Genomic DNA, 72,089 nt, shown 5'->3' on the forward strand with positions numbered 1-72,089 from the left:
TTGTTTACACTTGAAAATTCAAATCCTAATGCGTCTAACGAAACGTTTGAAGTTTCGTTATTATGATAACGGGGCATGCGTTGTTGTTTAATTGTTCGTTTTCTTCGGATAGTCATAACTTTTGCAAACGAACTTCGTTTTCGACATTCTTTATGTTCATGGTTTCATAATTATGTGTACTCTTTGTTTAGTGTATAATCTATGCATAATAATACTTTATATATATATATATATATATATATATATATATATATATATATATATATATATATATATAATATGTATCAAATCATTACTTATGTATAATGAAAAATGTTTGTTCATCAACGATCTACAACAATCAAAGATTTAAATGATATTGTGGATGCATCTCAAAGTATATAATTTTATTTGCATTAAAATGATTTGAATGGTTACATTAGGTCTAGTACATATGTTAAAATGATCTCCCTCGATGATAATTGAAATAATTTTCACAGTTGTTGCACCTTCCATAGCCAAGACTAAAAGGAAATGTGAGAGTGGATCTCCTTTAAGATGACTGGTGAATGGTCAGAGTGCTCCCTCAGAAGCACAATCATGGATAACAGTGGTTGTTCGTTAATGAATTTGGTTCAAAGGATGAAACGATCTAATTTGCTTAATTTTATTACATCATCGCAAAGATGTGTGAATTTCCTCCCGCCTAACATGAATTCCTGAAGTCATGTATCTGTTATGAATCTATTAAAGTCTCATGAAGTGTATCGGCACAAATTAAAATTTTGTCTTTCATCAGCACATCTAACCACATTGAAATCTCAAAAGAATATCCATATCCCAGGTTGTCCCCTCTTAAGGTCCTTAAGTTCGTCCCAGAGTGCTCATTTTTCTATGATCTGTTGCAGCCCATAAACGTTTACCATAGTAGTGATACCCGTGAATACTTTCCATTGCCCAAAGACAGCAAGAGAATATCTACCAGAGACTTTATGTGTTTTGTTGAAAATGGGGAAATCCCAGATGTTGACAATCCCTCCTGATCTTCCGACTGGATTTACATATTCCCAATCGAAGTTTGTAGAGCCCCAACAACCTTCCACATCGATAAAAGTGGAATCGGAAACACATGTTTCTTGTAGCCAATGAAGTCAATTTTTTGCTTAAGTTTGAGTCTTCGAACCTAATCTACTTTGTGGGATTCACCATCCCCTCTGATATTTAGGGTAAGGATATTCATGAGGAACCATCTTTTGTATCAGCACCTGCAAGAATTTCTTCCAATAATTTATTGTTGTTGTCAATTTGGAAGCCGGACTTAATCGTAACTCGGATTGTGCTCTCGATTTCATTTGTGGAGGAACACTCATTGTTCTCAGGAATATGGGAACTAGAATTCGAATTATGGATGGTTTTGTTTAAGTCAATGGAGGGTGTAGATAAGGCAACATTGGGATTCGTTGGAATAGAGATAGTGTCGGTATTGTTTGAGGATAGAATTTCGAAGATATTATGAGGAATGATGGTGGATCTTCTATCAGCACATATGTCAATTTTACGCTTCTTTCCAAGCGAATCCCCTGGTTCAAAGTCATGCACTGTATGGGGTATGGGAAAAGATGCCCCATATTTATGTGTGATAGACCAATTTGGAGTTCCAGGACCTGGTAGGGTGGAATTCGTCCCATTTAAATTGTGGGTTGTATGGGTGCTCAACCAATCTCCAAGATCCGGATTAGATCCGGGTATTGGGTATGGTACCACATTTAACTCTTTCTCGGGACTCAAATTTTTCCCATGGCAAGTTTCACGAGGAATCTATTTCACTTCTATAATTAGTGTGTTGTTCACGTTCCCAGGGTTTCCCGCAGCCGTCACTAGGGCCGGTTATTGTCTTTACCGACCACCGTCATGTTCTCCGTCTTCATTTCTTGAATGAACTCCCTTTCTTCCAATAATGCCTCTCCACAATTTTGATTGTGCCAGGTTTCAGAAATGCCATCTTCATCTGAGTCATATTCCATTTCATCCTCCTTATAGTCAACCTCACTTGCATTATAATATTTATTCGAATTCAATTCTGGTTGGGCCGGAAAAGGATCCCAGATGAGCTTGTATTCAATTATCCCCAATGTGACAACATTGTTTTTAAAAGAGCAGGATACCTCCTTGTTGATTTATGTTTTAGAGGTGGTTAGTATGCACATTTTGCCATAGGATAGGTTGATGTTGTCCCAGTTCCTACCATCCGTTTATAGCATCTTCCCCAAGGTGTTGGTGATAGCGTTGTAATTTTCCTCAGCCCTAAATTGAATTGGAAGCCCCGTTATTCTCACCTAAGAAATTCTATCAAACTTCACTTCATTGGATATACCCTTAATCAACCATTTGAACCACATATTCCAATTGTTTTCTTCTCTGAGAAAGTTTTTCACCTTCGTTAGAACGTCAAATGTTACCACTGCCCTCAGACCACCCACATAATGTACATGCATCGAAAACTTTTCATCTACCTTTAGTCGTTTGGGTAACTCAGATAGATGATGCAGGCTGATTGCTTCTCCAATAAGGGCTGATTTATTACAGGATATCATGGCATCTATGTTGTGAGTTCTATAATTCGAGTGGTCGAAGGGGTGCAGTGTGACTTCCCCCAACTGCCTTAACAAACGTTCTGGAATCTATGTTTCCACCCCCTATGTGAGTGTCTTTTTTAACTTTTTTGAACTGGTTACGAGGGGTATGTGTCAGATATTCCATCCTCATGTGTCTAGAATGATTGTGCCTCTGGTCTTGCTTATCATGTTTTGCTAAGAATGCACTGATTACATTTTCTCCCAGACATGTCTTTTTCCAACTCTTTGGCATCCTTAACATTTCCATACCTAACAAAGGCATATATTAAACTGCTCTTATCGTTTCCACCAGATATGTATACATCGGCTAACTTCCAAAATCCTTGGAACGAGTCTCTCAGATCTCGTGTGGTGGTACCTTCTTGAATATTTGATACAAATTAGGAAGTGATAATTTTGTTCCACACAATGTGATGGGTTTGTTTGCGGTTTTTCGGAAAGCTTCTGTCCATTCACCTTGCTCCTTCTCACGACCCTCCGCCTCCTTTGAGAGCATCTTGCTTAACTCGTTTATATATAACCCATTTCAACCTCCTCACATTAAAGCTGGTTAAATGGATGGATATTTAGTTACAGGGGTCAATTTTGATTTACTTGTTGCTCTTATGTATGTGGTTGCTTGTTTGTTAAGCTTCAATAGCATAGTCATTCAAAGTTATGCCCACTCTTTTTCATAACCTTGATGTTTTAAACTTGTGTTTCTAGAGTTTAAACTAATAATTATGGAACAAAATTTGGTTTGAAGTATGAGATGTAGATGTTCATGTAGTTTTTAGAATCACTACATAGAATTAAGTTTGAGTTTGTACTTATGGTGTCAACTTGATATTAAGTGTAATAAATTTATCGGAGTTTGCATTTCCAATTAAATATGGAGTATCTTATTTGAACCCCCCAATGATGTGACACATATGTGTGGAGCCCACACACACACCTACACACCCACACTCATATATCCCATCATTGGGGGTTTATTTACCAATAGCCTTAAATGTTAATCCTTTTGAATTGTCATATAGTGGATTTTTGTTGCTCTTTTAGCATTTATATAATCTTTCATTGTCATATTAGATGCAAAAGAACAACGAGACAATCTATATGAGGGGACTGATATCGTCAATAATTAATATATATATATATATATATATATATATATATATATATATATATATATATATATATATATATATATATATATATATATATATATATATATCAATATTAAACGATAACCTCTCGAGCTATTAAAACAACGATGAAATTAGCAAAGTAATAAGATTCTTCGAATCATATTTCGATGTTGGATACGTCAACTCTATCGCCTCTCCCAAACGAAATGATTTGATTTTGAAAACACCAATTCGATTTCAATTCATACAAAGCTATGATCAGGCTAAATAGAGGAGACGACGGTGGTATGTTGCTAACGAGAAGACGAAGTGAGGGTGTATGACGTAACACCCCATATTTTTCATACTTTTTAAAAAACTTTTTCAATGCTATGGTTTTAACAAAATCATTACGGGTATTAACCCACATTTAACAAAAACCGGTCTCACAAAAAAACACAAATTTAAACATTGGGTGTTACCATTAAGCATCAATTCAACCATAACAAGCCAATAAGAATTACATCAATACAATTAACAAGGAACTTAACAAGTTCCACTCCATTCTCTATCACTTGACTTCTAACTTCCATGTATCATACTCTCTCCTTATGTGTAACCTGATGTAACATCCCAAAAATCTCAACAATTTTAAACTTTTCAAAACAACTCATTTATTAACAAAAGTGGTTACAAAAACATTGTTTCCAAAACATGATTTAAAATCAGAGTCTCCCAAGATCCAATTTGCTGTAAAAGCAAGGATGTGTACGGTCACACCTTCACCTTGCCATGAGTCAACTAAAGACTTGATACCATAAACAAAACTGTAAGCACAAAGCTTAGTGAGTTCCCCCAAAGTACCAACACACAAGCAGATAACATATACAAATAACAGCATGTACTCAGTCCACAGCTAAGAGATTGGATTACCCCTAAGCCCACAGTATGAGTCTGGCTTGCCTAACGGGCCCGCGGCTCATATCTGGCCTGCTCTTGAGCCCACAACATAAGTCTGGCTTGCCTCGGGGGCCCACAGCTTATGTATGGCTTGCTCCTACCTAATCATTCATCGGACTGGAATCCCAATGTTCAGTCCTCAGTACGAGTCTGGTATACCAACCGGGTCCTCAGCTCGTATCTGGAATGCTACTGAGCCCTCGGTATGACTCTAGCATGCCCTACCCGGCCCTCACCTCATATCTGGATTGCTCCAATACCCTCAAGCCCTCAGTACGAGTCTGGCATACCAATCGGGTCCTTAGCTCGTATCTGGAATGCTATCGACCCTTCAGTATGAATCTGGCTTACCCTACCCGGCCCTCAGCTCATATCTGGATTGCTCCAGGGTTTGTTGGCTACAGCACGAAGTAGCACAACCTCAACCCAACACAATATGCCAACATCTAACAAACATATACATGTAATCATGCAGACAGAATCACAGGTAGTCCTACTGATCTACCTGATGGGTTTTGAGCATTCTAACACTCCTAAGTGTACATGCAACCCTAAATACCTTGGATCTATGTTTTCTCTATTATACATGTAAATATGATTATCCAAGGTATTATGCTAACTAGCATACCAAAACATTGATACTAGGATACTAAAATAGATAGAATACATACCTTGTTGTTGTTGCTTGACTCCATGAAGCTTGAGAGCCTAGTGCCCCAAGTGTGACACCTCAAATGGTTCACACAACATCATGAACTCTTGGAATAACCATGAGAAGAAGACATACATGTTCAAATCGGCTAGCCCTCAAAATATGTATCACTAGTGCCAATTTCTTGAACTAAAGGGGTTCTTATATAGTGTGGCTATTAGGGTTACACCATGTAACTCATGACTTTACCCATTCCTTATGCTCCATGGGTTTTAACCTCCATGGAGTATCCATGGATCACCACATGGGTTAAACCCAACATAAAGGAATCTTGGATCATAAGCCCACATATATAAGAATGAATGATTTACACAATCAATCCCCATATATTTAATTAGTCTCTTTTTGATCACTAAATTAAGTCCAAATTAATTTTTGATCAATACTAATTAAATAACATGATTTCATATTAATATATTAGAACTTATAATATATTAATATGTCACAAAATGTCTTTTCCTCATAAACGGTCTATCCAAATGTTCCGATGCCATGCAACCCAAATGGACCATGCCGAGTCGGGTCAAGTACATATTAATTATAGTGATGGACTTAGACACTAATCCAACAGTCTCCCACTTGGATAAGTCTAAAACTATTATTGCGTATGACTTCAGGAACCAACTGGTAATCGTAGCTCTCAAAAGCCGCTGTCGAACTCTGACCTTGTAGATGAACTCAGACCTTTGTCAATGACTTGTCCATTAGATAAGGGATCATATATTCCTCCATTCTAGATATCATATGGACTGAGACATGGATTATAATCATTCTCTCTGTCCATTTGTTGTTTCCCGATTTCCGATTTATGACGACTGACTAATTGAACAAATCAAGTCAGTCCAGGCCCGGCCGAGCACTTACATTTGTCATCACCAAATCATCGAGGGGCCCACAGATATCGCTTTTATCCCGAAGGTAAAAGGAATGGATAAACTTCGACTCATATGGCTTGTTCTACTACTTGTTGAATCATACACAAAGGCACGTTTTATAACACCGAGTTACCGAATGCGTTTTCGTGCAATCAATGTACAACCAACTCATAGTAACAACTCATATCTCTAGGTTTGAAGAATATAAGATATTATCGTCTCATGATCACTCGTGATAAAATCCATGAAGTGATTCCAATGAGCGCGGGTTGAATCCAATACTCATAACTTATGAGCACTCATGAGTGTTGTAGCCCCTTGTCCAACATCTTAGACCTCTACAAGCCAACCCATGACAGTCTTGATTCATATCTACTTCCAACATATGACCGACTGTGGATAGTTTGAATAACTTAGTCAATCAGGAAGAACGACCTAGTTATTCTGGAAGTCAAAACATGCAAAATGAAACACAATAGTAATAGAATCTAATATGGTATCAAAACCTATGAACATAAATAAAACACCTTTTATTTATCACCATATGATTACACATTATTCATTGTATACTGTTTCAGCTATCAACTTTATTCTTGAATTTAAAACAATAGTTGTCCCATGCTCCAAGCATGTACACTATGTTTTCTAAACACTAGTCATGCCATACACCAAGTATGCATACTATGTTTGTCTATGATCTTCACTTTGTGAATTAGATCAATTGAACATAACTCCAATGATCCTCTTTCACAGTCCCAAATCCTTACTGCAAATGCAAGAATTCCAAATTCATGCCATTTACTAAAATATGTTAGATTCTAAACTTATATGCATTGATCCTCCTGTAATGATTATGCACAGAGTCAGAAAGACTTGACAACAACCATTACAGAGCATTCCAAGGAGATCAACTCCTTGGAAACATCCTTCTTGCATTAAGTTTCCTAATCTTACACAGATTGAATAATTTCCAACTTTGAAACATTTCCATATTCCATTTTGACTATCACTTCTGAACAAGAGTTGCCTCCTTACAGATTATGTCAATATGGTCCTTCCAGAATTAACACTATACTTCCAACTGTACTTGAGCAACCAATCTTTGGTAAACCTTAGATTGTCCTCGACAATTGCTTAATCCTTTTAGTCATATCCAGTTCTAGATCTTTTCCCTTCTTAATGCCCCAGGCATTTTGAAAATTTTAGAAAGGATAAATATAGCACATGTAATCGATCCTATATCCGAAGCATACAGGACACGAGTCATGATGTCTCACATAAAGACTAAACCAGTCTTTTGCTATAACATTTCCATTTCTATTTTCCAAGTTCTCATAATTCAGATTATGAAAAGGGATGCTGTAATCATAATCGAATTTTAGAACGCAAATAATGGACCCATATATAGAATTTCCTTATGTTGAGTCATTCCAACATGAAATTCATATATATATCCTTGACTAAATACGACTTAAAACCTCAATCTAAGCTTTTAGAATTGAAATGAAGTATAATTTCCTCTCCCTTAATTATAGCAAAACAACTTTTTCAACCCCTGCAGCCTCACGAATTGAAACTTTTGTTTTCTATAATTAACATTGCTAACTTGCAATCTTTATCATAATTATCATGCTCCCACTAACATGATGATTATTAGCATAACACTCATGCTCCCACTAGCTTTGACATGTAATCAGAAATCAGCTGGACTTCTAGAAATCAATACTTTATTGACTTTCTTACCAAAGTTCAGATTTCTGATACTAGATTGCTTTGATAAAATTTTATCAATATCATACACCTTATCTTAGATAGCTCACAGGTGTGTCTAAACAATTTTAAGAACTATGAAAAGGGATGCCATAATCATAGTCTCGATTGTTTAGACCTTTACCACTTCTCACAAGTCCATGTTAGTGTGCTGGTTAACCACACACGCTCCACTAACGACTTTGAGAATGCAAATATCACAATTGCTATCTAGCTAAAATCTACTTAGTGAAAGTGTTTCCTCACCATCATTTTCATGAATCGGAGAGAAACCTTATGACACTTAGATTTTATGGTGTATGAGTTCCTATCCATATGAATTTTGTCAAAACCATAATCACAAGACAAGGTTACTGACAAATCCACACTTATATGGATTAAACTTGTGCAATCTTAAATTCTTGCCATTTGGCAGCTCAAGGGTCTGCCATTGCTTCCAAGTAGCTGTGAAACCAATTGAGAACTCTCAGAACTCCTATGCAAAGCCAACTTGAATAGGCACAGACATGTCGACACGATAGGTTATAAACCTCAAGTCGTGTGCTAGTGAAGAACTTCAGGTTTTATTCTTGATTAGTTCTTGAGACTTTCAAGACCTTTAAGACTCTCACTGTCCTCTTGACATATAAGACTTTCTTGTCAGATATTCAAGAGATAGTGTGGATTCTAATCAAGACAAACACTTCACACAATTGGCCTTAGTTGGTCTTTGTTTTATCCAAAACATCACAACTTACCAATTTCAAATGTACAAGAGTAGAAAACTTTTACTCTTACATTTGACAAGTGTTTTAAACCTTCTTTAAGACATGTCACTCAAGTTACAATCTTAGAGTATAACTCTAAGAATTGTTTTTGGAACGAAGTATAAATCATCTTCTTGATTTAACCACTTCAACAATTCATAGCTCCTCTTCTTAGCTACCAGAATGCACTTAGAGGATGAATTGTGATAAGGTCTCTTAATCATTAAGATGATTATATAACATGATACTAAAGTACTCTCCCATCTTTTCAGATTTGAGAAACTTTTATCTTTCTGCCTAAGTTGATTCTTCTTATTCGCTCTGCCATACATTGAAACCTTTTCCAATGTCTCAGAATTACACTTAAGCTTGTAAGTATAACCATATTTACTGAATTTTAGTAAATAATGACGAATAGTCTTAACGATTATTTGTGGTGGGCTTGATCAGTGCACAAGAATGTGTACTCGATCCTTTACTTGACTCACACATCCATGTGAACAAGTAGTTAGTCTTAATTTTTCCAATGTTTGAAAGTTCTTATTCATCATGCTATACAACTTGCATGATTCCAAGTTTCTATCCAACTGAAACTTAGGTGATGAGAATCTTTCCTTATTTGGTAAATTTAGACACTACCACAAATGAAAGAATCAAATTCATATTTCCACTCTTGCTCTTAATGGAATCTTATAAGCAACAAAAGTTTTCACAAATGCCATTGTAAGGATATTTTAAAATAAATAAAATCAAAAAAAAAATCTTTTATTTAAAAACTTTGCGGAAAAACTATCCTTACAATGCAAAAGCACATGAAAACTTTGTTGTTATTTATTCCTAAGCAATATATCATAACTCTTAAGAAGTAGCTCAAGAATCCGATCTTCAAACTATGCGATAGAAATCCATCTATGCCATCAGATTCAGCATATTCTTTCTTTAAGTTTCTTCACTTTTTCTTTGATTCTTAAAACATCAACATGTGACCCAGTCACATCATGTATCAAGAATCTCATAATAGAAACTTGGCAGAGTTAGATAGTGGACTTTACCCGAAGTAGAGTCAAACTTATTGACTTTAATATCCTTAGGTAAATTTGGCAGCTTCGCAACCAATGCCCCTTTCTTTGGCAATAGACCCTTAATAATGGGACTATCTCAGACTTAGCCGTTCTCTTTACCATTTGGTCAACCGAGTTGACTATGGCCGATCCCTTTCCATTGGGAAGAGAGAGCTTTACTGGATATCCAATGTCATCATTGTCAATGTCCATAAAGTTTTAGGAAGTTGATCTTAGCAAATAGATAAGATCATTAAGGGTCTTTTCATAGTCTGTTTCATAGGAGTCCCAAAGGAACTCACTATGTGACTTAGAAAATAGTTGAGTCACCAACTTTCTCAAGACTTTGACACCCAACTCTCCCGGCTTGTCAATATCTGACTACATCTCCAAGATGTGATCACATATAGACCTTTGGTTGAGTGACCTTAAACTTTTCAGGAACTTGTGGGTTAGGGAGAATAATTGGAGGAGGTGAAAGAAGTATGATTTCCATGGGACATCATCTTCATTTAGGAAAGCTTGTTTCAAGATATTTGGGAAGATCATCTTTTGGGAGATATTCAAGAGAGTTGATTTAAAGTCCTTAATATAACACCCAATATGAAATATTAAGGCTAGGACCCAACAACCTATTTATAACTGGAAGAGGGATGTCGTAATCCAAGTTATAAAATAGTTGAAGGTAGGTAAATGACGATTTACCAATTTCCACCATGAAAAACGAAATATAATTAAGTTTTAATTGGATTTGAAACTCCTAGATCTTTTGAGATACATTGAACTTTCAATGGCATGTTTGAATCTCGATTGTGCCCTCTCAAGTTTGTGACTGGGATGCCGAGGATCACAAACAAGGTGTGAATAACCATGCAAATTGACTTGGTACCCTTAACTTTATCACCTAATCGATGTGCCGGTTAACCACACACGCTCCACCGATCTATAATAGAGTCAAGTTACCCTTTGCCACTCTTACTAGTCCTTATTAGTGTGCCGGTTAACCACACACGCTCCACTAATGACTTGGTAAGGTACAAAGTGTAATTTCATGGGTTAGCACATTTTCACATTTTCCTAAGTAACTAAGATTGGGAATGTACAAGTGTTTAGTTACTTAGTATTTATCATTAATACTTTTAATGAAGGGAGAATTATAGTCCTTTCCTACCCGTTCGGCTAACGACCCTCCACCAGTCAAGGAAGCGGTGGGTGAGAGTGGACACCCATTAAACTGCCATTTTATAGGCAGTAACCTTATACCCCCCTTATAGACCAGCTTCGTGAATGAGGCCTACTAACGGTAAGATTGACTTTATCTTATACATATCTATATAATTAAAATTATAATAATAGTATAAGGGTTTGAATTTTAACTTTTAAAATTCTAAGGGCTAACTTGGAATTAAAGTATTCATAAGAGAAAACTTTTCAAATTCCAAAACTTGAGGGCAAGTTTTGAAACTATTCAAAACTAATTAATTCCATAACTTATGTGTTTAAAGTAGTTTTAATTAAAAAAAACTCTTCAAGTTCCATAACTTGAGGACAAGTTATGGAAGACTTTAAACTAATAACAGAATGTAACTTTTCTTTATTTTGTAATTTATGGAATTAATTAAGGTTACACATTTTATTACTTAATGAAGTGACTCTTGAACCTCCATAACTTGAGGACAAGACTCTTCATTTTTGTAACCATTACCAACTTTTATGAGTTTTATGAAACTTAAATGTGACTTTTCATATAACTTGAGGACAAGTTACAAAAACACATTTTAGAATCAACTCTTAGATTAAAATGGATTGAAAACACATAATCAATTAACTTTTCTATTAATCTAAGCAACTCATAAGAACAAGATAATTTAATCAAACTTTTTCATGTAATTAGCCTAATCACTAAACTAATACAAAACATGAATCTATTGACAATTATCTTTGAAATTGGATTTGTATGAACATTACCACATCAAAAACAGGATTATAGGTTCAAAAACAGCTTATGGTAATGTTCCTAGTCCATTTCTAGCCAAAAAACTCGAAGATATGATGTCAGGGGCTCCTACTCGTCGATTGTATCAACCTACTCACCGAGTAGGATGATTTTCTTCATGGACTCGGCGAGTTCATCAGTGGACTCGGCGAGTCCAATGCCCGAAATTCGACTTTTTCAGCAATTCGCATCAAGTATAATTGAAAACAAGCCTAGGCTCTGATACCACTGATGGGTTTTGAGCATTCTAACACTCCTAAGTGTACATGCAACCCTAAATACCTTGGATCTATGTTTTCTCTATTATACATGCAAATATGATTATCCAAGGTATTATCCTAACTAGCATACCAAAACATTGATACTAGGATACTAAAATAGATAGAATACATACCTTGTTGTTGTTGCTTGACTCCATGAAGCTTGAGAGCCTAGTGCCCCAAGTGTGACACCTCAAATGGTTCACACAACATCATGAACTCTTGGAATAACCATGAGAATAAGACATACATGTTCAAATCGGCTAGCCCTCAAAATATGTATCACTAGTGCCAATTTCTTGAACTAAAGGGGTTCTTATATAGTGTGGCTATTAGGGTTACACCATGTAACTCATGACTTTACCCATTCCTTATGCTCCATGGGTTTTAACCTCCATGGAGTATCCATGGATCACCACATGGGTTAAACCCAACATAAAGGAATCTTGGATCATAAGCCCACATATATAAGAATGAATGATTTACACAATCAATCCCCATATATTTAATTAGTCTCTTTTTGATCACTAAATTAAGTCCAAATTAATTTTTGATCAATACTAATTAAATAACATGATTTCATATTAATATATTAGAACTTATAATATATTAATATGTCACAAAATGTCTTTTCCTCATAAACGGTCTATCCAAATGTTCCGATGCCATGCAACCCAAATGGACCATGCCGAGTCGGGTCAAGTACATACCAATTATAGTTATGGACTTAGACACTAATCCAACACTACCATACTAGCATACATATATATTCCATTATCAGCATATCAACAATATTAGGTTATCCAACCAATGGGCCGGTCTTGGTGCCTTCGGCCTGAAAGTATAGTGAGGAGAACTCACCTCGTACTGCCGAATCATACAGACGATCCCTGGTTGCTGGCTGACAGATCCCCGAACCGCTAATATTAAGACAACACCCCACCAACAGCTGATCTCACAAACAATCTCTGACTACAGATCCGCTAAAATCCATGCGCTATCAAATCCACAATGACAACCCATCAACATCCATCCCTTGACTCACATTATGAGTTCAAATTAGGGTAAAAGACCTTTTTACCCTTCCACAAGCTTGGCCCAAATCCAAGGCCCAAACTAGATGACTATAGGCCCAAAATCCAAAAATAAACATCTAAGGCCCAAATATGGCCCAATTTTTCAAATTGGGACCAATTCCTTTTGTGGGACTTCATCCAAGAAAGTCCAACAAGACAAAAAGCCCAAACCATAAAATCCAAAAAGCCCAACATGGCCCAAGACAATCCGTGCCCAAAACCGAAGCCCAAAACGAAGAGGCCCAATACTGCCGCGTACGTGGGGCGTACTCCGGAGGTACGCTCAGAGTACACGAGGCTGCGCACAATCCACCATCGGGGTGGCCGATTAGGTACGCGGGGCGTACCCTCTCAAATTGTAACGACCCAAAAATCAAGGGTAAAAATTTCATTTTTCATTACAGTCAAAACACAAATATCTTTTAAATCCAAGCTTTCCAAAAACATTGCTAATTAAATACATTTATCAGAGTTCATCCCAAAATTGAATATTGTGGAAAACATGGGTGTGTGCGTTGCGATCAAGCTGGGGCCTTCCTTTTCAACCGATGATACCTGAAACCATAAACAAAATTGTAAGCACGAAGCTTAGTGAGTTCCCCAGAGCATACCCCACATAATCACATAAACCATATCAATTGCATAAACCATGCATATACACATATAAGGATGCCATGGAAACCCTCCAAGGTCTTATACACATAATCACATAAATCATATCAACTACACAAGTCATGCATACAAACATATAGGGATGCCCTGGAAACCCTCCAGGGTCTTAGTCTGATTGCCATAGGAACCCCCTCATGGTCTTAGCCCACTACCATGGGAACCCCCACATGGTCTTAGCATGGAATGCCATGGAAACCCCCACATAGTCTGACATCCAACTGCCTCGGGAACCCCCCGGGGTCTTCCATGCAAGTATCACAGAGACTGCTAGCAAATCACATATCACATAAACAACTAGTATAACACATATCACATAATCAACTAGTATAACACATATCACATAATGGGCCATGGGAACCCCCACATGGTCTTAACTAACTGTCATGGGAACCCCCACATGGTCTTCGCATAAATACATAACATACTTACAGCACATTCACAAGTAATCACTACATGCAAGAGTCACGAAGACAACTGGCATACTACATATAACTAATTGCCATGGGAACCCCCACATGGTCTTATCTAACTGTCATGGGAACCCCCACATGGTCTTCACATAAATACACAATATATCGACAACACATTCGCAATAATCATTACAAATAGGTAAATGGGCAGGCCTTGGTGCCTTCGACCCATTGGTATGGTGAGGAGACTCACCTCACACTGCCGAAGTCCCACGGATAAAACTCTAGCTGTTGGTTGACAGATTCCCGAATTGTCAACATCAAAACAACACCCAATTAATAATTGGGTTCCAATACACAACCATAAGTCCATTATTGGGGTAAAAAGACTACTTTACCCCCAAGCTAGCTTGATCCAAGCCCAATGCCCAAACACGCACTCTGAAGGCCGAAAAACCAATCAATGAATAAAGGCCCAACATATGGCCCAATTTTCCAAATTGGGCCCAAACCTCTACATGGACTTATCTTATGGCCTAACCATTTATCCTAGTCCAAACATTTGGCATTCCGATGGTCCAATATCTCATAATCATCAAGGCCCAATTATGGCCACCTATGGCCCAAATTTCCAAATTGGGCCCAAGCCTTTCCAATGGGCCTTATCCTAAAGCCCAATACAAATACTCTAGTCCATATACTTATTCTTGGATGGCCCATCAATAGCCCAATAGAAAGGCCCAACTCAAGGCCCAAGCAAAATTAGGGTTTTCACATAAAATGACGATTAGGGTTAAGTGTTCTTACTTAACCCATTAAGGACTTAATCCATTGAGTCCATCACCCTATTAGGTCAAACATACAATGAGATCGGGTATAAGCCATAACATCAATCCAATGGTCCAAACCGCAGGTCCTGACAAATCCAAGCTAACAAATCCAATATTAGGGTTTTCTAAACCCTAATTAGGGTTTTCTAAACCCTAATTAGGGTTTTCCAACCCAATTGCGTGCCAATTAGTCAAATGGTTAGGTTTTTAGTTCAATTAGGCTTCATTAGGTTAATTAGGGTTTCACAAGTCGTGCACCACCTACTACCACCTTGGGTAGTGGTGGTCAACGGCGGCTCACGACGGCGGCCACCACCTTGCGGTGGTGGTTATGGTTCTAAACCAAAACATGTTTAAGCATCTAACTAGCACTCCAATCACATAATGAACACCGCCACCCAACATGGCAGCTAGTGGCGGCAGAAGGTGGCAGCCACCACCTCACGGTGATGGTGGTAGGTTTTTCCTTGAATAATTCGGCCAAAGAAATACATTATACAACATAAATCCAAAAGAGAAACACATAATATACCACACACGCACACACTCAGCCACCCTTGTGGTGGCCGGCGGTGGTACAAGATGACAGCCACCACCTCACGGTGGTGGTGGTGGTGGCCTCTCTTGTGATTCACAAACGCGCAACACACCAGCACATACACGCCTTGACTGAAAGATGGTCACAGCCACCCACCTAGTGGCGTACGGAGACGGCAACAGCAACAACAGCACTAGCGGCAACAGTGGCGGCATAACTTCACCACGATAATGGCGGCACCAACAGACAGCACCAACGACTGCAGGGTCATCGACCGGCGATGCTGGTGGCGTGCCAGACCGCGAGTCGGAAAGGAAAAGGTGTTGTGTGACCGAGAACAATAGCAGCGGCAGTCGGGACGTTTCCTCGGCGTCTATCTTCGTCGGCAATCTTCAATGGCTCCTTCCCGGTGGTTCTCGTTGTCGCCGGCAGCAGGAGCTCAGCGGTGGTTTGCGACTTCGACAACAGGGGGTAGCGGTGGTTCACGTCGGCGGTAATGGAGGGACGACGGCTGGAGAGACAGGGTGGTGAAGGTGGCGGCTGCAAAATGATATGGTAGGGCTAGGGTTACGAACAAAGTGACGGGTTTATACCCGATCACATGCAATCTTTGTCCATAAACCACCTTCAGCCCCTCCCTCCATATTCTTTTTCAACTTCAATCCATTATTTACCAAATAAACCCCATCTTTAATAATTCATTACAATTATATTCCCAGAAGTTACCACTTAACCCTCAACATTCCAAAATCCTTTCAATCTAAGTCCAATAATTACCAAACACCCCCTGACTTCTAAAAATCTTTACAAAATAAATCCTGGAATTACACTTTAACCCCCAAAAATCCAAATTATATCATTTAACTCCCCGAAACCAACACCCTGCTAAATATTATTGATTTTGGCTACAATAATATAAAATAATAATAATAACTACATCTCGGGGTTTTCGAGTTTATTATTTATTTAATTTCAAACGGAGTGTTACACAAATCCTATTTTCTTCATAAGTGCTTAATGGATTTAGCACTTAAGCTCACACTTCATATCCAAGGTCCAGAGGCATACTAGGGTCATAAATTCTCCAACTTTATGACCTTACACATCCATAAAGCTCTTAATATGAGGTCTTAATCCATTAAGACCCTTCTACCAAAAGCGTGAGACACTTCTATCCATTGGGATCTCATTTTTAAGACCAAGGACCCCTCCAAGGGTCTGAAAGGACCGCTCAAAACATCCAGAACATGCCATGCTCAAGATGGGGCATTTGGGACTAAAAAGAAGCATAAAAAGACCTAACCATGAGATCTATCAAATAAACCATAAAGGTATGAACTTTATACCTTTAGATGATGGAGAAAAGAGCCAAACTTCCAGATCCAATCCTTGCTTCAAGCTTCCAAGCTTCTTGATGCACCTTTCCTTCCTCTAAAACACCAAGAACACACTTTAGGGGTCAAAATCACACTCAAGGGGGGTTAGGGTTTTGCAAGAACGGCTCTAAGGATTTGGAGGCAGAAAAGGTGGGGATAAATGACCATAAGGATGCTTAAATACCCCTCAAACCTTAAAACTTAGTGTTTCTTTCGGACATGAGTACGCCCAGCGTACATATGTGTACGCCCAACGAACTAGGTCACACCCTATTACGCTTAGCGTACTCACATGCACACTTATCATACCACTCCTCCCAAAATTACGATCTTGCCACTAGGGCTTCTTGCGACTACTTCCTTCCAAAACAAGGACCAAAATGACATACTTCAAAACCAAGAGATGAATTTGAAAATACCTGAAAACCGGGGTGTTACACCTGAGATACATGGCACTAAAAAGAGATACGTTAGAAAATAATATCTCGTAAGCTACGTGGGTTTGTGACCCAAAACATTTATCACATTTTCATAAAAAAATATTTCATATTTGCAAACATATATTTTCAAGCATTTTCAAAGAATACTCTTTTCATACATATCATAAATATCTTTTCATATATTATCATTTCATTTTAAAAGATATATTTCCACATTCCATTCTATATCAAAATATTTCATTAGTCATAACATAATTGAAGATATTTATTTTCACATTCCATTCCTTATTTCGTTAAAGGCTAATTTCGGTGATGAACTGTTGCCATTTTTTAAACTTTGGGTCTACATCCAATAAAGGAACCACTCCCAAGTCTAGACCAAAGTGGAAAGAACAAATCAATCCACCAAGGAATCATTTCCATTATGATATCTATCTTGCTAAGGAAAGGCGCCACCCCGAAAGATTCCTCTAGATCCTGTTACGGGGACATCATGGCTCGAGCAATACATTATTGTCATTACTTTCCAATTCTTCTCATAACTTTCCATTTCTTATCATTACTTTCCATGCTTTACACATTTCGTCTTGTCAATACTTCCCATTTTATTATCATTTATTTCCATGCTTTACTTATTCCATACATCATCATATTTTCCTTCCATTCTTTGCATATTTCATGCATTAATATCAAAGTACTCACTTCAAAAGTAAATCATATATATTTCAAAACATGTCCAAACACATTATTAAAACAGTCGTTCTTTCAAAACATTCATTACTTTCAAAAACATTCTTGCATTCAACACATTCTTTCAAAACATTCTTTTGAAACGCATTTAACACTTTCATTTCAATACATTTTATATATTAAAGCATTGGTATTTCTTTATCATAAAAATCATTTTTCCATGTACCCCAAAGTGGGAAAATTCCAACACATACCTACCTCAATCACAAGAAGCTTAGCTAGTCCTCATCTACTTCCTTTCCTTAAAGCAACACTCTTCAAACACCACATATACAATATATGGACATAAGTCATTAAAAATGACCAAAATACCCCTCAAGGATTTTTAACATTTATATATTCCCCATAAGCTTGTTTACTTCCTGTTAGCTTATATATAAATTTTGAGGGCAAACAGAGGTCGTTTACTAGGTTTTCCACAAAAAATAATACACTTAGCAAGACGTTTGACACGCCCTGTGTCAAAAAGGACACACCCCTGTGTCATGACTGACACGCCCCGTGTCTTTTTGACATGTCCCATGTCACGACTGTAGGTTGCTATTTTGTGTAGAATTTTGCTAAAAGCTTTCCAACTTGTTCCTTAGACTTCCAATGGCCACCAAACTTTACCAAGTAATTATTAAGAACTAAACAAAGGTTATCAACTTCTCAAATACTCAATTAAGCCTTATCCTCATGATGAATTAATCATTAACACCTTTATATGTCATCAAGCTATTGGAAAGCATAAAATGACATCTAAGCATACTAGTTAGCAATTAAGCTCTTAATGACCAATGTTTTCATCCAACATCATTCTAAATCCCTTGTATGTGTTCTCACACATGGTTAAAAGGTGTTTTATCATATTAAAACACTCCACTCAAATACATTAAGTGCTCATTGAATACATCAAGAACATAATGATCCTCAAGTGTTTATAAGAAAGGTAAATTAGTCCATTTTGCACTTGGACATTCCAAAGTTTACAAAACTTGTTCCCAACTTGTTGAACACTAAAATGAATGTTGTTGAGTACATAAGACCACAACCAAACTCATTGTAAATACCTAATCTAACTATGGAATCCTCAATTCCATTCCATGCTCCCAGATTGCCCTTTAGTCCAAAACAATCATTAGAGCTAGAACTTCACTAGAATACATTCATGTTTATGCTCCAATGTCATATCTATTGTGTCAATTCATATCCATGAATGTCATTCACTTCTAACAACTCAATCATCATGTTGTTATCCACAGATTTCCCAAAATGCTCTTATGGCCAATTATTCAATAAATTCAACTATAGATCATTCAAGCCTTCATGTTTTTACATTCAAATCATTCCAAGTGTATCCATTCATGATTATGAACTTCCTTTACTCATCATGTAACGCATGTATTTCTTGCTAGGCTTAGTTATCAAATCTGTAACCTTGTCGGTTAACAATTGTATATTTTTTAGAATAAATAAAAGTAAAATTTTCAAATATATATGTGTTTATGTGAATTTTATAGATACTAGGTGCATATGATATTTGTGTAAAACCTTACGTCGAAACATAATAAATAGGGGCTAACATATAAATTAAAAATAAAAGATTATTTTGGATAACTAATCTAAACAAAAGTCGTATTAATCAAAAAAGTAAACTCGTGCATATAAAGAACGCCCAAATCAGACTTCGTGAGAGGAAGTTATGATTTTCGAAGATTCGGCGTAGCAATATACGACTCAGAAACTAAAATTTAAATTGGTCGATTTTAGGGAAAAACAATCTAAATGAGAGTTCAATATCTCGTCAATACTATCCATCCATATAAAGACAGTCGAGAACGGATATCATATGAAAAGTTATGATTTTTACACGGACTTTAGCAGTCTAAGCATGTTAAAAATATAGCTTAAAAAACAAAATGAGAATTAGCGGACCGACTCTAAATGAAAGTTGTAGATCTCGTCGATAGCTACGCATGGATAAAAAATGTCAAAACGGAGCCCGTATGAAGAAGATAAGATTTTTCTACAAAATTAAATTTTCCGCACGCGCATAGACAACGCAATGCGTACCACTAGTTTTTTGCTAAGTATCACACCATGAAGAAGCCACGTCATCGGAGCCAACCACCTACACGGAACTCCCCGACCAGACATGCATTATTCTATGTATATGTTTTCATAATATAATCCCTACAAGGTCTCACTATAATCGCTTGATGTATACAAGTCATGTATAATTAAGATTGGAAAGACATTCGACTGAGTAACTCTGCCCTAAATCCACAACCAAACAAGGAACATGAAATAAGGCGGAATCACTCACTCTATGTCTACAAATCTTAATTATAAATGACCCTAATGTATACACTAAGCCATCATAGTTTACCTGCAAGGGTTCGTAGTTCTTATATGAACGATATGTTAACTTCTGATTTTAATATTTCAATTATTTTTCGTAAAAATTCGATGTTTAATTATTGTTGTTTGGGAAAGTACCAAAACAAATTTCCGATGAGTTCCTCATTGCTCCTTTATGTTTTGTCATTAGACTCCTCCCTCTCCTTCGTCGTTTTTCTTTGTTGGGCGATCTATTTTGAAATGTCTGATTTCACCACATAAATAGCATACTCGACTTGTACTAGCATCGGTGGTTGAAGTTATGTGTTGGATCGGAGTTACACATAAACGAGCTTCTTCGTCATCCCTCGTTTTTGTACAATTTCTTTTGAAATGTCCAGATTCTCCGTACCCGTAACAAGCCTGTCTTACCCCAACACCGGAAATTTGGGTGTTTGGTTGAGCTGGTGATCTACAGAAACGAATGGTGTGTCCTTTTCTGTTGCAATTTTTACAATGCAATTCACAGCACTTTCCTGCGTGATGATATTTGCATTTGCTGTATTTAGGAAGTGTTCCAGCATATGAACTGACTGGCGTTGGAGTGATAGATGTTGTGGTGGCAGGAGCTGCCACATGTTGCTGCCTTTTGGTAAGTTTTTGAGATAATTTACGCTCCTTTTTGAACTTTCGTTTCTTGTGATTTGGTTTATAGGTCGAAGTATCTCGGATGACTAACACTCGTTGGTTTCCTTGGTTATCAGTACGAGTTGAGTTGTCGACACTGTTTCTATTTTCGATTGTAATGTTAGCATTGAATTGTGCCATGACAGCGGTCACAGCAGCTGTTACGGCAGCTTGGAATGTAACGGAGTCTATATGTAGGATCGGGGTTTCGTCGGTTGGCTGGTTATGTCTATGTGACGACATGATTATGTTACATAATGTGAAACGAGTTCGTTAATAACTATGATCGTTGCTAGTTGTACTTTATCTATTAATATATATATATATATATATATATATATAAATTTCTCGTTTTTCTATACGGTTTTCAGTGTTTCGACCAACATCCCTATGATGTTTCTATGGTATTGAGTAGAAATAGGTATTTGTAAAAGTGCTTAAGTTCGTGGCGGTATCTTTTTACTATTAAGTTTATAAAAGATGAAATGGTGGTATGACATCAATTGAAATTATAAACCAGACATCTTTGAACTAATTATACTAGTTCAACATGAATTTTGTAAGGAATTGATAATAGAAGTTTATTACAAGTAACAGCTTGTAAATAGGATGACATAAGATTTAATGGTTATTTTCAAAAGAAACGAAATGCATGTCGATTTTTAGTGGTATATTTAATACTTAAAGTTCGGAAAACTTAACCTTAGAGCAGGTCTACCATATACCAAAGCACTGGGAAAACATCGACATCATACCGACCTACCGAAAATGAAACTTTCATGGTCGAATTGTAAAACATGAAAAATAACACTAGCGTATATCCGTAGACTTAAACTATAATCAAAAGAGTGAGTAGGGCACGATCTACTTGCGAGAAGTGTTGCTCTACTTCTTACTAGATTCGGCCCTGAATTTAGCAAACTATCATTCTATTTCAAACATACGCCTTTCTTGTGTTGCTTGTCGTTCTCGCAGTTCTCTAACTTCGGCTTGGGATGCCGCAAGTTCCCTCTGCAAGAAATTAGTACGATTCCTTGTCGCCTCATGGTTGTCTTCTAGATTACGAAGGCGAAGTGTATTAACTCCAGTAGCAGCATCAACCTGCATGACTCGGTCAACGACAGCTCTTCCCTGTTCATCGTTACGCGCAATACGACGAACTAACACTGGAAGGGCTCTATCCGTTGAGCCTCCTGCCTCAATATTATAAAAGCTTCGGTCTCCCTGGTAAGGATGATTTTGACCCTGCTCATCACTCCACCTATTTAAGTTCACTGCCCACAGAGGCGTCAGGCCTTGGAAATTCTGACGAGGATTGGGATTCTAGGCAACTTGCGAGGGTTATAAGCTTTTGATCCTGAATCAGCATCTTCTGGGAAATCTTCTTCAAAATCCTCTTCTATGGGAACTACAGGATCATCTTCGGGCTCTGTGTCGATCCATCCTACATTCCCTTGAATGGGAAAATACGGGTCTCCGGGTAGATGGAATCCAGCCATTGTTATCTAAGCGAGAATTAGGGATATAAGAGATATCTAATAAATAAAAGCAAGTAAACAGTTTCAAGTTTCCATAAAAGAAACTTACAGTTAACAGGTAATGTAATTTGTATGGTATAACTCCTACTGGGTCCATCTATAACTACAAAGTATATACCAATTATATATAACTTGGGTCAAATAGACCTTCGAATAAATGATCCTACTCTACCCCCACATCCAAACAAGGAAAAGGGAAGTTAAGCTAAATCACACATTTTAAGTCTATATATAACATTAACTATATATAAATGTAATATAAACACTTAGTATTTATAGATCTACCTGCAGGAGTCCTTTGTTTTTCACATGGTTTGTTCTTAGCATATAGTGCCTAAAATACTCTTATAGTATTTTAACTTTATGTTATGTTCTAGAATTTCTTCTGGATATGTAGTTGGTAAGTTTTAGACCTGTCGCAACCCTACAATCACTCCCAAACACATGTTGGTCGTATCTCAAATAAATATAGTTGATCAGACTATATTGATCCCAAATATGACTACATAACTGTCCAGGTTTGACTGTAATGTCCAACCTCCAAATACTTTTGTTTTGTTCTTCTTGTGATACTCGTTCTAGTATATATATATTCTTCATGTACTTATACTTTTATAAAATAATGTTATATTTTAAAGTATAATTCTTGGTCAGAGTGTTTTTATCCCAATGTTTTTATAGTTGTATATCTTTTATGATTGATATACTGAGTTCGCTATAAACAATGTTCTGATACCAATCTATCACACCCCCAAACCAGAATGGCGGAAACGTCCGGGGGTGGGTGACTTCATGTCAAGTATCACAACAATGCATAATAGTAATCAAAGTACAACAACAACCATTGTATTTACAAAGTTACAAGTTTTACATCTGTGTTCAAATTATATTATTCATGGCACCAAAAGTATAAGTTCAAAAGACATGAGTATAAAGAGCTCCATCTTCTCAAAAGCGGTGATGGACCTGTATTACTGTTTCCCTGATAATACAAGTAGTTTTGGAAAAAGTGTCAACAATTAAGTTGGTGAGTTCATAAGTATGTTTATAACTGAAATCTGTTTTCTTGTCCTTTGATAAAGTAATCATGTTTTTCCAGAAAATCCTATATTTTCTGTTGTAGTATAAAGTAAGTAAAACGTGTGAAAGTTATTGTACTCTAATGTGGCAAATTGTGATTTAGTTCACTAGTAATCATGAAAAGTATGTTTTCTCTGTACTGAAGTAGTATTCTGTAATTATACTTGTAAAAGGTTGTATTATAGTTTCATTTTAATAAAACTATGTGAAGTTGTTTCCTTATTCATACACTAATCATTTTATTCAATACCAAATTGTGAGTTATTATAACCATACTAAATGACCTAAGATGGCTTGAACACGACGTTCTTCAGGCGTCGCAAAAGCTACAACTGTCACCACAGGTCTACCGACCTAGCTGTTGCAAGCAGCTTTGGTGCGGAATTGTCAGTCCCGTATAGATCTATACACAAGTGTCACGCTCTCCCTCGAGGAGATTCTGGTTATAATTTTAGGACTTGGTTGGTACTTGGAAAAGTACGTGAAGATTTTCTCACAAATGCTATATTGATGATTGCGTGTGAAATAATGAAAATTTACTTAGAAATAAATACACTGTAAGTAAGTTTCATAAACTATGTTCTCAGTAAAGTATTATGTTTGCTTTCTGAAAAATATTCTCTACTTGTTTTCCGTTATGTACTCTGTTTCTTTTCTGTTATGTATTTTGAACCTTGAAATTAATGGATAAGTTCTTTAAACTATACCTATTATAGTTTACTGTTTGTTTTACGGTGATGAAAACCTTTGTTAACTGTTGTAAGAACCTGTAATACTATTGTTCTATGAAATCCAATGTGTGTACTCAAATAGTATTTAACAGTTTGAAAACCATTTTATATTTATATAAATGTAATATTTATATAATTGTGATTAATTAGACCTTCGATTAAATAATTTTACCCGATGCCCACAACCAAACAAGGAACAGGAAATGGGGTCAAATTACATATTCTAAATCTTCTGAATCCAAATTACATAATTTACACAGATATAAATATGTAATTATAACAATTTAGAAACACTAAAAATATTAAAAACATTTTAAATATTAACACAATTTTTATTGTGTTTCACTTGTATCCCCCCCCCCCCCTAAAGCAGTTAAAAATCATAAAAATGTAGGGGTATGAACTCACCTTATGTGGGTGATTCAACTGAAGATTCGATATAGGATGATAAGTTTAACGAGTGAAGTCTCGAAGCACAAACGAGTCCTATTTAGCATATTAAGACATATATATGTATACATTTAGTGAATCTAACCTCAAAAGTGTAAAGGAAACAATCTATGGTGTAACGAACACTTACACAAGAAGTGTTAGAATCGAAAATGGAAGGCTGAAAAGCGGTTCACGGCCCAAAGATCTTGAAGATCTAGAGTACACGGCTTATCTGGGTGTTCACGGCCCAAGAACAGCTTGTGTTCCTGAGTTTACGGCCCAACTAGCTTGAAGAATGATGAACACTTGAAGATCCTAACAATATCCTAAGAATATTCAAAGGAAAGTAGATGCTAGTTGAGAGAGAATGGTGTTTTGTGGTTGAATATCTAGAGAGAGAATGAAAGTGTTTGCAGTTGGAGTGTGTGAAATGAGGGAAAAATCAATCACATTTATATATATATATATATATATATATATATATATATATATATATATATACACTTAAGAGTCTTCGGCAGTAAACACATCCCGAGGAGATAAGATCCTCGGGTTCACGGCCGAGAAGGGTTCACGGTCATGCGAGGGTTCACGGCTGCGAAGGGAGTTCACGGTCATGAACCGTTTGCGGCCCTAAGTGTGTGTGCGGTCTGAGGCATGTTTGTGGTCCGAAGGAAAGAAAGAAGAAAAAGATGCGAGGATTCTCGGTTCTAAAAGTTTTCCTTTTTAAACACACAACTCCTTTGAATTAAAGGCTTAAACACTTAAAACCCATTAATCTAGCCATATAAGATAATAAAAGAATTGAGTTTGACCTTTACACGCTATGTTTGACTTCTACAAGAATAAAAATTTTCGGGTTGTCACAGATAGTTATAAACTTATAAAGGGTAATTAGTTCCAAATGAGTTGAATATTGGATAGGTATCATTCTGAGGGTAGAGTGTGAGATCAGAGTGGGGTCTAGTAGTCCTCCTCTCCTTGGATGACCAGAAATGGTAGGTCCAAATCAGACAACTGGCACGTATGTCTGGGTCATCGACCAGAGTAGATGACAACACTTGACTATTCTAGGTGGTCTAGTGAATTACGTTGCTAGTGTGAACTTATAACCCACAGACATAGATAAAATGAGATACCATATTTATCAATAACTCTGAACATTGGTTGTCTTTGTATGATCTACACTGGCCTAGGACTCCCCTATCTGTGTAAGTAAGCAGTTGCTCAAACGATTCATCAGGTTGGGTGATTCCTCCAGATAATCCTTGTTTTAGGATTCGTGATAATCAATTGGGGTGGGTAGATTGTCTTAAGGATAATTATGTCATAATTTATATGTCATACTATCTGCCAATGAATCTTTTTGCAGGAATGATATTATGATCTATTATCATTAAAATATTATGGGCTTAAAACCCTATGCATCTCACCAGGTTTCTCAAACCTAACCCACTCAATTTTATACATCACATGTAGTGGAACTAAGGCTACTGGAATCTAGTTAGGATGTCGAGTGAAATAAGAGATGTGCCTGTAATATTATGGTGTTTTAATAAAATAAATAACTTATGTTATCTCAAATTGTTTCAATTAAACTGGGATTTTCCGCAACACAATAACTTAAAGCGTAAAGAAAAAGTTTTAATCGGTTCTGAAAATTGGGGGATGTCACACATCAAATTCTTCAACTACAATGGAATTCGTTGTTCTCAACACAATTTCCCCCAAAACCAAATTAAATCCAAGTTTATACTTGATTCTACTATCATGGATGAATTTGAGCATTCCAATTGGATTTGTTGCTCTCAAACATCATCTAGGTCACATAATTCATTCCAATTTAACATATAACAAGAAGTTCCCAATTTAGATTTCTAGGGTTCATAGAGTTTTTTACCCAAATCATCAAATCCACCAATGAGATGATTAGATTGAGATTAGAACCATGGAAATCACTCAAGGGAGGTTAGAAACCAATACCCCATTCATTGTATCACATCAAATTCGACACTAGGGTTTTACCCACTTCATAAAATTGATTTCTAGGCTAAAAGGGGAAGAGAATTTACCTTACAAACATTGATTCCTTCTTTCCTTTGCTTGATTGCTTAATTCTTCACTTGAATCGAACCCTAGATGGAGGAAGGAGAAGAATCGCCATTATGAGCTTTCTAGAATGCTCAATAATAAGAGAAATGAGGGGAGTGTTCATCTTATTTCCCCCTTTTCACATTTCGTCCCTCTAATTCATGTATTTTGTCAATTTTCACCATTACTTCATTTATTTTCACATATGTTTAAAAGTTTGACATAACAAGTCCTCCTCCATCTATTATATAACTTTATTAGTCCTTTCCATTAATTGAGTCGGCCCTTTGGTCAACTCACTTTGCCAACTTGACACTTTTGACCCTTTACTTTTAAAATATTATTATTTCCCACTTTTAACTTTCTAAATTTCATATTAATTAGTGATGTGATTAAATCATTTTTCTTTTATTTATCTTATTAATTTAAGAACCTAATCTTAAATTTTTAGGATGTTACATATGAAGGCTTCCTTAACAACAAAAGTAAATTGATCTTTTCAAAAGAAAGCAAAGTATATCGACCAACCATGTTACAAAATCAATACTCAGACCAATAGTATAAACCAAGCCAAACCACATGAACCGAATATGTAATTTACTTTTTAAATAATATTTTACCAACTATTTACTATATATCACTTTCCACATGTTTATATCGTTTATATGGATACTTTTGCACCTTCTACTTTGTAAAGTAATACTTTCTATCCTTCTACTTTGTAAAATAACACTTTCGTCTTCTCAACTTTGAACTTTATAAAATGTTACTTTTTCCCCTTTATTTTCTAAACTTTTGTGTTTACCCATGTAGTATATATAATATGATTTTCCTACAATTCTCACCACTCAACTTTGTAAAATGACCCCCTCGGCTTTAAACTTAATAAAATATCATTTTCACCCCCATCGACTTACTAAACTTTAGTGGTTACTCTATTCACCGACAATTATCATCCCTGGACTTTATAAAATATCACTTTGACCCCTCTCGGCTTTGAACTTTGTAAAAACATCATGTTCACCCTCTCGTCTTTCTAAACTTTAGTGTCCCCCCCCCCCCCGGTAATATATATAATTTGATTTTTCTTAATAACTTTCGTTTGTTAACGTAAAAATAATAATTTATTACGTGCTTATATTATTTATGTGTCGGTAAAAATTTTAGGTGATCAACGTTTCAACGTAAATTTAGAAGTTTCGTTTGTTAATTAAAAAAAAACCTAAATTGTTTTTCTTTATGTATGTGTCGATATAAATTCGAGTTTGTCTACGTTTCAATGTAATTTTATTTACGTTTTGTGTTTATTTTTATATACGTTTCTTACTTATGAGTCGGGTCACAATATAACATATTTTTGATTATTTGAACTTCCACTCCTTAACTTAAAAAAATAATTTATTTATTTTTATCTATGTGTCGGTATAAATTGGAGTTTCTTTACGTTTCGACAAAAATTTTGTGTATGTTTTCGTGCTTATTTTTATGTACGCTTCTTACGTATGAGTTGGATCACATATAATACGTTTTAATTCGACTATATAAATTGGAATTAGTCGATTGTACCAACATTGTATACTTATGTAATAACAAATACAACGGTATCTTACAATCGTTAAAATTCAACTTATAAAATAGATTAGACCGTCTGCAACAACACAGACAACAACTATTTATTATTTAAATAATATATTATCCGGCGTTGTGACCAAAATATTTACCAATATATGCAATTTATGTAAGTATAGATTCATAAAATTCAATTTAAATAAGCAAAGTCGACGATGATTATAAAATCACTATCAACGCATAAATCGAAAAAAATGTGCATCTCTTTGCGTAAACAAGTTTTTTCAAGTTCTATCCCTGTTTAGAAAATCAATGGTGGTATGCGGTGCATCCAAGTTCCGCTCAGTTTCATGTGAACTCCACATGCTTCCTGCTTGCTCTCTGCCTAAACCCACTCTCCCATGTAATCAACCCACCCAATCTTCCGCAGATAACACCAATTTCCACTCAAAACTTGCATCTCCAGAGCAACAATGGCGGTTCATTCTCTCTCATCATTGCCTCTCCTACTATCCCATTCGAAACTGAGCAACTCCGTTACCAACAATTCCTTCTCCTCGATTCCATTCCTGCAGAAAACAATCACGACTAGGCACATTCGTAATCTCTCCGTCACATCCGCTATGTCGGTTGACGCATACGCCGTCGGTGAGGACTTGCCGGTGGACTACGCGGATTGGCTTCCGAAAGCTGAACCTGGCGATAGGAGAAGAGCGGGAGTGCTTCTTCACCCGACTTCCTTTCCTGGACCCTACGGCATTGGAGACCTCGGTGATCAGGCTTTTCAGTTCATAGATTGGCTTCATGAAGCTGGTTGCTCACTTTGGCAGGTCCAAATTTTCTGCATAAATTATATTTCTGTATTGCCTATAGTTATTTTGTAGCAATTGATTGTACAACTAAGCTCAACAACTTTGAATTTGGATATAAAACTTGTCACATCTCCCTTAAATTGACATTTAGAAGTATTAGGTTTGGCATCCAAAACCTTAATGCATGCTCCATTTCCAATTCTACTTTCATTCTATGTTATGTCGCTTGAATATGCTTCATTCTGATCGAATCCATTCAGGTGTATGTGATTCTAAAATGTTCCTTTTTATTAATGCAGGTTCTCCCACTTGTTCCACCAGGCAGGAAGGCTAACGAGGAGGGATCCCCATACTCAGGCCAGGTGATAAAGCAAACTTTAATCCATGGACTGTTTTCCATGATGCATCTAGATTATATGTACTTTCCTGAAATAGAAAAATGATAAATGTTGCAAATGCTCACTTCCAGGATGCAAATTGTGGTAACACACTCTTGATATCCCTCGATGAGCTTGTTAAAGATGGTTTGTTAATGAAAGAAGAGCTTCCTGAACCATTGTAAGATCCATTGATTCAATGAAGTGAATGCAATTCTTATATTTACTCTCTTGATGTCTATTCCTTCATCACTATAGCATTTGTGCAGGGACTCAGATCGTGTAAATTATGATACTGTTGCTTACATAAAGGATCCTTTGATAGCCAAGGTAAACTTTCAAGAAAAAAATTGTTCACTTTTACATGTAATTTGGGCTTGACTAAATTTGATGTTCAACCTCTTTTTTTCTATTTAGGCTGCAAAGAGACTCATTTCAAGTGAGGGGTATCTCAAAAGACAGCTTGAAGATTTCCAAAAAGATTCTGATGTTGCAAGTAAGATATCCTTATATAATCTATTAGTGCAATTCTTGTATATATAAATCCAGCATGTGAAATGTGACATGTAACTTGTATATGTAAATCCTCATTGCATTTATAGGTTGGCTAGAAGATGCAGCATATTTTGCAGCCATTGATGACACTTATAACACATATAATTGGTATGATTGGCCTGAACCTTTAAAGAATCGCCATCTTTCTGCATTAGAAGACATTTACCAAAGTAAAAAAGATTTTGTAAGACATCTGCTCTTCAACATTTCCTTTTCAATGCATTTCCTTTTTGTAACTTCACCTGATTTTTTACTTTCTATACCCAGATCGACATTTTTATCGCACAACAGTTCTTATTTCAAAGACAATGGAAAAACATTTGCCATTATGCAAAGATGAAGGGGATAAGCATAATGGGAGACATGCCTATATATGTTGGTTATCACAGTGCTGATGTTTGGGCTAACAAAAAATACTTTTTACTCGTGAGTCCTAATTACAAATTCGCCCTCACTTTTCCATTTTTAACAATTTGTTTGTGTTTCAGAACAGGAAAGGGTTCCCAGTTTTGGTTAGTGGTGTTCCCCCTGATGCATTTAGTGAAACTGGTCAACTTTGGGACAGGTTTGTTGGAATAAATTTCTACAAAAAAATATAATGGTAATAAACATTTTTAACTTATTAATTTATGTTAAATAACTTTTTTTTACATGGAAGCCCGTTATATGACTGGAAAGCAATGGAAGAAGATAAATTTTCATGGTGGGTAAACCGTTTACAACGTGCACAGGATTTATTTGATGAGTTCAGAATAGATCACTTCAGGGGATTTTCTGGCTTTTGGGCTGTTCCTTCTGGTGACTCTTTTTATAAATAATAACAAGAAAGTTAATTTTTTTTTTTTTTATCCCAATGTCATTTTGTAAATGAAATAATATAATTATTTTCCACTTGATCCATGTTGTAATAAAACACTAATATTTTTGTTTTGCAGAAGCAAAAATTGCCACTTTGGGTAGATGGAAGGTAATGATGTCTGTGTGGATAAAGTGTTGTATAAAATGACTATTTTACCCTTGTACTACAACAAACTCTCTAAGTGATTATTTTTGTTGATAGTAGGTGGGACCTGGGAGTTCTTTATTCGATGCAATTTTTAGAGCTGTTGGGAAGATCAACATCATAGCAGAAGACTTGGTATGAAGTTATTTTCATTTTTTTAAAACAACAGATAAAAAGAAACATTAATTATATATATATATAAAAAAAAAAATAAAAAAAAAAAATCTGTCTGGGAATGACAGGGAGTTATAACAGAGGATGTAGTCCAGCTCAGAAAATCAATTGGTGCACCTGGGATGGCTGTTCTTCAGTTTGGTACTAAATTATTTTATTCTTATTTATTAGTCTCTTATTTCCATAATTTATATTTGTAAAATTTTATAATTACAAATAGGTTTTGGAAGTGATTCAGCAAACCCTCATTTGCCTCACAATCATGAGCAAAATCAAGTTGTATATACCGGAACTCACGATAATGACACGGTGATTTTGATTTTCTACTCATCAAAGACCAAAAATAGCATTGTACTTTCATCTAATCATATATTAAAATGATTTTTCACTTTTTTTTTGTGATAGATACGAGGTTGGTGGGATGCCTTGCAGCAAGAAGAAAAATGCAATGTGAGTGAGTTTTTAAATTTCAACACTGCAATCTTATATAATTAATTCCAGACGATAATCTTGAGTTTTATTTATTTATTTATTTCAGGTGCTTAATTATTTATCAATTTCTGTGGATGATGATATTTCGTGGGCTTTAATCCGGGCTGCCTTGTCTTCAGTAGCCCAAACTTCAATCATTCCAATGCAGGATATTCTCGGGTTGGGGAGTTCTGCTAGAATGAATATTCCTGCAACACAGGTAATAAAATAAGTTTTTTTTTTTGTTCATTTATTTATATGATATTTTTTTTATCTGAAAACAGTCTGGAAATTGGGGTTGGAGGATACCAAATTCTATGAGTTTTTCAAGTATGGAAACAGAAGCAAAGAAGCTAAGGGATATGCTTTTGATGTACCGACGATTATGATTACTTTTTAGGTTTGATATCTACAAAGGGTTTAGTTTTTATTTTTTGTTTTATAATTTTTTGGTTTTTCAGTTACATAACAATAAAAAATAACTACCAAATAAATTCACAAGACAAGAGTGAGACACAATGAGAAGTTAAAACAAAGAAAGAAATTCTCATAATCTTGTATTCATTCCATTTCATGATTTGTTAATGATTTTAAACCAGGAACATGTGAGCTGAAAAATGTCTAAAAATTATTTCGTTTGAATATAACTAGAATTTTTACTCAAAACCATAAAATAGAATTATGGTGGTTCCTATAACCAAATATAGGGGATCCAAAAAAGTAACATAACCAATCAATAAGGATGATAGAACAAAATAACATGACAGAAACAAATTAAAACAAAATCAATATTCAATTTAATGTTGAATTTCGTTTCAAGATTTGATACAATATTAACACATGCTTGCCATGTTTATCATGTTTTATGTGTTATGAGATTAAACATGATAATAAAAAATCATTATCATGTTTTAGATGGGTTGGTAAATGAAAACGCTACACATCTTGCCGATCTACCACCGGTCCACCCCAAACCTGACTTCAATGTTAACAAATTATTAAGTAAATATATTAATTCATATGCTTATGAATATCATCTTTTTGGCACTTCAAAATTTGGCCACAATATTTTTTTGAACTTATCATCATTGGTCCCTGCCTCATGTCTCATACAATTGTGATTGTGACCTAGAGTTATGTATCATGTCCCATACAATTGTAATTGTTAGCTAGTATTATCATTTCATTCTAAAAGATTTGCAGTTTATTACATAAATAGTCCCCGTAATTCTCATTTATTCATATATTATCCACTAATGATTTGTTAAAACTTTTGTTGTTTTAAGTTTACTCGATTAAATAAAGTTTTGGAACTTTTGTTGTTTTAAGTTACATAAATGCTCCTTAATATTCTCTTTTCTAAATATATGTTAGATCTACTACACTGCTCTATTGAAATATATAAATGAATTTTCTAACATGTGCCCTAATAACATATTTATATATAAATGAATTTTCTAAATATATGTTGATCTACTACACTGCTCTACTGTCCTCAAAACATTATTTATACACACAAAATAGAAACACCAAAAAACCAAAATAATATTGAAATATATAAATGAATTTTCTAACATGTGCCCTAAGAACATATATATAAAATATTAATTAAAAAAAATATTATCATAGTTAAATATGATAAACATTAACTATAAATAATATTCTTTATAATTAATCTATATTACGTTTACTTATGGTAATATTACATATAATTAATATTTATCACATTTATATATAGTAATATTTCTTAAATTTAATACTTCAATTAATGTTTCTTATATATGCCCTTATGACACATATTTTATAAGAAATTCCATATATAAACTATGTAAATAGTTTGTTATCAATTTCTTATACATAATATAAAAAAGGTAAATTTTCATTCATATCATTTCAATATCCTTATAAATTTTGAAATTACGTATATAACTTTACCAAAATACGCTTTACAAATTAAATCTAGAACCTCTTTAATTATTAAATGTATGCCTCTCATTCGATTCATACACCATCCTTTTTACTGTCTACCTAATCTTCTAGACATCTAAGCTATCAATTGCACGCTAAAGAAGTGGTATAGCGGCGCTATAGTGTTTTGCGGAGGTCAAGAACCGCTATTTTCAGTTTAGCGTTTTTTTTAGCGGGACCGCTATTAGCGGCGCTATTCACCGCTATTTACCGTTATTCAATTACCGCTATAGCGGCGCTACTCCATTTCGTTCACATTTTGGGTCATTTGGTTACTTTGTCAATGAAAAACTATTTTTAAGGATCTCACTACACTTTCATTTTAAAAAGCCCGAACAACTAAGATAATTAAAAACATTCAAAGCAACTATGTCTACCAACAACTCTCTTTCTCATCTCTTTCTGTACCCACGACGACTTGAGCTGCTATAGTCGGACTCCAGTAATGCTTTTTGTAAATCAACCCACGCCTATGACACTACAACTTGGGACTTAACTTCTTTAACCAACCACAACCTACTAATACGAGATTGAACTCGTGCAATGCAATTAAACTCTATGACACTTTGACACTACCTAGTTTCCATATTACTATAATAGAATATTATGTTACGTTTTTATATGACTTTTTAGGTTTGATGATATTAATTCTATATAAACTTCTAGTATTAATACTTAAATATATAAATTCTATATAAATATGATATAAAATTATAAATTATACATAATATTAAAAAACCACTATATCACAGCTATACCACTGCAATAACCACGATTTCAAATAGCCGCCATTGAATTTTTGACTGCGATAACTACATAACTAGACATTACCACCGCAATAACCACGATTTCAAATAGCCGCCATTGAATTTTTGACTGCGATAACTACATAACTAGACATTACTTTAGTTTCTGAGAGAAAATGATATCAAATATTTATTTAACGTAAATTAGAAATACTATGAAGTCTAATCGGAATGTCAAGAGGCCTAATTCTTCGAGTACAATTAATAAGGATTGAAATCTAACTAATTTATCTACCTATATTAGGCTAAAGGAGTGGTAACCTCATTTTTTTTTCATTTAACACCTAAGGTTAGCATTTGGTAAGGATTGATAACCCTTGTACCACTACATTTTTTTTTATTTTCTAGTCTTATCAAGACTTGCTATGAGAAACGCATTTTGTTTGATTACTCTTGACAGAATTTTTACTAATAATCATCAATTTCACTAACAGAACATATTGGCAAATCAAGAAACGTCTGCATAGAATCCAAACCTCGAAATATTTATATTATCTGTTGTTAATAATCTAAAACAACATAAATGAAAAAGAAAAATGAGAACACAGAAATCTAAAAGAGATGTTGTGATTTGTTCGAGGCCGTATTCAAAATTGAAATAATTTGATAGGCACGGAGAATCACTAAACTTTTTTTAATTTTGCCAACCTTCAATGCAAGTTTCGTCATATTTAATAGGCGTCCCTGCTCTGCAAATTGGCGTTCTTCCACTAATGAATTATAGTTACGTAATTTTTCCTAAGAAGAATTATCAATACCGCATCCTCGTAATTAAGAGCGCAAAAGATTATGCTTTATACAACTTCATTACACTCGACACTTCATACTGTCGAGTCAATCAAATCTTGAAACCTCTACCAAAGACTCCTACTCCTACAGTTTGTTTATTCAAGAAAAACAACGAAAACCAAAATTGATTTCATCGAAGTTCTAGCGTTAGGAAAACGCGATGAAAACAAATTTCAAATCATGAGAATTCTAAACTTCGTTCAGGCAGATAGTATAAACGTAATAAAGTTTTTAAAATGCATACAAAACAGAATAAAATAAAATAAAATCCATTACAAAAGATTTTTGAGTATGATCGAAGGGTTTCTCTCAGACAAATGCCTCGTATGGTCTTCATGATGAATGGAATGGAATGGATATATCAGACTCGTCATCTATGAAATCATCACTGAGAAACCCACAATAAATATAATTTATAATAAATTAAAACTTCAGACATCCAAGGAAGGAAAAAAGCAGCATTAACTCTCAAGCCTGGCGAAGGCGAAAGTTCTTAGGCGGCCACTGCGAATGTCTCTGAGAAACAAGCCTTTGGATTATCATCATCAGTTCCATAATCAGTTCTAACTATAAATAAATCAAAACTGCAAATAACACTAATTTGGATTAAAAAAACTAATTTGGATTTAAAAAAGCCAGATCACCCACCCGTAAATGATAAGCAACTTGTAAAATCAGTAAGACAAATGATTTGAAAATCAGGGGATATCATTCCAATCTAAAACCAATCGGATATTTGGGAAAGGGGTAGAAAACAACCAATTGAGAAGGCGAAAAAAAGTGAAGAAAGTGAGATAAAATACGATTTGAGAAGTGTGAATATGAAGATGGGCGGGGGATCTCAGACATCCAAGGAAGGAAAGTAGCAACACGAGCTCTCAAGCCTGGCGAAGGCGAAAGCTCAATCAGGCGGCCACTGCGAATGTTCATGAGAAACAAGCCTTGAATTTTTCATCATCGGTAAACCCAGCATTATACAATCGACAGAAAAGAAAACAGATTAATGCGATGAAATCAGAACAATTGTTGGAGTTGGGATTTAGGATTAACTGGATCAGGATGTGAGTGACGGTAACAATGGTGGTGTTATGTTATTATATAGAGGAGGTTTTGCGAATTAGGGTTTATGTTTAGTCGCCTCTTGTCCCGTTTCTTCCTTTTGAGCAGATGGACTAGGGTTTAGGAATATACATTAAACCGACTTTTTTTTTTTTTTTTTTTACAAAATTTCATAGATACATGTAGTTTGCAAAATATTTCGAAGACTTTTATGAAAAACTGTTAAATTTTAATGAAAAGTATCATTTTATTTCTGTATCAAATTTGCAATATACTATAAACTTCAATATAAACTTCAATGATCATTTGTATAATTTTATCAATTTAAAATTATGTATATATATATAACTTCAAATTTTTTATAACTTTTTTTTTTAATTTTTTTGAAATTTTGTTTTCTATTTTTATTTTATAATTTTAGTTGTTTATAGTTTTTTTAATTTTTTTATTTATTTTGATTCAAGTAAATAAACTTAAATTTTATAAACCATGTTGAAACCGTTTTAACTTTAATGTTTTATTAATTTTATGTTGTTACGGTTCAAGTTTTTTTACTTGGATGCTACATAGTTAATATAGTTAGCAATTTTATGTTTGCATTTATCGTTATAATTATTTCAAATTTTGTTTTCTATTTTTTTTATATAATTTTAGTTATTACTATTCTTCTATTGTTTTTATTTATTTTGATTCAAATAATGAAAAATAGAAAAACAAAAACTCAAACACCAAAATCGTAATATACTCTAATATATTAATACATTTTACACTTTTTTTTGGTTTTTTTATATTTGAAAAATTTTCCTATTAATTTTTAAATTTTCTCGTATTAATTTTGAAAATTTTCCTATATTTAATTTTTTTCGTTGTTTCGTTTTATTTTCCATCAATTTTATAACTTTTTTTGACATTTTCCAAAAAATGTAAAATGTATGAATATATTAGACTATATTACAATTTTGGTGTTTGAGTTTTTTTGATTTTCTATTTTTTTTTATATAATTTTGATTATTTATGGTTTTTGTAACTTTTTTTTTATTTTGATTCAAGTAACTAAAAAAGTTATACTTATATCTGTAATTTTGGTCCACTTTTTTTTCTGGATATTTTTTTCTTCTTTAGTGGTTCTTTTATATATGTTAAGACAAATTAAAATTTAAAAAAATCAAACGGTTTGTCTATTGAGAATTAATGTTTCAATGTGTGATATTTGCGATTTATAATTATTAAAATATGAAAACTAGCTAATATTTTTAAGATGTAACTTGCAAATTAAATCATATTTCTATATGAGATATCAATAGTTTAAATTCAAGATAATATTTTTCAATTTGATAATAGACTGAAATAAAGAATAAAAAAAAATAATAAGAGTCGGACTCTACAAAGTTGTTATAAAATTTTAAAATGAAGTTTTTTTTCATTTACTGGAATCAAAATAAATAAAAATATTATATATATATATATATATATATATATATATATATATATATATATATATATATATAATTTCAAATTTATAAAATTCCACAAATGGTCCTTGAGGTTTGTAGTATATTGCAAATTTGGTACAAGGGTAAACTAGTCTTTTTCATTAAAACCTAACAGTTAAAAAGTTAGATTTAACGGTTGTAACATTCCGGTGAAGAGATATATTTCATCTCTCATCAGCCTCCAACACCTCCAAACGATTTTAGCAAACCCTAATCCACTTTTGAGCACTCTTGAAGTCGGGGTGTCCGTTGCAAGTTTCTATCGCCAACGAACATGGGATTTATGCATCGAGTGTTTTTCGGGATTGTGTTTTTGTAACGTCCATAAAAATCAAGCCAAATTTAAATTTTTAAAAACATTTAGAAACCAACAGTTATTACAAATTTGTTTTCAAAACAGTTTTATATCAGAGTATCCCAGAACCATAGTCATAAAATGTGAGGAGCTGTACAATCATGTCTTTTCCTTCCCGCGATCATCTGAGGAACCTTAAACCAAAACTGAAACTGTAAGCCCGGAGATTAGTGAGTTCCCCCAATATACCGATACATAAAAAACAATACACATAATAACAGCATGTAATGGGTCCACAACTCTACAGACTGGATTACCCCTGGGCCCATAATGTGAGTCTGGCTTGCCTTTCGGGCCCACAGCTCACATCTGGCTTGCCTCCGAGACCACAACATAAGTCTCGTTTGCTTTCGAGCCCACAGCTTATGACTGGCTTGCCCCCTTCAGTCCTAAGACTGAAACATAACTGATCAGCCCTCAGTACGAGTCTGGCATACCACTCGGTCCTCAGCTCGTATCTGGTATGCGAATGAGTCCTCAATATGAGTCTGGTATGCCTTCCCGGCCCTCAGCTCATATATGGCATACTCCAGGGTTTGTTGGTCACCGCACGAAATAATACAATCTCAACCCTACCCACACAGCATGTCTACATATACAGCTAATTGCACCTACAGATAAATGTAGTCCTACAGATCTACCAAACTGGCATAACAAACTAACATGTATAACTATCTCATACTCAACACGTCATCAACCACTGCGATATCAAATCCAATGGGTCGGCCTTGGTGCCTTAGACCCCTTAGTATAATGAGGATAACTCACCTCACACTGCTGAAGTCCCGTGGATAAAATTCCAACTGTTGGATGACAAATTCCCGAACTGTCAGTATCAAACTACACCCAATTAACAATTAGGTCCCATACTATAATCCTTAATCCATACATGGTGTAAAATGACCATTCTACCCCTGGAACAGTATGATCCAAAACTAAGGCCCAAACCCAAAACAAAAGCCCAACACTATAATGTCCATAAATCCATCAATGACCCAATTTTCCAAATTGGGCCCAAACCTCTACATGGGTCTTGCCATGAGGCCCAAATCCTTCTTGGGCCTTTTTCCAACATCACTAAAAGCCCACAACCTAATGACCCAACGGGCCCAAAATAAACAAGCCCAACAGTTGGCCCATACCAAAGTCCAATATGCGAAAACCCATTCTTACTGAGTACGCAGGGCGTACTCAGTTGTACGCAACGCGTACTAGGTTCGTGACTTTTACGCTGCGCGTACCAGCTTGTACGCCCAGCGTACTCCTCTGTTAAGTCATTTTTGCTATTAAGCACTTAATGCTTCCAACTAAGGGACCAAATTACAGATCTGAGCTATACTTAACGTCTTAGTCCATAAAGTCACTGACTTGGTGACTTTATATGACCCACATGAACCCAAACTCAAAGTATAGCAATCTACTTCCATGAAAATGACCATAACTCTTGCATGAACCCATTAATACCTCCAAGATGGCAACTTTCTGCCTTAGGGACTCAATTAGCACCAAGGGTGGCAACCCTAAGCCTAAGAATCAGATTTGAACCATAAAGCTTCATCCTTGGGACCAAAATGAACTAAAACTCACAAATGAGATATCTAAGATATCCATGGTCAAGTTCAGAGCTTTATACCTTCATCAAGCTGACAATGAGTCACAAAAGTCAGATCCATAAGCTTCTTCTTGATCCCCGTCTTTGCATCAAACTCCACCTTCTTGAAAATGGGCTAAACACTCCAAAAATGGACTCCATAAGCTCAAAATGCCACCATGAATGATTAAGGACAATTTCTAGGGTTTTAGAGGGTGGAGGCTGAAGATATTAGGGTTAGGTTATGACATAAGGAGCTTAAATTGGATCCAAGACCCTAAAATAGGGTTCTGATCTAACTGGCGTACGCCAGCGTAAATTTGGTACGCCTAGCGTACTCCGAAGAACATTCGTGACCATCCTGGTCAGTACGCCCCGCGTACTGCCTTCTCCACTAGTACGCCCCGCGTACTATTTGTGTACGTCCCGTGTACTCGGCTAAGCCTGAAAACCACGAAACTTCCGAAGGCCATAACTTCTTCGTTATAAGCCCGATTCCGACGATCCTTATATCCACGGAAAGGTGACAAGAAGCCCTACACTTCTATAAACTCATACATTCCTTAAGACCTTCCAAACAAAAGTCCATTTTCCACAAAAGCCCAAACTGACGCTTTACCGAAATACCCCTAGGCTCCAAAACACGAACCGAACATCCGGATCACTTCTAATGCATCACTCGCACCCCATATGGGCCTATATCTTACCTTTTTAAAAGCCCTAATCCATATGATGACTGATCTTCGGGCCACAGCCTCATACTAGGAATCGATTCGGAACAGGGCGTTACAACTCTCCCCCACTTAAATTAGATTTCGTCCTCGCAATCATTCATTATCTTCCCCAGTACGTCCAACAATATGGTCAATACCTCCACCATCCGGAATAAATACAGCCTCCCCAAGGCAACTTATACCAACCCTAAAAGGATTTACCAACCTGAAAAGGAATGAACATGAAATTCTCTAGAATAAAACCACATTATCCTTCCGAAACTCGAAACTTCAAATTTATCTAACTCCCCGAAAACTGCCCACACGAACCATCATTGAATTTATTCCATAAGAAAACCAGCCTAACATAATACTTTCCACCCGTAATACCTTGAGGCTTCCAAAAGGACAAAATCACCGGTCAACTGCGGCTACCGAATAACAAGAACTCCACACACGAATCCCAGTCGCTAAACCCACTTCGACTCTTCCTGCTACCACCTACTTCTTCTCAGATGTAGCCGAGACCTCCCTGGTCCCAACTCGTCTGCCCACTACCCGAAACACCGGACAGCTCGCCGATTGCTGAGCTACAAACACACACACACACAGTAGTCCCACACGCCTCCCAAAAAGAAAACCGACTGGTCGGGCTTGCTTACACACCTTGCCATCAAACTTCTGCTAACAGAATAAATGCTACATGACTCACTGCAGTCTCATCTCATACCCGGTCTTCAACAACCCTTCTTTTCCTCACTTCAAACATGATATGGATCCCTTACGGATAAAACCAACCCAATACACATCACAGTAACTCTAACTGCCATCAACTAAACCCATCTATTACCCTTGAACCCTGCGATTGATGCCCTCAACGTATAAATATCTCAATCCTTATTCCACTGGGACGAAAGTCTCACACTGAACACGCGCAAACTCTGATTTGGGATCTTACCCAAAACCAAATCGATACTCCACTCCCACCCCGAGATCCACATATATGCATTTGCAAAATGCACCAAAACTTCCTGACATCCCTTACTTGACCGATAAATAACTACCCTTAAGCCAATCACCGAGACTACCAGTCTCCACCTGTTCCAACCACCAGGTTCCCCAAGAGATCGACTGTCAAGGCTACCGAGCCTAAACCCTACTGCATCACATACTGATTACTCGCATGTTCTGCAACTCGAGATCCAACCCTTGACTCAATAGTATTTATCAGTTCCAACCTGAATTTCCATAATCATCTGGCTCATAAGCACGAACACTCATACCTGGCCCAATCAGCCTCGGGCTGGAATACCAGGCATGCCTACGACGGGTCCAGTCATCCTCAGGATGGAATACCCTCGTATCCTGCACATGTTTGGCCCAATCAACCCTCAGGTTGGAATACCAAACATGTCAGGTCCAATCAATCATAGGGTCCAGGCATCCTCGGAATGGAATACCCTAGATCAGAATACCACTATATACGAAACCTGGGTCTAAACATATAATTTGAGGTTCAAGGACCTGTCCTTGTATTTCACACAAAATCTTCTGATTCCTCGCATCCGATTACGGCTCGCCTGAACCTCAACAATGGGTCCATTCCGAAAGCGCTCCAACAGAAGAAATGAACTACTAAGATCACTAGGCCCACAGCCTATGACTTGAATACCCCTACAGGGTCCTCATCATAGGTCCGGATTGCCTCTGAGCCCACAACATGAGTCTGGCATGCCCTACCTGGCCATCAGCTCATGACTGGAATGCTCCCGATAAACTATCAACATTATCCAATAGAAGAGGCCTAACCAACGTCCTTCACAACACCAGCCAGCGTCACGATGCTGAAACCCCACCATGCATGTTTCACTTATAGAATAAGTTGCTACCCAAGCAAAATCCTACAAATCCACGGTCGCACGTGACCCTAAAATAAGATGATAGTCGAAATCTAGATCCAATTTGCAGACTATAAGCCAGACCTGATCAAGCACGTAAGCCGAACCTGTTGGGTTTTGAGCATTCTAACACTCCTAAGTGTACATGCAACCCTAAATACCTTGGATCTATGTTTTCTCTATTATACATGCAAATATGAATATTCCAAGGTATTACCCTATCTAGCATACAATCTTTGATACTTGGGTAATAAAAACAAGTTTGAAGACATACCTTTTTATGTAGCTTGATTCCTTGATGCTTAAGAGCCGAGTGCCCCAAGTGTGACACCTCAAATGGTTCACACAACATCAAATACACTTTGAATAACTTAGAGAGAAACGAACCACTTCATGATCAATTTCCAAATTAATTCTTGATCAATACTAATTAAATAATCTTATTAATATATTAGAACTTATAATATATTAGTAAACCTTAAGTGTTATTTCTCTCATTTTAGTCTATCCAAATGCATGATGCCATGCAACCCAAATGGACCATGCCAATCGGGTCAAGTACATACCAAATATAGTTATGGACTTAGACACTAATCCAACAGTCTCCCACTTGGATAAGTCTAAACTATTATTGAGTATAACCTCAAGAACCGACTGACAATTGTAGCTCTTTAAGCCGCTGTCGAACTCGGACGTTGTAACTGAACTCTGATCTCGTCAATGACTTGTCCATTAGATAAGGGATCATATATTCATCCATTCTATATATCATATAGACTGAGACATGGATTATAAATCATTCTCTTTGTCCATTTGTTGTTTCCCGATTTCCGATTCATGATGACTGACTGATTGAACAGATAAAATCAGTCCTGGCTTGGCCAAGCACTCACATGTGTCATCATTAAATCATCGAGGGGCCCACAGATATCGCTTTTATCCCGAAGGTAAAAGTAATGGATAAACTTCGACTCATATGGCTTGTTCTACTAATTGTTGAATCATACACAAAGGCACATTTTATAACATCGAGTTACCAATGTGTTTTCGTGCAATCAATGTATAACCAACTCATAGTAACAACTCATATCTCTAGGTTTGAAGAATATAAGATATCGTCTCATGATCACTCGTGATAAAATCCATGAAGTGATTCAAATGAGCGTGGGTTGAATCCAATACTCAAAACTTATGAGCACTCATGAGTGTTGTAGCACCACTTTGTCCAACATCTTAGACCTCTACAAGCCAACCCATGACAGTCTTGATTCATATCTACTTCCAACATATGACCGACTGTGGATGGTTTGAATAACTTAGTCATTCAGGAAGAACGAACTAGTTATTCTGGAAGTCAAAACATGCAAAGTAAAACACAAGAATAATCGAATCCAATATGGTCTCAGAACTTATGAATATAAATAAAACACCTTTTATTTATCACCATATTGATTACCCATTATTCATTGTATACTATTTCAACTGTCAACGTTATACTTGAATTAAAACAATAGTTGTCCCAAGCATGTACGCTATGTTTTCTCCAAGCATGTACGCTATGTTTTCTCCAAGCATGTACGCTATGTTTTCTAAACACTAGTCATGCCATACACCAAGTATGCACACTATGTTTGTCTAAACATTAGTTATGCCATACATCAAGTATGCACACTAAGATTGTCTATGATCTTTACTCTGTGAAATAGATCGATTGAACATAATTCCAATGATTCTCATTTCACAATCCCAATTCCTTACCGCAAATGCAAGAATTCCAAATCCTGCCATTTACCTAAATTTGTTAGATTCTAAACTTATATGCATTGATCCTCTTGTATTGATTATGCACAAAGTCACAAAGACTTGTCAACGGAAATTACAGAGTACTCCAATGGAGATCAACTCCATGGAAATATCCTTCTTGCATTAAGTTTTTTTTTTCTAATCTTACACAGATTGAATCCACCTATGGAGACAACTCCATATTCCCCTCTTGACTATTATTTCTGAACAAGTGTTGCCTCTTTTCAGAACATGTCAATATGGTCCTTCCAGAAACACTATACTTCCAACTGTCCCTGAGCAACCAATCTTTGGTAAACCTTAGATTGTTCTCGACAATTGCTTAATCATTTTAGTCATATCCAATTCTAGATTTTCCCCCTTAATGCCCAGAGCATTTGGAAAATTTAGAAAGGATGAATATTATAGCATATGCAATCGATCCTATATCTGAAGCATATGGAACACGATTCATGATGTCTCACATAAAGACATGATACTAGACCAGTATTTTTGTTATAATATTTCTATGTCTATTTGCCAAGTTCTCATAATTCAGATTATGAAAAGGGATGTCGTAATCATAATCGAATTTTAGAACGCAAATAATGGACCCATATATAAAATTTCCTTATGTTGAGTCATTCCAACACAAAATTCATATATATCCTTGACTAAAGATGATTAAAACCTCAATCTTAGCTTTTAGAATTGAAATGAAGTATAATTTCCTCTCCCTTAATTATAGCAAAACAATTTTTTCCCAATTGAAACTTTTGTTTTCTATAATTACCATTGCTAACTTGCAACACTTACCATAATTATCATGCTCCCACTAACATGAAAATTATTAGCATAACACTTATGCTCCTACTAGCTTTGACATGTACTTATAAATAAGCTGGACTTCTAGAAATCAATACTGTATTGACTTTCTTACCAAAGTTCAAATTTCTGATACGAGATGCTTTGATAAAACTTTATCAAAATCATACACCTTTCCTTAGATAGCTCACAGGTGTGTCTAAACAATTTTAGAACTATGAAAAGGGATGTCGTAATCATAGTCTCGATTGTTTAGACTTTTGCCATTTCTCATAAGTCCATGTTAGTGTGCCGGTTAACCACGCACGCTCCACTAACGACTTTGAGAATGCAAAGATCACAATTGCTATCTTACTTAAAATCTACTTGGTGGAAGTGTTTCCTCACCGTCATTTTCATGAATCGGAGAGAAACCTTATGAACCTTAGATTTTATGGTGTATGTGTTCTTATCCACGTGAATTTGTCAAAACCATAATCACAAGACTAGGTTAGTGACAAATCCAAACTCATATGGATTGAATTTGTGCAATCTTAACTTCTAGCCACCTGGCAGTACAGGGCCTGCCATTGCTTCCAAGTAGTTATGCAAACAATTGAGAACATGTAGAACTCTAATGTATAGCCAACTTTACTGGAATGGGCACAGAAATGTCAATATGTCAACATGATAGGTTATAAACCTCACGTCGTGTGCTAGTGTCAAACTACAAGTTTTTATTCTTGATTAGATCTTGAAATTCTTTCAGGATCTTTAAGACTCCCACTATCCTCTTGACATATAAGACTCACTAGTCAAATATTCAAGAGATAGTGCGGATTCTTTATCAAGACAAACACTTCACACAATTGGCCTAAGTTGGTCTTTGTTTTATCCAAAACATCACAACTTACCAATTTCAAATGTACAAAAGTAGGACACTGTTACTCTTACATTTGATAAGTGTTGTAAACCTTTCTTTAAGACATTTCACTCAACTTACAGTCTTTGAGTATGACTCTAAGACTTGTTTTTGGAACGAAGTATGACTCATCTTCTTGATTTAACCATTTCAGCAATTCTTGATTCCTCTTCTTAGCCATAGGAATGCACTAAGATTTCCTTAGAGGACTAATTGTGATATGGTATCTTAATCATTAAGATGATCACAAAACATGATACTAAAGTACTCTCCCATCTTTTCAGATTTGAGAAACTTTTATCATTCTGCCTAATTTGATTGTTCTCATTCGTTCTGCCATACATCAAAACTTTTCCAATGTTTCAGAATTATACTTAAACTTGTAAGTATAATCATATTTACTAAACTTTAGTAAATTATGACGAATAGTCTTATCGATCTTTTGTGGTGGACTTGATCAGTGCACCAGAATGTGTACTCGATCCCTTAGTCCTTCACTTGACTCACATATACATGTGAACAAGGAATTAATCTTAATTTTCCAAAGATGAAAATTATCATTCATCATACTATACAATTTGCATGATTTCCAAGTTTCTATCCAACTGAAACCTTGGGTGATGAGAATCTTTCTTTATTTGGTAAATTAGACATTACCACAAATGAAAGAAACAAATCCATTTTCCATTATTGCTATCAATGGAATCATATAAGCAACAATTTTTCACAAATGCCATTGTAAGGATACTTAGAATAAAGAAAATCAAAAATTTCCTTTAATTTTAAAACTTTGCGGAAAAACTTATTCTTACAGTGCAAAAGCATATGAAAAACTTGTTTGTAACACCCGTTTATTTATTAGTTAAATAAATAAATCAATGAACGAATGGTAGCCTAAAATAAATAATTATATATGTAGGGTGTTGGGTTCGAGGAGTTAATTGCCATATTTTTAGAAGTCGGGGGTTAAAAGCGTGAGTTTGGGACTCATTTTATAAATATTTATGAAGACAGGGGCTCCGTGGTAATTACCGAGAATTGTTTTAAAAAGAAATGAGGTGGAGGGGCTGAATATGTTATAATTAAGACATTGGGGGACTGTTTGGTAAATTGCGTACCTAAATTGTAAAGGATTTACATAGATGAGGTTAAAAAGGTAAAATATGGATCTATTTCGAAATTAATTAGAGCTGGAGGGACCATTTTGGTCATTATGGAAAACTCTTATAATGGGATCGGGTATATATGGATTTGTAACCCTAACCCTAGCAAACCCTTCCAGCCGTCATCTCCTTATGCCTCCCCACCGGCGCCGCCGCTGTGTTGTTTCCGGCCTACATCCGACGACGACACCACTGGACAACCACCCTACTTCTTCTTCTTCTTCTTCTCCTTCTTCAATCGCCGCCACCACGTTCCCGATCAGCCAACGACCACCGGACGTCGTTATTATCCGAGAGAGAGAACCGCTGCAGTCGGAGCTTCGAACGCGAACACATGGGTGGAGAGCAACGGGAGTGCGATGTCCACTGCCTCCGTCGCTCACGGTTCCACCACCATTTCCCTTCGCCGGCGATTCACTCTAGCCAAAACCACCGAGACCAGTCAAGCCACCACCGTGAATCGTTGCTACAGCTTTTCGTGAGTTCATATGGGTGTGATTCTGCTTCAAGATTTGGGTGTGGGGAGGCTGTTCGACTGGGAACCCAAAGGAACCACCGCCACCACCACGAGGTGGTGGCTGCCGACGTGAAATCCCCACTGCCGCCGCCATACGCCACCAAATGGGTGGTTGGCTTCCCTCTCCAAGCTGAAGGCGTGATGATGCGTATGGGTGTTGGCTGGACTGCTCGAAAAGGCATCACCACCACCATAGGGTGGTGGCTGCCGCCACTAGCTACCACCGGCCACCACAGGCGGTTGTGTGTGTGTGTTTAGCATAGTTGTGTGTGTTATTTTAGAGATTAGCATTGTAAAATGTAACCGGAAAGAAAAATAATGAAAAGAAACTCAAACCACCACCGTAGGGTGGTGGCTGCCGCCTCCTACCACCACCGGCCGCCGTGTCGGGTGGCGGTGTGCTTTGATGGTGTTTTGACTCGTTTGGATGTTTGGACAAGGAACTAAGAAACCCTAATGGGCCCAATGAAGCTTAATGGACCTAAAAGCCCAAACAGATGACTAATGGGCCTAGTGAAACCTTAATGAGTCTAATGAACCTTAATTGATCAAAAGACATGTCAATTGGGCCTATTGGGCTAAGATGGGGTTGGAAACCCTAATTAGGGTTTAGAAAACCCTAATATTGGATTTATGGGCTTGGACTTATTGGGACCTACTTTTGGGCCATTGGAATGGAATTGTGTGATCAAGCCCAATCACACCATATGACTTATTTAGAAGAATGATGGACTTAATGGATTAAGTCTTTAATGGGTTAAGTGTGAAACACTTAACCCTAATCGTCATTTTATGTGAAACCCTAATTTCACTTGGGTTTATTGTTGGGCCTCTTTATTGGGCCTTGATGATTGGGTTACTAATGGACCATCTAAAGTCAAGCAATTAGACTAGAATAATTTAATGGGCCTAGGGTAAGGCCCATGTAAGGGGTTTGGGCCCAATTTGGAAAATTGGGCCATAGATGGGCCATAGTTTGGGCCTTAATGATTATATGATGTTGGGCCTTAGAATAAGACCATGTATAGGCCTGGGCCCAATTTGGAAAATTGGGCCATGTGTTGGGCTTTGATTCCTAATTGACTTTGGGCCTATGGATTGGGCCTTGGGCTTGAATGAGCCAAGCTTGGGGTAATGTAGTAATTATCCAAAGAATGTACTATTGGTTATGTGTTGGGACCCAGTTATTAATTGGGTGATGTTTTGATGTTGACAGATCGGGATTTTGTCATCCAGCAGCTGGGGTTGTGTCTTCGGGACTTCAGCAGTGTGAGGTGAGTTACCTTCCAGTAGCGGTGGGTCTACGGCCACAATGCCGGCCCACCAGTAGGAGTTGTTGTAGATGATTGTCTTTGTGATAATTGTCTATGTTTGCTACTACCTGATATGTTTATGTGCTAGCATGATATGTTATATGTGATAGTGGTAGTAGGAGGGGAATAGTCCCCAAGTTCGGTTGTTAGGACCGAAGGGTAGGTCGGGCACCCCAGATATGCCTGACAGGATGATTATGTTATGTTTCTGTGTGGTAGTAGTAGGGGGTGAAATAGTCCCCGTAACCGGTTGAGATAAACCGGAAGGGGTAGGTCGAACACCCCGGTATGTCTGACAGGGGTAGGTTAGGCACCCCGGTATGCCTAGCAGGGGTAGGTTGAGCACCCCGGTATGCTCAGCAGGGTAGGTCGGGCACCCAGATATGTCTGGCATGGGGTAGGTCGGGCACCCCGGTATGCCTGACAGTATATGATTGTATGGTATGTGGTATGATGGGGGAACTCACTAAGCTTTGTGCTTACGGTTTACAGTTTTGGTTTCAGGTACTCGTTTTCAAAGGAAAGGAGTCGGCTTGATCGCAGCGCATCACACTATGGTTTTCCGCACATGATATCTTTGGGATTACACTCTGATATTGTTTTATGATAACATGTTTTGACTATTTCTACTTTGGTTTTGACATGACATGGTAGTATGGATGTTTCTTATACTGTTGGTTTTATAATAACTTATTTAAAAATGAAATTTTTGGCCTAGAATTTTGGGATGTTACATTGTTGTTATCTATTCCTAAGCAATATATCATAACTCCTAAGCAACAGCTCAAAATTCTGATCACTGAACCATGCGATCGAGATCCATCTTCGCGATCAGAATCAGCATATACTTCCTTTAAGTTTCTTCACTTTTCTTGTGATTCTTAAAACGTCAACATGTGACCCAGTCACATCATGTAATAAGAATCTCAGAATAGAAACTTAACAAAGTTAGATAGTGGACTTTACCTGAAATAGAGTCAAACTTCTTGACTTGATCAACCTTATGATCTTTCAAGTAAATAGGTAGCTTCGCAATCAATGCCCCTTCCTTTGGCAATAGACACATATGGACCCTTTGGTAGGACTATTGTAACATCCCAAAATTGAAGGCCAAAAAATTTCATTTTTAAATAAGTTATTACATAAAACCATTAGTATAAAAACATTCATAATAATGTCTCATGTCAAACCAAAGTGTTAATAATCAAATATAATATCATGAAACCATATCAGAGTGTAATCCCAAGGATCTCGTGTGCGGAAAACATAGTGTGATGCGCTGCGATCGAGCCGGCTCCTTTCCTTTGAAAACAAAGCACCTGAAACCAAAACTGTAAATTGTAAGCAAGAAGCTTAGTGAGTTCCCCCATCATACCACATACCACATAATACCATCGATATCTTTCAACCGGTAACTGCCATCGGTATCTTTCAACCGGTATCCGACATCGGTATCTTTCAACCGGTATCCGACATCGGTATCTTTCAACCGGTATCCGCCATCGGTATCTTTCAACCGGTAACCGGGGACTATTTCACCCCTACCACTATCACATAATAATGTATCATAACCATACAGATGATATACTAACATCATAAACATACTAATCACATACTAACATCATAATATACTAATCACATACTAACATCATAACATACTGATCACATACTAACGTATCATAAACATACAGATAAGCATTGCATGGGTTCTGTATACCCCTTCGGTATCTTCCAACCGGTAACTGTCATCGGTATCTTTCAACCGGTATCTGCCATCGGTATCTTTCAACCGGTAACCGGGGACTATTTCACCCCTACCACTATCATACAATAACAGGATATAACCATACAGTCAGGCATATCTGGGGTACTGACCTACCCTTCGGTCCTAACGACCGAGTCAGGGAAAAACTATTCCCTGCTACTACCATTAACACACATAGCATATCTCACAAACATATCATACCAAGATAATTGTCACAAAGACAATTATCTACCAACTACCCCTGTTGGTGGGCCGGCATTGTGGCCTTAGACCCATCCCTACTGGAAGGTCACTCACCTCGCACTGCTGAAGTCCCGAAGACTCAACCCCACACTGCTGACGTCCCGCAGACTCAACCCCAGCTGTTGGATGACAGATTCCCGGTCTGTCAATATCAAAACATTACCCAATTAATAATTGGGTTCCACTACATAACCATAAGTACATGCTTTGGGTAATTACTACATTACCCCTAGCTTGGCTTATTCAAGCCCAAGGCCCAATTCATAGGCCCAAAGTCGACTAGGACTCAAAGCCCAACATATGGCCCAATTTTCCAAATTGGGCCCAAACCCTTACAAGGTTTTACCATAAGGCCCAACCATTTAGTCCGGTCCAACATTCAACATTCTAATGGCCTAATATCACATAATCATAAAGGCCCAAACTATGGCCCATCTATGGCCCAATTTTTCAAATTAGGCCCAAACCCCTTACATGGGCCTTACCCTAGGCCCATTAAATTATTATAGTTCAATTGCTTGACTTTGGATGGCCCATTAATAACCCAATCATCAAGGCCCAATAGAAAGGCCCAACAATAAACCCAAGTGAAATTAGGGTTTCACGTAAAATGACGATTAGGGTTAAGTGTTTCTCACTTAACCCATTAAGGACTTAATCCATTAAGTCCATCACTCTTCTAAATAAATCATATGATGTGATTGGGCTTAACACACAATTCCATTCCAGTGGCCCAAATGTGGGTCCCGATAGGTCTAAGCCCATAAATCAAATATTAGGGTTTTCTAAACCCTAATTAGGGTTTCCAATCCCCATCTTAGCCCAATAGGCCCAATAGCTAGGTCCTTAAGCCCATTAGGGTTTCCTATGGTCAATTAGGGTCCATTAGACCCATTAGACACATGTTTGGGCTTTAATGTCAATTAGGGCTTCATTAGGCCCAATAGGGTTTCACTAAGCCCATTAAGTCTTCTTTGGGCCCATTAGGGTTTACAAGGCCCATTAGGGTTTTAGTCCCTTGTCCAAACATCCAAACCAAATCACAACATCAACGAGGCACACCGCCACCCGACACGGCGGCCGGTGGCGGCAGCCACCACCTCACGGTGGTGGTTATGGATTTTCTATTATTATTCTGATTTGTAATTACACTTTACAATGCTAAATCGCAAATAAACACACACACCTACTAACACACACACGTACACACGGTGGTGCATGGTGGCAGCCACCACCTCACAGTGGTGGTGGTGGCGGTTCTTAGTTTTTCCAGCCAAACAAACTACACACACAAACACACCACAACAAAAACAAACACCCACACGCTTTCTTGCTTGCAAACGGATCCAGCCACCCTCCTGGTGGCAGTTAGCGACGGTAGCAGCCACCATGGGGCTGCCATGGTGGTTCTTCACAACTTTACTCGACAGAAACACACACACGAGCATTCAACTCTCGACCGGGAACGAACTGACTCCAACGGGAACAGCAGCAGCAACGTCATCAGGCGGTGATGGCGGCGGCAGGTCGTGGTTTCGCCATCTTGGAGTGGCGCGTCGGCATCAAGGAATAGAGAAGAGGGTAGCGGTCCAACTCCAAACCACCACAGCTTCCTGAAACCGCCGGTGATGGGACAGGAGCAGCAGTGGCGTCATTGGCGTATCGGTAATGGTGGCAGTGCTCCGGTTGCGAGATGGCGATGGTGGGCGAGACCCCTCATGGCAGCGAACGAAAGGGAAATAAGGAGAAGAACAGATGTCCGGTGGTTTTTCCGACCCAACGGTCGTGGCTCTGCCGGGGGTGAAGAACGGCGCCGGTGAGGGAGGTATAATGTGGGGATGACGGTTGCACATGATCTCTAGGGTTTCTGCGTATAATCGGGTTTATATACCCCTGCACCTTTCAAACTTCTTCCCATGTTCACACAAATAGTCCCTCATTCTCCCTTTTCTTTCAAAACAAGGCCAATATTTACCATTTAAACCCTGCCCCTTGAATTCCTTTACAAAATAGGTCCGGGTTTTTACTAACTAGCCCCTGCCTTCATAATTATTTATAAAATGAGTCCCAAACTCACTCTTTTAACTCCCGACTTCCAAAAATGTGGCAATTAACTCCTCGAACCCAACACCCTGCATATATAATTATTTATTTTAGGCTACCATTCGCTCATTAACTTATTTATTTAACTAATAAATAAACGGGTGTTACAACTATCTTAGACTTACCATTCTCTTTACCATTTGGTCAACCGAGTTGACTATGGCCGATCCCTTTCCATTGGGAAGAGAAAGCTTTTACTGGGTATCCAATGTTACCATTGTCAATGTCCATTGAAGGTTTGGGAAGTTGATCTTCTAATCATATTTGCTTTACTAGTCCTCAAATCATTTATGATTCAGCAGCACCAAGCAAATAGATAAGATCATTAAGGGTCATGTCATAGTCTGTTTCATAGTAGTCCCAAAGGAACTCGCTATGTGACTTAGAAAGTGATTGAACAACCAACTTTCTCAAGACTTTGACACCCAACTCTCTCGGCTTGTCAATATGTGACTTCATTTCTAAGATGCGAGCACACATAGACCTTGCTTGCCAATAGGGCTTGAGTGACCTTGTGGGTTAGGGAGAATAAGTGGAGGAGGTGGAGGTAGAGAAGTATGATTTCCATGAACCAACCATGGGACATCATCTTCATTAGGAAAGCTTGTTCCTAGAGATTTGGGATGATCATAGATGTCTAAACCAGACATCTAATATGGGAGATATTCAAGTAAGTTGATTTAAGTCCTTAATATAACATCCAATATGAAATATTAAGGCTAGGACCCAACATAATATTTTATTACTTGGAAGAGGGATGTCGTAATCCATGTTATAAAATATTTGAAGGTAGGCGAATGACGATTCACCAATTTCCACCATGAAAACGAAATAATTTAATTAGGTTTTACTTGGATTTGAAACTCCTAGATCTTTTGAGATTCATTGAACTGTTCAATGGCATGTTTCAATCTCGATTGTGCCCTTCAGGTTTTGTGACTGGGCTGCCGAGGATCACAAAACAATGTGTGAATAACCATGCAAATATACTTGGTACCCTTAATATTTATCACTTAATCGATGTGTCGGTTAACCACACACGCTCCACCGATCCTATGATATACATTAAGTTACCCTTTGCCTACCTTGTTAAATCCAGGTTAGTGTGTCAGTTAACCACACACGCTCCACTAACCGACTTAAGCAAAGTGCAAAGTGTAATTTCATGGGTTAGCATCAAATTCACATTTTCCTAAGTAACTAAGATTGGGAATTTATAAAAGTTTAGTTACTTAGTATTTATCATTAATACTTTTAATGAAGGGAGAATTATAGTCCTTGTCCTACCCGTTCGGCTAACGACCATCCACCAGTCAAGGAAGCGGTGGGTGAGAGTGGACACCCATTAAGCTGCCATTTTATAGGCAACAACCTTATACCCCCCTTATAGACCGGCTTCGTGAATGAGGCCTAGTAACGGTAAGACTGACTTGCTCTTATACATATATATATATATATATATATATATATATATATATATATATATATATATATATATATTATTAACTTATAATACTATAAAGTATAAGGGTTGAATTTTAACTTTTAAAATTCTAAGGGCTTAATTTGGAATTAAAGTATTCATGAAAGAAAACTTTTCAAATTCCAAAACTTGAGGGCAAGTTTTGAACTATTCAAAATCTTTTCAGTTCCATAACTTATGTGTTTAAAGTAGTTTTAATTCAAAAAACTCTTCAAGTTCCATAACTTGAGGACAAGTTATGGAATACTTTAAACTATTAAAAGAATATGAATTTTCTTTATTCATAACCTATGGAAATATTTATGAGTTTATGAATCTTAAATGTGACTTTTCATATAACTTGAGGACAAGTTACAAAAACACATTTTAGAACCAACTCTTAGATTAATTTGGATTGAAAACTACTATTTCACATAATTTTTCTATTAATCTAAGCAACTCATAAGAACAAGATAATTTAATCAAACTTTTTCATGTAATTAGCCTAACCATAAAACTAATACAAAACATGAATCTATTGACAATTATCTTTGAAATTGGATTAGCATGAATATTACCACATCAAAAACAAGTTTATAAGTTGAAAAACAACTTAGGGTAATGTTCATAGTCCAATTCCAGCCAAAACAGTCGAAGATATGTTGTCTGGGGGTCCAACTCGTCGAGTGCATGAACCAACTCGGCGAGTTGGATGAATTTAGCCTTGGACTCGTCGAGTCCCTTCATGGACTTGGCGAGTCTTCTGTTCAGTCAGCAACAAACTTCGATTATTCAGCCAATCTTCCAAGTATAACAAGAAAACAAACCTAGGCTCTGATACAACTGTTGGGTTTTGAGCATTCTAACACTCCTAAGTGTACATGCAACCCTAAATACCTTGGATCTATGTTTTCTCTATTATACATGCAAATATGAATATTCCAAGGTATTACCTTATCTAGCATACAATCTTTGATACTTGGGTAATAAAAACAAGTTTGAAGACATACCTTTTTATGTAGCTTGATTCCTTGATGCTTAAGAGCCGAGTGCCCCAAGTGTGACACCTCAAATGGTTCACACAACATCAAATACACTTTGAATAACTTAGAGAGAAATGAACCACTTCATGAAATCGGCTAGCCCTCACCATTCCATCATAGTCTTCTCTTGGTATCCGATTTTGGGAAGAATAAGATGCTTATATAGTGTGTCACAATTAGGGTTACACCATGTAAACCCTAATTGTCATGGCCTTTCATTTCCATGATCCATGGGTACAAAAACACCATGGAGCATCCATGGAGCATCCTATGGGTTTTAGTCAAACTTGATAATCCATGGAGCATTAGCTCACTATACAAGTATGGATGATTTACACAATCAACCCATATATTTAATTAGTCTCCTTTTGATCACTTAATTAATTTCCAAATTAATTCTTGATCAATACTAATTAAATAATCTTATTAATATATTAGAACTTATAATATATTAGTAAACCTTAAGTGTTATTTCTCTCATTTTAGTATATCCAAATGCATGATGCCATGCAACCCAAATGGACCATACCAAATATAGTTATGGACTTAGACACTAATCCAACAGAACCAACCCTATTGCCACCTTGAATACCCACAGATACACACGAAAAATCACTACCATATACATATTTGGGATTCCCTAACTCCATATTTACTCGCCACAAAGCCCATACTTGATCGAGACTGATCCGATTCTACTAATACAAAGCTAGTCCGAGAAGACTTCCATGATTATTCCGAAGGTTACCGAAACTCGAGTCTGATACGGGTCAAAATTCTATTCCATCATCGAGGGGAAACATACCCCAAAGACTTAGGAAACATAAACAGTAAACACGATCCATAAGGGAATTGGTGACGCGTTCCTAACTTCTCAACTGTCGCCTCTTGAATTCCTTCGGAGAACTCTCGCTTCCTGAGAGGTTCACCGATTAACGCCTGTCCAACCATTCTGGAAATCATAATTTGAACAACAACAAACAAAACCTTCAATGGTTGACGCTCAACCTGAGAATTTCCAATTCTCCCCCACTGAGAACACTAATCACCACCCACTGTTGTGAAACCAAAACATAACTTAACCGTTCCAACCAGGTATCACTATACTCAACCATGGAATGAATAACCTACGCAAAATAATCCTCCAGATACGGATCAAACGAACCCCAAGAGAATCTAAATTCTAGCCAAAGACCTCAGAATTTCCCAGTTATATATGTTTACAAAGCATATGCAACCACTAATTTACGATCCATACATACCTTTATTGATTATAATCCGAATATAGCCCGACACCTGGTCTTCTTACCTCCCGAGAATGTGGATTTTATACACGTCGCTAAGAACTCGTGCCACATCAGACCACTTGAGCACACCAACGCTAACATGTTGTCGCCGACCACTGCGACCAACAGTCCCCGAGCCGAAAATACAACCTAATCTGTTCACTCCTTCGAACACGGAAAAACTAAAAGGGCACATTCCTTGCCCTAGAAAAACAACATCCCAATCCATCAATCAACCCTTCTACTCCCAGCTACAAAACTCGAGCTGATCATAATCATCACACCCTTCCTGAGTCCCCGCGACTCGCATTCCCGACCTCGAACAAAACACCCAAAGCCTCAAATCCAGAAACTCCAGTGCTAGCCTCTCCCGCTCAACCTGCTAAATGTAACGAGTACCGAATATCTCCCTGATCCCAAGTAACTGCGACTCTCTGCTCATCAGAATACGTCCAATAACAAGTCCCCACCAGTCCTTCGCCCCGAACCTCAGTAGGTTCAGAGCGCACCTGACCTTCTGGTCAGCAGAACATAAACATGTGAAGCAACATCCCTCCACATCAGACAACCGCCTCATGGCTACAATCGGGTCCTGAACCCCATCGAAATTCGGGGCTTCGTGTTATTGAAGTATCGATACTGGAAAGCCCGACTCGCTCCTCCCCCTGTCGCCGTTACAGCTGCTGCGACAACCGTCTCAACAATGGCTGCATATCGCTTATCGAAATACTCAACCATGGCGGTCTTGATAGACCCAATCATCTCCGGAATCTGTCCCTGGACAATATCGATCACCTCCTCCCGTATGATCTCCCTCACACGATCCTCCGACAATACTGGCCTATCCTGGCTGCCAATTCCCGATCCTGATCCGGATCCGGTCTCAAAACGTCTCGTATCCATCATTCGGATAATACACCAGAGAGATCTCGGATAATCCATATAATAACAGGGAACCAACTCCCAACTAAACCCCAGGGGTTGTAACTTCCTTGCTACGCGTATGGGTCATGTGCTTTCAGTAGTACGGGCCCATACTACCTTCCACACCTACCCATATTTGTCTCAAGTATCATCACAACGCCCTAACTGTATACATAACATGGCGAGCTCTCATTCCTCACTCCTAGAGGAATGATAAACATCTCATAACTGGCCTACCGGCCTCACACAACCCACCCATCCATGACACTTCCACCAACCCTGCAGCACTAGTGTATGCTAGTCATACATAACGTTGGACCCTATAAACTTTCGAATACCTGATCCTACCCTAAGCTCTTCATCAAACAAGAACAGGAAATAAGTCCAAACCAAACATTCTCAGGCTATAAGATCTTAATTTTGTACGGTCGTGATGCATACACTAAGCAACTACAGTAATGATGTCAATTGTATATAAAGAAAACCCTAGGCTATCAGGCATCATACAATCAGGCAATTCTATCATGCAATTCCTGAAGATCCCTAGCCTAGTACTAGCATGTTGTTCTAACATATCACATATTCAAATAACTCCATGGTATTTTGGGGTCTACTTACTGGCTCCGGCTGATCGTACACTCTGCATCCTCTGTTTCTTATTTTGAAAACCATTAAAAAATCATTTTGAAAACATTTTCCTTAGTTTGAGACTGGATTCACACGAGTGTTCCTCCAATTCACTCAAACCAAGGCTCTGATACCAACTTGTAACATCCATAAAAATCAAACCAAATTAAAACTTTTAAAAACATTTAGAAACCAACAGTTATTACAAATTTGTTTTCAAAACAATTCTATATCAGAGTATCTCATAACCATAGTCATAAAATGTGAGGAGCTGGACGATCACGCCTTTGCCTTCCCGCGATCATGTGAGGTACCTGAAACCAAAACTGAAACTGTATGTCCGAAGCTTAGTGAGTTCCCCCAATATACCGATACATAACAAATAATACACATAATAACAGCATGTAATGGGTCCACAACTCTACATACTGGATTACCCCCTGGGCCCACCGTGTGAGCCCGGCCTGCCTTCCAGGCCTACAGCTCATATCTGGCTTGCCTCCGAGCCTACAACATAAGTCTGGTTTGCTTTTGAGCCCACAGCTTATGACTGGCTTGCCCCCTTCATTCCTAAGACTGAAACATAACTGATCAGCCCTCAGTACGAGTCTGGCATACCACTCGGTCCTCAGCTCGTATCTGGTATGCTAATGAGTCCTCAGTATGAGTCTGGTATGCCTTCGCGAACCTCAACTTATATCTGGCATACTCCAGGGTTTGTTGGTATCCGCACGAAACAGTGCAACCTCAACCCTACCCACACAACATGTCTACATATACAGCTAATTGCACCTCCAGATAATCAAATAGTAACACATGTAGTCTTACAGATCTACCAAACTGGCATAACAAACTAACATGTATAACTATCTCATACTCAACACATCATCAACCACTGCGATATCAAATCCAATGGGTCGGCCTTGGTGCCTTAGACCTCTTAGTATAATGAGGATAACTCACCTTACACTGCTGAAGTCCCGTGGATAAAATTCCAACTGTTGGATGACAAATTCCCGAACTGTCAGTATCAAACTACACGCAATTAACAATTAGGTCTCATACTATAATCCTTAATCCATACATGGGGTAAAATGACCATTCTACCCCTGGCCCAGTATGATCCAAAACTAAGGCCCAAACCCAAAACAAAAGCCCAACACTATAATGTCCATAAATCCATCAATGCCTAATTTTCCAAATTGGGCCCAAACCTCTACATGGGTCTTGCCATGAGGCCCAAATCCTTTTAGGGCCTTTTTCCAACATCACTAACAGCCCACAGCCTGATGACCCAACGGGCCCAAAATAAACAAGCCCAACAGCTGGCCCATAACAAAGTCCAATATGCGAAAACTCATTCTGACTGAGTACGCAGGGCGTACTCAGCTGTACGCAACGCGTACTAGGTTCGTGACTTGTACGCTGCGCGTACCAGCTTGTATGCCCAACGTACTCCTCTGTTAAGTCATTTTTGCTATTAAGCACTTAATGCTTCAAACCAAGGGACTAAATTACAGATGTGAGCTCTACTTAATGTCTAAGTCCATAAAGTCACTGACTTGGTGACTTTATATGACCCACATGGACCCAAACTCAAAGTATAGCAATCTACTTCCATGAAAATGACCATAAATCTTGCATGAACCCATTAAGACCTACAAGATGGCAACTTTCTGCCTTAAGGACTCAGTTAGCACCAAGGGTGGCAACCCTAAGCCTAAGAATCGGATTTGAACCATAAAGCTTCATCCTTGGGACCAAAATGAACTAAAACTCACAAATGAGATATCTAAGATATACATGGTCAAGTTCAGAGCTTTATACCTTCATCAAGCTGACAATGAGTCACAAAATCCAAATCCATAAGCTTCTTCTTGATCCCCATCTTTGCATCAAACTCCACCTTCTTGAAAATGGGTTAAACACTCCAAAAATGGACTCCATAAGCTCAAAATGCCACCATGAATGATTAAGGACGATTTCTATGGTTTTAGAGGGTGGAGGCTGAAGATATTAGGGTTAGGTTATGAGATAAGGAGCTTAAAATAGGGTCCAAGACCCTAAAATAGGGTTCTGATCTGACTGGCGTACGCCCACGTAAATTTGGTACGCCTAGCGTACTCCGAAGAACATTCGCGACCATCCTGGTCAGTACGCCCAGTGTACTCCAAGGTACGCCCCGTGTATTGCCTTCTCCACTAGTACGCCCCGCGTACTCCTTGTTTACGCCCCGTGTACTCGGCTAAGCCTGAAAACCATGAAACTTCTGAAGGCCATAACTTCTTCGTTATAAGACCGATTCCGACGATCCTTATATCCACGGAAAGGTGACAAGAAGCCCTACACTTCTATCAACTCATACCTTCCTTAAGACCTTCCAAACAAAAGTCCATTTTCCACAAAAGCCCAAACTGACGCTTTACCGAAATACCCCTAGGCTACAAAACACGAACCGAACATCCGGATCACTTCTAATGCATCACTCGCACCCCAAATGGGCCTAGATCTTACCTTTTCAAAAGCCATAATCCTTATGATGACCAATATTCAGGCCACAACCTCATACTAGGAATCGATTCGGAACAGGGCGTTACAGTTTTGGAGGTTTTTGGGGTGCCTTACTCGATTAATCTGATCCCTATTCCCATGGGGGACGTGTGTATGATTTGTAGGGATGGACTGACTGAGTAGATTTGGGGCTATAATTGACTGCGAGGGTCAACGAGTGGAAGTTCATGATTATGTCCGTTTACAAACCCATATAACCACCATATAGAGCTTCATTTTAGCATTTTAAATCTAGTACGTGCATTGCATCTAGTCGTTCGAGTGTCGGCCCTTCTTTGGACCTTACTCTTCTTTGGGTTCAATGTATTAGGGAGACCTTGTCTTATCTCAATCTAATAATGTCATCTCCTTTTTTCTATTCGTGGTTTTTCTAACATCAAAACATGTTGCAAAAGCGTACTTGTAATACATATATGATATAACCTCATAATATATATAACGGTCTTTTCATTTTGGCTTAACTTCATCAAGTTCTTTTGGAATCATGTATTCTTTTCCATCAATAATTACATGATGATGAATAAATTACTCAGGTTTATCATTAAATTGATGGACATCTATATGAAAACATAATGAATTTACATTGTGATTAAACGTATCAAACTATAAAAGATTAAATAGCACAACGTTTGGTGATAATAATTAAATACTAATAGATGAGAATTGCCTAGATTGTCAACATTATCTTGAATTGGAATTTCATAGACATTATCATCTTCATCAAATCCACCGCCACCATCTCTCTCTCTCTATATATATATATATATATATATATATATATATATATATATATATATATATATATATATATATATATATATAAATATATATCCTGGTGAACACACACACACACACACTCTCTCTCTCTCACTCTCTCTCGATGAACACACATCCAGAAGAACACACAAACAAAAACTAGAAATATAACATACTAACATACGAAAACCCAACAATTTTATATACAACACACATAAACCTAATTTATAGTACAAATATACTCTAATAAACCTAGAATTGATTAAACATAAATGAGACCAAATGCATACATTTGTTCAAGATCTGATATATAAAACTAGAAATCTAATATATACAAGAACACACATGAACCTAATTCATATATGTGTTACCGGATCTATTCGTCATGAGCACCAACATCTTTTCAGATATGTTCATCGTAAGGATTTAGGGAGAGTTCTAAAAATATGTTGTAACCAACAATGGTAGCTTGATTTTCAGACATTGGATGGAGCTAAGATTTTCAGATACCATACCTCAGATCTGGAAAGACATAGACAAAAAAGTTACGAATACAAAGACAACCTAAACTGTAACGTCCGAGATTTATCAGGTAAGATGTTGCTTTTTATTCAAGTTATAATTATGAAATGTTGGGATTTTTGGGGTGGAGCGTACGCTGGGTGTACAGGGTGTACGCACGACGTACATATATGAGGCGCGGAACGGGGAGCCCCCATGTGTATGTTGGGCGTACCCATGCGTACGCTAGGTGTAGGGTGATCAGATGCAAATCCTAAATTTCAGGGTTTGACCCCTATTTAAACAACTTATAACCCTCCAAACTCGTATCCTCTCAGCCTCCCTTGTTCTCTCAGTGCCCAACTCGAACCCTAACTCCATTGCATGTATCTTGAGCTTACTTTGATCATTTTGGTGTTGTTTTGGTGGTTTTGAAGAGCAAGGAGTTTGAAGAAGGAGCAAGGACTTGAAGAGAGCTTGTAGATCCAGAAGTTTGGCATCTTTTCTGACTTGTTTGATGTATCAAGTTCCAACCTTGACCATTGCATGCTTAGATGTAGTTTTGGGGTGTTTTATGTCACATTTTGGTCCCATACTTGAGGTCCTTTGAGTTTTGGAAGAATCTGTCCATAAGAGCTGTCCTTTTGAGCTATTGGAAGCATTTAAGACCATAAAAATCAAATCTTGATGGTTTACCCCCAACCATGCAAGTGATAGATGGCCACAAAGTGAGCTTATGGACTTAATGGATGTCTTAATCCCCATCCATGCATGCAAAAGCATAAAGTTCATAACTTTATGGTTAAGGACGTTGTTAGGAGCCTGGATCTACGTTCTGGAGGTTGGGACTTAATGGGTTAAGTCAAAAGAAGGACTTTAGGGTGACTGGTAGTAACGTTGGGTGTACCCCTAGTACGTTGCGTGTTCCGAGTCAGTTTCCTGCTTCTGGTCAAGGCCAGCATACGTCGGGCGTACGTGCCAGGTATGCCGCGCGTACGCATGTATAGGGGTTAATGTGGTTTTTGGGCCTTGGGTGATTGGGCCTGGATTTGTTGGGCCTCATGGCCCACTATGGAGTAAGGCCTCTGAGCCTAGGACTGGGATTTATGGTATTGGGCCTTATTGGGCTTTAAAGCTTAAAGTAATGGACTTGGGCCTTAAATTGATTATGGATTGGACCTTAGGGAAAAGGCCCATTAGGGCAAGGACTAAGGGACCTTGCCTTGGGACATGAATTAGAAGTTGGGCCATAAGGGAGTCATACTTGGACCTAATAACTAACTAGGGGACTTATTATGCTTTAGGGAGAGGAGTCCCGAGCCATCCGAGGAGTACGATTTCAGCACACACAGTTGAGGTGAGTTACCTTCCTGTATGAGTGGGTCGAAGGCCCCAATGCCGGCCCACTAGTAGTTGTTTGTAGTAGAGATTATTGTCTTTGTGATAATTGTTTGGTATGCTACTATCTGTTATGTTCTATGTGCTTATTTGCTACGATATTATGTGGTAGTGGTAGGGGTGAAATAGACCCAGTATCCGGTTGAAATAGACCGAAGGGGAGGCCAGCACCCAGATATGCTCGGCAGTATCCGGTTGAAATAGACCGAAGGGGAGGCCGGCACCCAGATATGCTTGGAAATGTATTTGTTGTATGGTATGTGGTATAATGGGGGAACTCACTAAGCTTCGTGCTTACGGTTTTCAGTTTTGGTTTCAGGTACCTCTTCTTCGAAATGAAAGGAGCCCGCATGATCGCAGCGCATCACACTATGATTTTCCGCACATGAGATCTTTGGGAATTGTACTCTGATGTTGTTTTCTCATGACATGTTTTGGATATTGATTTTGATTATGACATTATTGATGTTTTTAGACCACTGGCTTTTATAATTACGTAATTAAAAATGAAATTTTTGGTCATGAATTTTGGGGTGTTACATAAACCACCATCGATATGAAAACGCTCGCAACAATCGTCGTTTGGGGGGAGGATAGCGGCGACAACTTCCATATCTGCGACGACGACAACAACACTACTGGAGATCTTAGTAACGACCCTCCATGGAAAATCGAGGGTTTTATCTTTAATGAAGATCTCAGTCACCAAAACCCTCTTCATCCGTGGTGGTGGTGGTGGTGTTTTCTTTTTTTGAAAATCGAAACAAATGAGATGTATTTTGTGAAGAGAGGGAGAAGGGGGGTTAGTGGATAGTGGTGAGTGGGTTTTGTTTTTGACTTTTTTAATTAGAAAAATGGAAAAGTAATTAAAAAAAAGAAAATGGGAAAATACCAAGGGCAAATTTGTCTTTATAAAAAGTTTTGAAAATTTTGAACCAAAAGCGCAACAAAATAAAAGTTTTGGACCGATGGTGCTAGTCCAAACATATTTGGACCAAAGTGACAATTTTTTACTTACCATAGGGACCATTTTGCAATTTTGTCTAAAAAAATAAGATTTATGAAATTGGTATTTTTTTAGAAAAAATCAATTAACTATTGCATGCTTCCCACCACCGTCGAAGCCTGACATACAATACACAACATCACTTTGACCCCAACTATAAACTATTGGAGAGGGTGTTTCGTACGGGCCATAACATGGTGTTGAGAGGCATGTATGGCATGCCTTAAAAGCGTTAAGAGCAAAGCAACACCATCCCAACCTCATGTTACGCTAAGAGACATTGCATCCTCGACATCCATCAACGCCCAACTCTCTCTCTCTCTCTCTCAAGTAAATTTGTCATCATCATTTTTTGATGATGACAGTTTTTTTCTAAGTGATTAATATAATGTTTTATTCACGTAGTAAAAAGTTTAAATGTCTCTTAAAGAAGTAGAAGATTGATTATGAAGCTACAAACAAATGTCTTATATGTGACTACTTGTTGATGATTGTTTGTATAATGACGATGTATCAACTTCATTATCGTGTGAGTAGAAACATTGATACTGATTGATATGTGTGGCACCGAAGAGTCTAAGGTGCACGATACACCTCCAAACGTCCACAGATAGCCATATATACCTATCTAGGAATGAGCATACAACCCATTGGACTAGACCGGACCGGATATTCATATTAGTAGGTCGATTTTCGGGTTTTATTTTTACCAATAATTGGGTTTCGGGTTTGGACCGAACCGGACCCAGAATACAAGATTTAACACAAGTCGAACCAGAAACTCGGCTCTAATATAAATTGCTTTGGAATTGTAATTTCAAAATCAAAATGTAAACTATGTAGTTCAAAAAATAAATATTTAAGGTCATAAATGATTATTGAGAAGGTCATTTAATAACCCGAATTAATTTGAAGTTAACATTAGAAATATAGAGATTAAAACAAATCTCATATTAAGTCAATAACGTATAGTCAATTAGTATTATGTCAATGTTCCAGGTTTCGTTTTGAAATCAACAATGGATGTTAGTTAAGAACATTGTTCTAAAAAAGCATGCCTCAAGGCGTCCCATGGCGCAAGACGTGGTGTAGCCGATACAAAAACTTTCAAGGCGAGTTTGTTAAGCGTGACGTCCAAATAATGTGTCAATGCGTGCCTTATCGCGTTATGGCGCGAGTTTTTTTCAAAACACGGGTTTTTTTGATAAAATTCAGAAATTATATGATTTCTCCTTTTTAATGTATATAAAATAGTCACGTCTTGAAAAACGTCATGACTCGCTAAGGTTCATCATAAATTAACTTTGACCTTGCCGTCAAAGCACACGTCTCACATTATTTAGAACATTGGTTAAGAATATATATTTATAAGACAAAACTGCACAAATGGTCCCTATGATATATCAAAATTTATCATTTTGGTCCAAAAGTTTTATTTTATTGTCACTTTGTATATTCTCTCTCTCTCTCTCTCTCTCTCTCTCTCTCTCTCTCTCTCTCTCTCTCTCTCTCTCACAGTTTCGGTGGCATTCATCCTTGTCTTTCCAGATCCAACTAGTAGTTGCCTGAAAAAAGATGTTGGTGATGGTGTTGAAATTTTGGCAATAGTTTCCAACTGGTGACAGTGGTTTCCGACAAATGGTGATGGTTATTTCGACAAATGGTGATGGTTATTTTTGTCGGCAAGTGATGGTGGTTATACAGCTTCGGTGGCATTGATCCTTGTCTTTCCAGATCCAACTAGTAGTTGCCTGAAAAAAGATGTTGGTGGTGGTGTTGAAATTTTGGCAATAGTTTCCAACTGGTGACAGTGGTTTCCGACAAATGGTGATGGTTATTTTTTGCCGGCAAGTGATGGTGGTTATGTTAGATTTCTTTTTATGAGAGAGAGAGAGAGAGAGAGAGAGAGAGAGAGAGAGAGAGAGAGAGAGAGAGATGGGTTGAAATTTTTATTTTTTTTATTTTTTTAATCTATTTAGATAAATAAAAACTGAAAAAAAAAATAACAAGAGCAAAATCATCATTATAAAAAAATTCAAAACAAATTTGACCACTGATGATGGTCCAAATCTTTTTGATACAAGGTAACAAATTTCGACATAACACAAAGACCAATTTTGTCTGGTTATTACTGTCCATTTTGTGATTATAAATAATATAATCAAACCTTAATGGTAACTTTGTTTATTTTTAGATAAATTCGTTTAAAGATTAATGATAAGTGTTAACTTTTAAATATATGTTAATTTAATACAAAATATAAAAATAACATGTAATATTTAAAAATACAGAAACTCAAAACCCAGTTTAGGACACAGAATAGGACCAGAGCTAAACACCAAAGTCCACTTCAGTCAAAAACCCAAAACCTAGTTTGGTATCGGAACAAACTAGTCCAATTTTCGGGTTAAATAATCCACAATTTTCGGTCTTCAGGCCAATTAAATCCAAGTCTAACCAGTTGCTCACCCTTACACCTATCAATCGTGCTCGGCCTATCATTGAAATGGTAAAACATCCCTAAAATTCTTCATAAACATTGATCTCTATACATTTGCCAAATTTCAATAAAGTCAACAAAGGGTGTGTTTGAGTTAACTTTTTTTTTTCTTCACAAAAGTGATTTTCAGAAAAAATGCTTATTAGTTTATGGCTTTTTGGAAAAGTCGTGTTTAAAAAGTGTTTGGATCAGAAAATCTGTTTTTTAGGAGTAAAAAAACCAAAAAGCTTAAAAGCTAGGATTTTCTAGTTATTTGAAAACTTTATTTTTGTTTATTCAAAAAGTTGTTTTAAAAACGCTTTTTAAATACATAGACACTTTTTTAGCTTATTAGCTTTTTGAAAAGTGAATAAGCTAATAAGCTAATTTCAAAAGTTATCCCAAACACTCAGGAAATCCAACAATCTATTTCGCAACCATTTCATTCAATCTCTTTTGGCGCTTAATTAAAGAGCTGTCATTTTCAATAAAATCAACCAAAGCCAATAGTCATTCAAAACTGGATACCAAAGTCCTATATATAAACAATCTCGCAACCGCTACACATATATGTTTTTCAGTTATAAGACTGTGGGGAGTGGCGCGGTCTTTACCGCACCTCTTGGATGCGGTATGGCCGCACCTCTCCCTTTTTTGGTCGCGTTTTGTGGTTGGTTAATTGGAAAAACGATCGTTGACGGTCAAAAAGTTAAACATTAATTTTTTTTTATTTTACCTATAAATTAAACCATTTACCTTCATTGTTCAAACCAAAACCAAACTTTTAGATTTTTCTATTGCTTTCTCTCTCAGAATTAATAGAAAATGTAATCTTCTTTATGTTCTGAAGAATTTCAAGTTATTTTTGATGTTGCTGTTGTTTGTGCTCCAATAGCGGAACAAACGTATGACTCTTTATGCAATAACGCAGCCGAAAGTTCTCAACGAAGAACACGAAGATATATTTACATAAATCGTGAAAAAACCAACGTTTGATACAAGACTACTTTCACGAGAATACCACTTATCAATGGTATTATTTTCGTAGACGCTTCAGAATGTTCAAACGTTTATACGAACGTATAGTTGAAGATGCAACGAGGGAGTGCAGTTTATTCCAACAACGTTTTGATGCTAGAGGTACACCCGATTTCATTCCCTTACAAAAATGCACAACCGCATTTCGTCAATTAGCATATGGCATCACGTCTGATGCGTTGGACGGGAGTTTTAGGATGTCTGCTAGGATTGCACGTTGCAAAACTGTGATTCAGTTTTATGGTCCAAAATATTTACGTAAGCCTACACGTAATTACATCTTACAATTGCAAGCTCATCATGCTAGTGCACATAGCTTTCGTGGAATGATAAAAAGCTTAGATTGTCTTCATTAGGCCTGAGAAATTTGTTCTGCCTCACACCATGGTCAATTTACCCAAGATGATTATGGCCACCTAACGGTCATACTTAAAGCTTGCATCACAAAATCTATGGATTTGACATGTTTTTTTTTGGGTCTTCTGGTTCGATTAATGACATCAACATATATGACAAATTTGCACCAGATTCTTCTTTTAAAGTGCATAACGCCATATAAATATGGATATTATCATGTTGATGAGATCTATCATAAGTATGTTGTGTTTGTTAAATCGTTTACATGTCCACATGGTTCTAGACAGAAAAAATTCAAAAGATATCTAAAAAGAGCTAGAAAGTATATAGAGCAGGCTTTTGGGGCTCTTAAGAAACATTGGTTCATATTGAAAAACCAGCAATATATTTCAGAGAGGAAAAGAAATCATGTATACATGTCTCACGTTACATACTATGATTATTGAAGACAAATGAAGAGCGATGTTATGATTATTGAAGACAAATGAAGAGCGATGTTATGATTATTGAAGACAAATGAAGAGCGATGTGAGTATGACCAGCAAAAAAACCATTTCTTAGACTCAACCAATAGAAATTGGTGGCGACGAGTATATGAACAGAAAAACAGATTCGTTGCACTAAAACATTTAGCAATCTTCACACAGACTTGGTAGAAAACATTTACAGGTTTCAACACAATAACCTTAATTTGGATAGTAAGACTGGTCTTGAAGAACAACTTTAAGTTAGTTTATTCGTTTGTTTTATATGTTTAGGATTTATTTAATGGTCATGTTTTTTTTAATTTTTAAGTAATGCAATTTTTTACTTTGAAGTAATGAAAACTTGTGTTTTTTATTAAAAAAAAAGTTTTATTTAGAGATTAAATTATAAAAAAAAAACAAAACAAAATTAAAAAAAAAAGTACACCTGATAAGAGAAACACTTGTATAGTAAAAAGTGATGTGGCGGAGTGAGGTTTCAATGATGTAGTAAAAATTGATGTGGCGGAACTAATTCCTTCTCACTAGTAAAATAGCCACCACCAAAGGTAAACCTTAAGTAAAATCTTTAGTTTCAATTTCAACAAAAGTCCTCAAATCTCAATCTTGATATTTTTAGGAAATTTAGGAGATCAGATAAATACATTGAACTAAATAAAACAATGAAAATCAAATAAAAAGTTATAAAAAGATTTTTGAGTATGATCGAAGGGTTTCTCTCAGACAAATGCCTCGTATGGTCTTCATGATGAATGGAATGGAATGGATATATCAGACTCGTCATCTATGAAATCATCACTGAGAAACCCACAATAAATATAATTTATAATAAATTAAAACTTCAGACATCCAAGGAAGGAAAAAAGCAGCATTAACTCTCAAGCCTGGCGAAGGCGAAAGTTCTTAGGCGGCCACTGCGAATGTCTCTGAGAAACAAGCCTTTGGATTATCATCATCAGTTCCATAATCAGTTCTAACTATAAATAAATCAAAACTGCAAATAACACTAATTTGGATTAAAAAAAAAAGCCAGATCTCCCACCCATAAATGATCAGCAACTTGTAAAACTAGTCAGACTAATGAAATCGCTGACAAAGTGAAGAGGGTGAAGTGAATATCAGGGGATATCATTCCATCCCTAAAGCAATAGAATATTTGCAAAAGGGGCAGACGATCCCCGATTGAAAAAATGAAAAAGATAAAGAAAACGAGATAAAATAGGAGCTCCACTTGAATTTTTCATCATCGATAAACAACAACGGCTAACCAGCTATACAATTTGATATAAACGAAAACACATGAATGTTATGAAATCGGAGAAGGTAGGCCTTGATACGATTGTTGAAGTAAGGATCTAGGTTTTGGTGAGTATGATTTGAAGGTAACAATAGTGGTGTTATATAGATGAGGAAATGCGAATTAGGGTTTATGACATACCGACGGCTGCGATCTCTTGTTCCGTTTCTTTTATTCGAGTGGATGGAATTTTCGGGAAAACTTCAAAGAAAATAGTGACAATATAAGTGCGAATTATATAAAACTTTTTTTGCCTTTTTTTTTTTTTAAGTTCAATCAACTTATTTTATCAAAGTCCTTTCGTTTTAATAACTTTTTTCTATAATTTAACAATTTTGATAATAGCCTTTCAGTTTCAACATTTTGGTCTCAAACAAAAAATATTACATTTTAAAAATATGTGATTAAATCTAGTATTGTAATCATAATTCAGGCAAGATGCAATATATGTGATGCATGATCGTATCAATGCAGAATTATGAGTCATCATACCTCTTGTTTTTATAAACTCTTAAAACATATGGTTATGTACCGCCTCTTGGCCATTATATTAGTTTACAAACATGATTCTAACATTTAGAACAATTTCATAATAATTAATCGTTCTAAAGTCATAAGTTCAAATTTAATTTCTAGTAGTTAAACAATCATTTACCAAATATAGATACAATCTTAGTATTTGAATTTTCTTGTTATGTTTTTGCATCATAACAATTATAGTAATCATCTCATAACTTACTTGTCACAAAACTTAGACATTTACTCAAAACAATACTTAGGTTCAAATCACATCATTTTAGCCTCATTCTTTAATAACAAAGTTCGATCTTCCATTATCTAACTTTATTTTACACATATAAAAGCACAGTAATAACTATGGTTTCCAAAACATAACTAACCCTTGAAATTTCTACCATTGAAAGAAAAGTAATAAGCGAATACCTTTGAGTTTCAAGGTTGTGAAACCCATGTCATGTTCACTTGATTCTCTTATTAGAATTGTTTACACACACTCATCACATAACGAATCACCCGTACAAGTGTCCATAAGTTTTTGGGTAAGGTTCATTCATCGGTTTATCCATTTATTTCACTTTTGTTCTAAAATAACATCTTACTTTGCTAAAATATCAATCTACTTTAGTCATTCTCGTAATTATGAACATTTGAGTGATATATAAGTCAATACTAAGGTAACACTAAATGCAAGATGCATGGTAGGGGTGTTATTCCACGTTTCAGGAAAAACGGACAAGTATAAAAAAAGATAGGACAAAACATTTTTGGGTATTTACGTGGTTTACACATGACATGTAACTCATATCCATTATCACACTGGTTTGTGTTTCTCCATGCCCCAATTACACATACCATGTTTCTCAAGGCTCCAATTACATAGGTCGTATAATGCTGGTGAACAAAAACTAGCAATCTATTTTTCTACAGAAAACCTGGTTTAGGCAACGTACTTTGGTAATTTCATTTCCTGCAAAGTTTGTCCCTACTATCATTCAACACTCATTTTCCAAGTATTTTT

General features: G+C 36.8%; 1 protein-coding gene and 7 non-coding genes across 8 annotated transcripts; 1 reads left to right on the forward strand and 7 right to left on the reverse strand.

The window, feature by feature from the left end:
* Nucleotides 1-28,880: 28,880 nt before the first annotated feature.
* On the forward strand, nt 28,881-32,636 carry DPE1 (disproportionating enzyme). The gene is made up of 16 exons (XM_079078924.1): nt 28,881-29,476; nt 29,758-29,820; nt 29,928-30,016; nt 30,105-30,165; nt 30,253-30,331; nt 30,438-30,574; nt 30,658-30,816; nt 30,879-30,955; nt 31,049-31,188; nt 31,326-31,357; nt 31,454-31,528; nt 31,636-31,708; nt 31,788-31,876; nt 31,973-32,017; nt 32,106-32,258; nt 32,323-32,636. Exons 1-16 carry the CDS (start codon nt 29,120-29,122, stop codon nt 32,425-32,427), a joined length of 1,734 nt encoding a protein of 577 aa, XP_078935050.1. The 5' UTR covers nt 28,881-29,119; the 3' UTR covers nt 32,428-32,636.
* Nucleotides 32,637-35,372: 2,736 nt separating this feature from the next.
* On the reverse strand, nt 35,373-35,502 carry LOC145161819 (small nucleolar RNA snoR86). The gene has a single exon (XR_013738693.1). It is a non-coding gene; the product is annotated as a small nucleolar RNA snoR86 (small nucleolar RNA).
* Nucleotides 35,503-35,905: 403 nt separating this feature from the next.
* On the reverse strand, nt 35,906-35,995 carry LOC145161845 (small nucleolar RNA SNOR75). Its single transcript, XR_013738716.1, has one exon. It is a non-coding gene; the product is annotated as a small nucleolar RNA SNOR75 (small nucleolar RNA).
* A 33-nt stretch (nt 35,996-36,028) lies between these two features.
* On the reverse strand, nt 36,029-36,152 carry LOC145161882 (small nucleolar RNA SNORD14). Its single transcript, XR_013738743.1, has one exon. It is a non-coding gene; the product is annotated as a small nucleolar RNA SNORD14 (small nucleolar RNA).
* A 286-nt stretch (nt 36,153-36,438) lies between these two features.
* On the reverse strand, nt 36,439-36,564 carry LOC145161885 (small nucleolar RNA SNORD14). The gene has a single exon (XR_013738746.1). It is a non-coding gene; the product is annotated as a small nucleolar RNA SNORD14 (small nucleolar RNA).
* A 33,405-nt stretch (nt 36,565-69,969) lies between these two features.
* Nucleotides 69,970-70,059, reverse strand: LOC145161846 (small nucleolar RNA SNOR75). The gene has a single exon (XR_013738717.1). It is a non-coding gene; the product is annotated as a small nucleolar RNA SNOR75 (small nucleolar RNA).
* A 33-nt stretch (nt 70,060-70,092) lies between these two features.
* LOC145161883 (small nucleolar RNA SNORD14) lies at nt 70,093-70,216 on the reverse strand. Its single transcript, XR_013738744.1, has one exon. It is a non-coding gene; the product is annotated as a small nucleolar RNA SNORD14 (small nucleolar RNA).
* A 70-nt stretch (nt 70,217-70,286) lies between these two features.
* Nucleotides 70,287-70,403, reverse strand: LOC145161833 (small nucleolar RNA snoR99). The gene has a single exon (XR_013738706.1). It is a non-coding gene; the product is annotated as a small nucleolar RNA snoR99 (small nucleolar RNA).
* Nucleotides 70,404-72,089: the final 1,686 nt, after the last annotated feature.

This window comes from Lactuca virosa, chromosome 2 (assembly GCF_052849685.1).
Source record: "Lactuca virosa cultivar CGN04683 chromosome 2, Lactuca_virosa_CGN04683_v6, whole genome shotgun sequence".
In the NCBI taxonomy this organism is placed as follows: domain Eukaryota; kingdom Viridiplantae; phylum Streptophyta; class Magnoliopsida; order Asterales; family Asteraceae; genus Lactuca; species Lactuca virosa.

Bases quoted from the DNA above. Each gene is read 5' to 3' on its own strand.
- DPE1 (XM_079078924.1), top strand. From the start codon at position 29,120: ATGGCGGTTCATTCTCTCTCATCATTGCCTCTCCTACTATCCCATTCG. The intron at 30,817-30,878 runs GTGAGTCCTAAT...TTTGTGTTTCAG, and splicing joins ACAAAAAATACTTTTTACTC to AACAGGAAAGGGTTCCCAGT. The intron at 31,529-31,635 runs GTATGAAGTTAT...TGGGAATGACAG, and splicing joins ACATCATAGCAGAAGACTTG to GGAGTTATAACAGAGGATGT.